Here is a 72089-nt window from a genome sequence, read left to right as displayed (position 1 = left end):
CTCGGGCAAAAAACGACAAGATACTCGGGCAAAAAACGACAAGATACTCGGGCAAAAAACGACAAGATACTCGGGCAAAAAACGACAAGATACTCGGGCAAAAAAACGTGTTCTAAAATTCTACAACTAATCGACGTCAGAAATATAGGTCTATAGTTTTGCGCATCTGCTCGACGACCCTTCTTGAAGACTAGGACTACCTGTGCTCTTTTCCAATCATTTGGAACCTTTCGTTCCTTCTGTTGAACACGATAAATACAGTATCGCGTCTTGCTTTCCGATTGTGACGTTGGGGGCTTTCTTACTACCTATTTGTTTTACTTTACATGGCACGTTTCCAAAATATCGCATAACTTATTTTGTGATTTACTTGACGAAATGGCTTCTCAGCCAGAAACAGCAGGAAGTGACGTCACAAAACTCTTACAGCGCCACGTCAACGTTAGCCGTGTGTCGACGGCTTAAGGAATCATCAGTATTTTCGACGCCGTACTCCATCCACCGAAGTCCGCCGTGTGGAGCCGCCAGCACCGTTATCTGGCATTGTCAAGACATCGCCTCCGCACCAAGGATTTGTGTGGACTTTGGTGTTGGTTGTCGTAATGCTTCGTGCTATTAACTTTTCATTCTGAAGTGAATCCAGAAACTACCTTTGACTTATCTTGGATTCTTCTACACATATAGTCTTATTTGGTGACTCAAGTGCTGACTCAACTTATCTACGTACAGTCCACGTACAAACTTACTTTAAGGAGGATATAAACTTAGTTTGTTTATTAATAAACTTATTCAGCATATCTTACCTGGTCTGTGTCCTGATTGCACCTTCAGCAGAGCAATACATACAACAGATGACTGCTGTATGTAGGACGGGTAAAACAATGGACCTGCAAAATTACCCATATCCTTAACATCGATATGCTGAAGTATTCTTGAACATATTCCAGGTCTGAAAATAATTTTCTTGAGACAAAAGCTTCTATCCACATGTCAGCATGGAATTAGAAAGCACCGCTCGTGTGAAACTCAGATTGCCCTTTGTTCACATGATATCCTGCGAACGATGGAAAAAGGGCAACAGGGCGATTCCATATTTCTGGATTTCCGGAAAACGCTTCAAGCGCGTCGCATGGTACACTCCAGATGTTACATGCTTCACCCACTGTCCCTGCTGTCGAGACACCTTCGCGGGTACCGGGCGCGGGTGGACCACCCTCTCCCCAAGGGGAGTGGCGGGTTCAGCGGCGTTCGCGGCGCACGAGGCGGAGGGTAATTGTGGAGGATGGCCGTGTGGCATCGCCCGCTCTGCCTGTGAGTGGACATGTGGCCGCTCCTTCAGCAAGGTCCGAGCAGGCACACGGGGGGAGCGGTTTATTAGTTATTGGGAGCTCCAACGCTAGGCGGGTGATGGAGCCCCTTAGGGAAATAGCGGAAAGGTCGGGGAAGAAGACCAGCGTTCACTGTCTGCTTGACGGGGGGTCTCATCCGAGATGTGGAGGGAGCCCTGCCGGCGGCGATAGAGAGAACTGGGTACACCTGACTGCAAATTGTTGCTCATGTCGGCACCAATGACTCGTGCCGTCTGGGTTCAGAGGTCATCCTCAGTTCGTACAGGCGGTTGGCGGAATTGGTGAAGGCGGAAAGCCTCGCTCGCGGGGTGGAATCAGAGCTAACTATTTGTAGTATCGTTCCCAGAACCGATCACGGTCCTCTGGTTTGGAGCCGAGTGGAAGGCTTAAACCAGAGGCTCAGACGATTCTGCGGAGATCTGGGGTGCAAATTTCTCGACCTCCGCTATCGAGTGGAGAAATGTAGGGTACCCCTGAATAGGTCAGGCGTGCACTACACGCCGGAAGCGGCTACAAGGGTAGCGGAGTACATGTGGAGTGCACATGTGGGTTTTTTAGGTTAGAGAATTCCCTTCTAGGCCCGACAAGACGCCTCCTGAGACGCGGCAAGGTAGGTTTAGGCAAAATGCAACAGGGAATAACAATATTAATGTGCTAATAGTAAACTATAGGAGCGTCTATAGAAAGGTCCTAGAACTGCTCTCATTAATAAACGGTCACAACGCCCATACTAGGGACAGAAAGTTGGCTGAAACCAGACGTAAACAGTAATGAAATCCTGAACTCAGATTGGAATGTATACTGCAGAGACAGGCTGGACAGTGAAGGGGGAGGGGTGTTTATAGCTATAAGAAGTGCAATAGTATCGAAGGAAATTGACAGAGATCCGAAATGTGAAATAATTTGGTTGAAGGTCACGGTTAAAGCAGGCTCAGGCATGGTAATTGGATGTCTCTATAGGCCCCCTGGCTCAGCAGCTGTTGTGGATGAGCACTTGAAGGATAATTTGGAAAATATTTCGAGTAGATTTTGGGTGGAGATTTTAATTTGCCGGATATAGACTGGGAGACTCAAATGTTCATAACGGGTGGCAGGGACACAGAATCCAGTGAAATTTTTTAAGTGCTTTATCTGAAAACTACCATGAGAAGTTAAACAGAGAACCGACTCGTGGCGATAACATATTAGACATTCTGGTGACAAACAGACCCGAACTATTTGAAACAGTTAACGCAGAACAGGGAATCAGCGATCATTAAGCGGTTACTGCATCGATGATTTCAGCCATAAGTAGAAATATTACAAAAGGTAGGAAGATTTTTCTGTTTAGCAAAAGTGACAAAAAGCAGATTACAGAGTACCTATCGGATCAACACAAAAGTTTTGTCTCAAGTACAGATAGTGTTGAGGCTTCTAACATTCTGCGTGGTTTCTGTTTGTTCTAAGTCGTGTCTCCCTACCACTTGCGCGCAGTGACGCTCTGAGCGTGTTTTTTTAGGGAATTGACTAGTTTGAACTTGGGACCTGTTGTTGGTAAGGAGACGCCAGACCACACATGACATGTAGAGTTCAGCGAGACTAGCGATGATATAACCAAATACTTAATGATTTCAGCGTCAGCTCCACTGCAATCCCTGTAAAAAATTTTAATACTAACTAAATTTATTGGAAGGGGTTCAAGGCTTTCCTATTTTTAGTTAGCTGGTAAAATAACGTCGAAAAAGCAGTTAAGTTTACCATTGGAAATTTTATTCTACTCACAAAACATTGTTTATAAATTGCACTATTGATAAAAGGAAATGTTTTAATACAGAATGATAAAAACCAACTGCGTTCAACAAAAATGTGAACGAATATTCCCTGAATGGATTTCCAAGTTCTACAATGGATCGAAGGATGACCTATGCCATATCACATCCATAATCTAGGTTTAAATTAAGTTTCACAAAAGAGAAAACTATCAAAATGGTCTACAGTGACCCTCAATTTTCTTTAATTGCTTATCTAACTTGTAAATTACTGTGGCTGATGTGGCTTCTCAATAATTATACAACAGAAAAATCATCACATTTCAGATTTTTACTTCACGTAGCAAATGTGAACACTATGGGCTTCAATTAACGATCGACACTTGTTAGTCAGCGTCAGGGAGCGGCTGTCAGCACAGCTCCACGCATCTCGCCGTCTCCGAAGCAACTCTCTCCCAACTTCTCCTTACTACAATTTATCGAAGTTGGTTTAAAAAAAAAACTATCTGGCTGTGTTTTCATCTGACCAATCAGGGTCTCAATGTTAACCTTAAGCTCCGCCTACAAAAATTCTTTGTATCCAATGAGAAAAGTTATACTTTTCGTGGTGGAGCAATGTTTTTAACGTTTGCAACGTAACAGAGACGCGAAAAAGTCTCACAGTAAAACTTGCAGCAGGTGTAGCCCTTTTAGTGTTATCATAAGATCTATACTGTTCTTCTGGAGGGCTCTAGCTTTTAACATGGGCTGGGGGGTGGTCCCGGTGGTTGTCTGGCGACGTGGGTATCCGTCCCTTATCGTAGGGCCTTCTAGCTTAACACGGTTCTGTTCTCGGCTTCTGTTATCGTTTCTCCCCGCGGAACTGCGTCTGTCTCAGGTGGGAAGGTATGACATGCATTTAGGCATTCTTGTGTTAGTCTGTGGTATTCCATTTGCTCACTCGTTACTCGTATTACTTTGGTTAATTTAATATCACGATTTATTCGGAGCTATGTGACATACTACTGGATTTGCTGATCATGTCAGGGTTTTCATGGAAGGTGTTGGATTTGCCTGACACCTTACAGGATCAGTGGACAAAGTTCAAAACCATCGTACAATATGCGTTAAATGAGTATGTGCAAAGCAAGATGGTAAGAGATGGAAAAGAGCCACCATGGTACAACAACTGAGTTAGAGAACTGCAGGAGAAGCAAAGGAAACTTCACAGCAAACATGAACATAGCCAAAGCCTTGCAGACAAACAAAAATTACGCGAAGCGAAACGTAGTGTGAGGAGGGCTATGCGAGAGGCTTTCAATGAATTCGAAAGTAAAGTTCTATGTACTGACTTGGCAGAAAATCCTACGAAATTTTGGTCTTATGTCAAAGCGGTAGGTGGATCAAAACAAAATGTCCAGACACTCTGTGACCAAAATGGTACTGAAACAGAGGATGACAGACTAAAGGCCAAAATACTAAAGGTCTTTATTCAAAGCTGTTTCACAGAGGAAGACTGCACTGTAGTTCCTTCTCTAGATTGTCGCACAGATGACAAAATGGTAGATATCGAAATAGACGACAGAGGGATAGAGAAACAATTAAAATCGCTCAAAAGAGGAAAGGCCGCTGGACCTGATGGGATACCAGTTCGATTTTACACAGAGTACGCCCCCCCCTTCTTGCAGCGGTGTACCGTAGGTCTCTAGATGAGTGTAGCGTTCCAAAGGATTGGAAAAAGGCACAGGTCATCCCCGTTTTCAAGAAGCGATGTCGAACAAATGGGCAGAACTATAGACCTATATCTGTAACGTCTATCAGTAGTAGACTTTTGGAACACGTTTTATGTTCGAGAATACTGAATTTTCTGGAGACTAGAAATCTACTCAGTAGGAATCAGCATGGGTTTAAAAAAAGACGGTCGTGTGAAACCCAGCTCGCGCTATTCGTCCACGAGACTCAGAGGGCCATAGACACGGGTTCCCAGGTAGATGCCGTGTTTCTTGACTTCCGCAAGCCGTTCGATACAGTTCCCCACAGTCGTTTAATGAACAAAGTAGGAGCATATGGACTATCAGACCAATTGTGTGATTGGATTGAAGAGTTTCTAGATAACAGAACGCAGCATGTCATTCTCAATGGAGAGAAGTCTTCCGAAGTAACAGTGATTTCAGGTGTGCCGGCAGGGGAGTGTCATAGGACCGTTGCTATTCACAATATACATAAATGACCTTGTGGATGACATTGGGAGTTCACTGAGGCATTTTGCAGATGATGCTGTGGTGTATCGAGAGATTGTAACAACGGGAAATTGTACTGCAATGCAGGAGGATCTGCAGCGGATTGACACATGGTGCAGGGAATGGCAATTGAATCTCAATGTAGACAAGTGTAACGTGCTACGAATACATAGATAGATAGATCCCTTATCATTTAGCTACAAAATAGAATATCAGCAACTGTAAGCAGTTAATTCCATAAATTATCTGGGTGTACGCATTAGGAGTGATTTAAAATGGAATGATCATATAAAGTTGATTGTCGGTAAAGCAGGTGCCAGACAGATTCATTGGAAGAATCCTAAGGAAATGCAATCCGAAAACAAAGGAAGTAGGTTACAGTACGCTTGTTCGCCCACTGCTTGAATACTGCTCAGCAGTGTGGTATCCGTACCAGATAGGGTTGACAGAAGAGATAGAGAGGATCCAACGGAGAGCAGCGCGCTTCGTTACATGGTCATTTAGTAATCGCGAAAGCGTTACGGAGATGATAAATAAACTCCAGTGGAAGACTCTACAGGAGAGACGCTCAGCAGCTCGGTACGGGCTTTTGATAAAGTTTCGAGAACATACCTTCACCGAAGAGTCAAGCAGTATATTGCTCCGTCCTACGTATATCTCGCGAAGAGACCATGAGGATAAAATCAGAGATTAGAGCCCACACAGAGGCATAGCGACAATCCTTTCAACGAACAATACGAGACTGGAATAGAAGGGAGAACCGATAGAGGTACTCAGGGTACCCTCCGCCACACACCGTCAGGTGGCTTGTGGAGTATGGATGTAGATGTAGATTCACCACTGCAGACTGTACGACGAGCATATGGAGCAGGTTCCCAAATATACGTGTAGCTTGAAGGCTTCATAAGTGATAGAATCCAGTGTATTGTCGTCGACAACCAGTGTTAAGAAACAATGGTATTATCAACGCTGCCTAAGAGAAGTGTGAATAATTTTGTTCTTTGTATACATAAATGATCTCACGAGCAGGGTGAGTAGCTATCTCAGAGTGACTGCAGTGGTGTACGAGAAGTTATAGTCGTTCAATGACTGTAGAAGGATAAGGGACGATTTAAACAGAATTTATTATTGGTGTGATGAATAGCAGTTTGTTCTAACTGTATCAAAAGTATTCAATTAATACACGCGAGTAGGAAAAACAATTCTGTAATGATCGAATACAGTGTTACTGGTGTGCAGCTTGACAGTCACTTCGATTAAACATCTAGGTGTAACATTCAAGGCGATATGAAATGGAACGAACAACTAAGTACAGTAATAGAAGAGACGGGTGGTCGAGTTGGGTTTATTGGTAGAGTTTTAGGAAAGCATAGCTTATCAACAAAGAAGGCAACGTATGGAACTCTCGTGTGGCGCATTCTTGAGAACTGCTCGAATGTTTTGTATCGCCAATAGGCCGGATTAAATGAAGAGTCTGAAGAAATTCAAAAGAGTCCTACTATATTTGTTATGGTAGATTCAATCAACACGCGAGTTTTTAGGAGATGCTTCGTGAACTCAATCAGGAATCCCTGGAGGAAACTCGATGTCTCTTTTGCTAAAAGCTATTGAGAAAATTTAGGGAAGAGGCATTGGCAGCGGACTGAAAAACGATTCTACTGCCGCCAACGTACATTTCGCGTCAGGACCACAAAGACAAACACTCGTATGGTGGTACATAGACACTCGTTTTTTCCCACTCGCTCCATTCGTGAATGGAATTGGAAAGGATATGACATAGTTGAACATCCGCACTTCGCCATACACCATATGGTGGCTTGCGGAGTATATCGATGCAAAGCTGATAATAGAATATTAGGGGACCCGTGCGAGTCACTTAAATTGTGAGATACTGGTGTTGGTTGTAATTCTAATTTACGACTATAATATTTACATTTATTTGTCATTCAAGAGATGTTTAATGAGAAATATAAATTATAAAGAAGGAAATAAGTGCGAAATGTGTAGGTTAGAACGTAGTGCTACCTTCTTGTTTGGTGTATCACAAAGGTCACAGTAACCTCTAACTGTATTTTGATATCTTAATTGCACTTCATACTTTATGTCGCTACGTTAGACCGAAGCAGCAACAGATAAATTACAGTTCAAGGCGACAGTGACCAAGATGTTAGTCGTTTCGGAAAGTACATTCTTTTAGAACAGTTAAGTGTACGACAGCCAGAGACAATGGACTTCCGGAGTGGTCACAGTTATCTATGACATTGCTGTATACAAACTGTCCTGTTCATAAGTACTTTAAAACGAAGAAAATGGTATTTGTAAGACAATATGAAAAGGGAGTCTCTTATTCGTGATTAATAAGTTAGCTTCGTAAAATATAGGTATGAATCTGGGCACCATAATGCCCTTTTGCCTATAATAGTTACGAGCCTCTTATGTTAAAATTTTCCACAAATAATAAGTTTTAATGCAAATTCGGTATGCAGTGTCAGAAACCAGTTAGAAAAATCTTTCTAGCGATACCACAATCATCCGTGTATGATTAATGTGTGTTTAGAAAAAAGTGTTACCTGAGAAATAATATACGTATATCATGACTGATAAAAATGCTTGTGTGATTCAAGAACTTCACAGCACAAAATCCTTAACTACCGTAGTGTGCAGCTATTTAACTTTATTCCTTGAGGCATCAGGATGTGTACATCAGTCAGTACCTTCTTTTAATCAATACAGCTACTCGCACCCCATTTTCATTTAGTAGCATACCTCAGTTACGCAATTTACTCATATTCAGCATTTTACTATGGTTCAAAGTTTCAGAGACTTTTCTTCCTGTCTGAACTGTTTATCATTAACATTTTACTTCTATACAAGGTTATACTCCAGATACGTACATTCAATAAAAGTTTCCTAGCATTTAAATTTATTGTAGATTTTAAATCTCCGCTTTAGAAAAATTTTCGGTGGTGTCCACATTTTACACCCCTTCTACTTTTGCCATCCTACCTTATTTTGCTGCTGAAACATGAAATCTCGTCTACTGCTTTTAGTGTCGTTTGTTGATCTTGTTCCCTCTGTATAGTGTGATTTCTTTCGACTACATTCAGTTACCGTCGTTCTAGTTTTGTTGCCGTTCATCCTCTAGTCTCTCTTCCAGACTATCGACTATTCGGCTTGAAACACCCCCGTTATTGTCCTTTATTGGGTTTTGTGTGATTACCTAAGCCGCCAAGCAATTGTTATAATTATATGACGATGTGCTTAATGGATGAAAGGCCATCGGTTTTTATGCTGTTTCGGGGCTATTTCAACCGAATGCGGCTGTTCTGAGACGGAATAGTTAATGATTGAAAGTTTGTCTATTATTAAGGGACATAAAGGTTGCGATATCCAAACTATATGTATTTTCTACTAACACAAATTCTGAGGCAGTTGCTACCTTCGCCTTACACGTTTAATTACGGTTATATCTTTTATTGGTTACTGATTTTAAGTACTTCGACACACGCAATGATGATGGTTAATATTCACAACAATCCTCACAGCAATCCATGGTTGTTGCTGGCCGACGCGGTTGACACAAAACACGTAATTCGGTACACGTCACTTTGGTTTTATATCGCTCGCGAATCGGTATCCATGAGTGTCAACCCCGCGGCGATCAGGGGGACGCGCTCATTTGTCACACTCCGATGAATTTAGTATTTGCTAGTCATTCGGCACATCCGCCATTGACACCGTCCTCAGCTCTACCTCCATTCTTGCCCGTCTTCCCAGTACTGCTTCCCACTCAACACACACACAGTCTAATACACTCCTGGAAATGGAAAAAAGAACATATTGACACCGGTGTGTCAGACCCACCATACTTGCTCCGGACACTGCGAGAGGGCTGTACAAGCAATGATCACACGTACGGCACAGCGGACACACCAGGAACTGCGGTGTTGGCCGTCGAATGGCGCTAGCTGCGCAGCATTTGTGCACCGCCGCCGTCAGTGTCAGCCAGTTTGCCGTGGCGTACGGAGCTCCATCGCAGTCTTTAACACTGGTAGCATGCCGCGACAGCGTGGACGTGAACCGTATGTGCAGTTGACGGACTTTGAGCGAGGGCGTATAGTGGGCATGCGGGAGGCCGGGTGGACGTACCGCCGAATTGCTCAACACATGGGGCGTGAGGTCTCCACAGTACATCGATGTTGTCGCCAGTGGTCGGCGGAAGGTGCACGTGCCCGTCGACCTGGGACCGGCCTGCAGCGAAGCACGGATGCACGCCAAGACCGTAGGATCCTACGCAGTGCCGTAGGGGACCGCACCGCCACTTCCCAGCAAATTAGGGACACTATTGCTCCTGGGGTATCGGCGAGGACCATTCGCAACCGTCTCCATGAAGCTGGGCTACGGTCCCGCACACCGTTAGGCCGTCTTCCGCTCACGCCCCAACATCGTGCAGCCCGCCTCCAGTGGTGTCGCGACAGGCGTGAATGGAGGGACGAATGGAGACGTGTCGTCTTCAGCGATGAGAGTCGCTTCTGCCTTGGTGCCAATGATGGTCGTATGCGTGTTTGGCGCCGTGCAGGTGAGCGCCAGAATCAGGACTGCATACGACTGAGGCACACAGGGCCAACACCCGGCATCATGGTGTGGGGAGCGATCTCCTACACTGGCCGTACACCTCTGGTGATCGTCGAGGGGACACTGAATAGTGCACGGTACATCCAAACCGTCATCGAACCCATCGTTCTACCATTCCTAGACCAGCAAGGGAACTTGCTGTCCCAACAGGACAATGCACGTCCGCATGTATCCCGTGCCACCCAACGTGCTCTAGAAGGTGTAAGTCAACTACCCTGGCCAGCAAGATCTCCGGATCTGTCCCCCATTGAGCATGTTTGGGGCTGGATGAAGCGTCGTCTCACGCGGTCTGCACGTCCAGCACGAACGCTCGTCCAACTGAGGCGCCAGGTGGAAATGGCATGGCAAGCCGTTCCACAGGACTTCATCCAGCATCTCTACGATCGTCTCCATGGGAGAATAGCAGCCTGCATTGCTGCGGAAGGTGGATATACACTGTAGTAGTTCCGACATCGTGAATGGTCTGTTGCCTGTGTCTATGTGCCTGTGGTTCTGTCAGTGTGATCATGTGATGTATCTGACCCCAGGAATGTGTCAATAAAGTTTCCCCTTCCTGGGACAATGAATTCACGGTGTTCTTATTTCAATTTCCAGGAGTGTATATACAGTCGCGACACACTCGCCGATTTTTGTTGTTCACCGCGACAACAGCGCCCCAAGCGGTGGAGAAGCTACGCTGCTAAATACGGTATTCAGTAAATGTAAGCAGTATCGTTTATATTCGTTTTTAACGTCGTCTTTACGAAAGGCAGCGTATGTAGCGCAATCAATTGCAATAATAATAGGAAGAAGACAACATTTGTCATTCCTCAGGTTTCCTAAGGACCCTGAGAGGTATGAAACACATTAGAGCGCTGTTTATTTACGACTTTTCCTAAACTGTATTGAATTACTGAACTTGTTTTTCTGTTTTAAAAGCAAAAAATTGTTGATAAATAGAAGAAAGGACCTGCTGCAAAAAGATGCCCTTTATTTGCACAATAACGTGAAATTTTGTGCGTTATATTTCGAGTCAATACAGTTCATGTGCGCGGAGAAGAAGAGATTGGTATGGAATGCACGTCCTACGTTATTTGACGTGCGAAATAAGTCACAACTAGTGACGAAGATAAAATTGCCATACAAACGTGAAAGTTACTGCAAAAAAAAAAAACAATAACACTGACACTGACACAGAAGAAACAGCTGCCACAAGTGTTCCTACACGAGAGGCATATATAAAATCCTTACTAAAGGAATCTGCAGCACAGACATCTTTTGAAGATGAAATGGTTAGATTACAAGAAATTATTCGCGTGTTGGAAAATCGTGTGAAATGTAAAAACGTGCAAATCATTAGACTTCGTACAAAATTACTATGTGACAAGGAAACTGCCCATCGTACAAATAAACTGCAACCACAACGTCACAGGACACAAGTACAAAAGGACGAGGTCATTTTAAAAAGTATTGGTTCCAAGTACTTGAAAAAAGATGCTCTCGATTTATTGATAAGCCAAATCAGCATACCATTGAATGAAAAACGTGGTGCGAGATGGAAAGACGAAACAAAATTATTTGCACTTAATTTGTTGTATTGTAGTACTCAGGCATACAGTTTTTTTATCACACTGCTTTAGCCTTCCATTACTACGTACCTTACAAAGGTATGTCGAAGGTATACAATTAAACTGTGGGATAAATAATATATTTCATATTTTGAAGCAGAAAGTGCACCAGTTACCAGAAGCTGATGTAATTGTTAATTTGTCTACAGATGAGATGTCACTAATGGAAAATTTGATATGACAGCTCTAGGGATTGTGTTATTGGATTTGAAGACTTGAGTTTCACACGTACATCTGTGGTTACCAATACTGCATTAGTTATAGTGACTAACGGCACCTTCTCAAATTTTAAACAGCCGTTAGTATCTTATTTCTTCAAAGGACCATTAGGAACCACCCATCTGACACACATTTTTTGAAGTTGTCAAAAACCTCACAGAGATTGGTTTGGACTGATATTCGTTTGATTTTATTTTTGGTAAATGTATCAATGGGATATAAAGTTTTAAAACAGTCATGCTTTTTATTGAGATAACCTGATAGCAGAAAGAGCAAGATGGAAATTTTATTTTTGGAAGCAGCTTCCTGCAAAGCAGAACATAATAAAAAGTTGTGTTGCTTCATTTTTACAAAAGAAAGAGGATCCATAAACTTTATATGGGGGCTATACAGTGTGTATTCTCTTACTTGCAGTGGAATAAGTGCGATTGTATGCTACGTAAGTATTTTTTCAAGAATATGTTGCAGCTTATGTCACTTCATTCAATAGATCGTGCTCTGTTTACTTATATTTCACCATCATTTATGTCTCTCGCTGTTCTAACACTTGTGACGCAAAAATATACTATTTTGTAAATTACATACAAGACGAATTAAAAACAAACATTTTTCCGTCGTATCTACCGTCAGAGGTCAAACTGTCAAATGGTAACAACTTTCACAGCAGTGAGTGTCGCGACTGTATATATTAGACTGACACATCTCACTGCCTCCTGCAGCACTCTACAATCGACTCCTGTCTGCTATCGACCTGGGTGTCAGATACTAATATCTCTGTTCGTGAGACCACGGATCCCTTACATGCTCAACTGCTCTTCGAAGTGCTTTACTGTCTAACAGGTTTCGCCATCTTCAAACCTGTGTTTTAATTTCTTCTCCCTAAAATTCCCTTTCTACATTTGCTTCATAACTCATTCCCTTCACCTACTTTCATGTGTTTCGATTATTGTACCTGCACCCTAGTCCCTATTCTAGCCATAGGTAACCTCTCCCTCCCCTTATTGAATTGGTGATAACATAATTCGAATGTGTTCTAGTGAACAATTTCTAAATTTACAGATGGCGTGAATGAGAGTTTGCCCTTCAATGTTTCTTCAAAGCTAAATATTGATCATCTGCAGGTGCGCTTCTACTGGTCATACAGGTAATTCGTATTAATATTTTGCAACCACGAGTATCTTATATGGATAAAGACGTGGACAAAAATAATGAAGAGAATAGTACCGAAATTGCTAAGGACAAATGATGTCTAGTGTCCCAGGTGGCGTCTGACATCGAAGGATGGAGGCTGTGTAGACCGTATCTCTCAAAACAATGAGATGATATGAGAACAAGGGTCCATGAGGATTAATGATGTAAGATGCTTCCAAGCTAATGTGCTTGTAATCCGCGCAGTGTCACCCGAGTGCATAATCAAAAGCGACGGGCTAACAGAGGTTGGCAGTCATTGACTTGACTAAGGCCACTAACGAGGGAAGTATCCTGGCTCGAACGTGAATCAGGTGTTCCAGTTTATGTAGCTTTACGTACCACTGAGTAGGATGTTAAAAATTTGCGTTATTCTTAGTTCGTCTACTGTCGGACTTCAAAAATATGCAGGGAATTCCTCAACAAAACGCACGAAACGCTGCAGAATCACAGTAGTCTCATACGGCGAAAACAAAATCCGGACGTCCTCGCATCCTCGAGCTATAAAATGAAACGCCGCTTAAATTACTTCAGTACAGCAACATGTACAGTTGTACCCAGCCGCTTCCCAGGAATACTGAAACTTAGGCTGATGCACTGGAGCAAATGTGATTATGAATAATCTAATTCATTTCCATTATGAAAATTGTTTCCTAGTTTAGTGTCAAAATCACTGCATAGAATCCTTAGAGGATTCTCTTTCTCGCTTACATTTTATATCGCTGAAAAATATACATGTAAAGGCTGTACATATTTTGTTGTATTTGACGGAAGGATGACGCAATATTCTTAGCCGTAAATGAAGCTTACTATTGTGTCCATGTGTGAACTTCGTAATTCTCGAAGTTTTATACATTCTCTATTTGCGACGTTGTCATTAACAACGTTCATGGAAAAGGATTTTAAATGGTCTTGGCATTTTCCTGCTTGTGCTAGCCTCAAAATGTATATTTGGCGGAAGATTGTCTGCAACAGGCGTCTTAACTTTAGGGCGAAAGTTTCCTCCCTGATAAATATCTTTTTGTTAGGTGTCCACTCACTGAAAGTCCAACATCTAATGTGTTACGTATGTTGAGCAAACTGGTCCTAGGCAATTCATTTTCTTCCCTTTTTTAGATGGTTTCGCACCAGAAGTTAGTCCATAAACTTTCTATCAATGTTGCAAATGTAGTGAGATTATCTGGAAACTTAGTTTTGTGTTTACTTCAACGAAACGGACCCGCAACTGGCGACTATTATGGTCTTTCTTTAATCTGACTGTCATGAAAGCAGTGATATGTCTACTACACGTTGTCTTTTCTTGAAATGTGCTGTAAAAGTTAACACATTTAAGTTCTGCGTGACTAGAGTCTCTTGTGTTTGCATTGCCAAAAAGTTCCGGTGCCAGTAATCGACATTTTCCCCCTCATTTGCTATTTCAAATTGTGATGGAATGAGTTGTTTTATCTAGTTATTTGAGTGCCTTGCTTTCTCGAAATTAATGTTCATTACGTCTTTTCACCAAATAACCAATAATCACTCGCATGTTCGACATGTTTTCTGTAGCTGTGTCTCCGATAACGAACTTTACGTGGATGTGCGTGATATACGTTCAAGACGTTTCCCAAAAATTTTGGTAAAATACAAGCTGTAATGGATTCCTTTTCTAGTGAAGGATCATAGCCATCAGATATTTTAGCTTCTCTTTGAGGAGTATTGTTTCCTCCACTGTCATTAGCACTACAACCTTTAACACTATCAATTTCCTTATCTACAACGTTGTCTCTTCATCCATTACTCTATGCAATGTAACTTCAGTTGAGCAGCCATGGGTATTCACGTTTCTGAACACTCAGAGCTACCAAAAACATGCGAAATTGTCATCTTAATCTATATCTTTTCCACTGGATAACGCATTTTTAACTTTGATACCACCATATTTAAAATGTTCCAAACAATGGTTTCATTCATTTTTGCTGTCAATGTATGAAAATACTGAAACGTATACCAAACACGTCCACTGAATTTACTGACTGGCCTGTTAACATCCCCTCCTCGACTGCAAGCGATGTGGTGTATAAACAGAGCAACACTATCATGCGCCATTTCAGGCATAGTTGTAAATATGAGATGGGTCTGTGGTCACATGTTCAAATACGAATTCCTGTTCGAGCCGACAGACGTCCCTTTTAAGATAGGTTTGCTAAGTCACTCTCCCATAATATTGCTGAAAGGGACAGTGTGCACCGAAGAATGCTAAAGAAGCATTCAGACAGGAACGGCTATTTAGAAAGTTAAAATAGTTAAGAAGCAAAGTAGACTAGCCCTGTGCTTTCTACCAAGAGCAAAGGAAACAACACACCCAGATGGATGAAAATTAAATGCCTAGAACTGGATGGGGCCAATCAGCACATGGGTGTCATGCATTTAGTATCTGAAGTAACTCCTGAATCAATTTACGTGAGTTCCGAAACGGATGAAGAAATTAGGAAATCCCTTGAAGGGAGAATTATTGCACAATCCTGAAACAATTTTAAGGAACAAAGATGCAGGATTCATTGCAACTCGATTCAATCAGCCCTCGAGTCAACTAGTTCCTTGAAGTGAGGAAAAAGGAAGTAAAGATTCGAAGTCAGACTGTCAACAGTGACACACACATGAAGGAATCAAGCCTCCGTTCACTGTTGCCTCTTGGAACGACAAGAAAGGTGCGAAAAGTAGGAATGGAACATTTGTAGCACCAAAGTGTTCGGAAAATATAGAAGTGAGGCCACATTATCGAAATCTCTCAGTAGTGAATCTTGTTACATCCTTATGGCGAGACATGCATTTTTCCTTGAGCGGAGCGACACTGTCTACACCGTTATTTAACGGAATAAAGAAATGACACGCTGAGTGTTAACCAGCTATCAACCTGAATTTCTGTATTCTTCGCCAGCTCCTCGGTAGTACATAAGTCTTCTTTAAATTTAAAATCTTATCGAGTATTTGGTGGTATGTGTACAACACCATATTTAGTTTGCACCTTTTCAAACATTTATTAGCTCAGCGTTTGTATTGTTTGGATGATGTCCAATTTTGGAGTTTCGTAAAATTATTTAGCGCTTAAGTCGTCTTGGTGCTCACCTAGCGGGGAGAGGGCCGAGTTGGTCAACCAAGCTGCAGGGAGAGGTTTAATTCCTCAGCTTGTTCCCATGAAGGAAGAACCAGTGCTGATGCCAAAGTGACATCACCTGCTGAAGAGGCAACACAGATCATCGGAAGGAATGTAAGAACTAGCGGGCCGAGATAGGAGACTACAGCTCTGGGAGCAGCGTCAGCAGCCTCGTTTCCCGTCGAACCGACGGGACCCACATTCACATCACAGTGTCTCCAAGAGCGACCAAGTGGAAGCTTTCTTGGACCGTTTTCACTAAAGGATGGCCTATGTACAGCATGCAAAGACTTAAGGGCACAGAATCTGGGCAAAGACTTAAGGGCACAGAATCTGGGCAAAGACTTAAGGGCACAGAATCTGGGCAAAGACTTAAGGGCACAGAATCTGGGCAAAGACTTAAGGGCACAGAATCTGGGCAAAGACTTAAGGGCACAGAATCTGGGCAAAGACTTAAGGGCACAGAATCTGGGCAAAGACTTAAGGGCACAGAATCTGGGCAAAGACTTAAGGGCACAGAATCTGGGCAAAGACTTAAGGGCACAGAATCTGGGCAAAGACTTAAGGGCACAGAATCTGGGCAAAGACTTAAGGGCACAGAATCTGGGCAAAGACTTAAGGGCACAGAATCTGGGCAAAGACTTAAGGGCACAGAATCTGGGCAAAGACTTAAGGGCACAGAATCTGGGCAAAGACTTAAGGGCACAGAATCTGGGCAAAGACTTAAGGGCACAGAATCTGGGCAAAGACTTAAGGGCACAGAATCTGGGCAAAGACTTAAGGGCACAGAATCTGGGCAAAGACTTAAGGGCACAGAATCTGGGGAAAGGCCCATTGAAAAGTGTGTCGCCAGATGTACAGCGTGGCTTGACAGGGCAAAGAGCTCCGCTTCAAAAATGGAGCAGTGTTCCGGAAGCCGGTAACGAATATCGTCGGTGCCACTGACTAAGACACGCCCGACAACGGTCAGTCCGAGAATGTTCAGTGTACACAAAGATACTATCGCGAAGTTTCGTGTGATGGTAGAGAAACAGCGATAGAGATAGTCTGGAGTAGTGTCCTTAGGAAGCGAATGGAGTCTAAGATGAACACAGGCCGCCGCACGAAGCCAAGGTGGTGAAGGGTTCACACCCAAGTGGCAGGTACCGTAAAGTTAAGCTGCTGGAGCAACAGCTGTAAGCGAATTCCAGGAGGTAACAGAGGGACACTGGTGGTAAAAAGTCCTCGAAGAAGGAGGCATAGGAGGAGTGGCCAGGCATGGCAGACAAACGGCTTACGTATCTGCTGATGAGAGTGACAGCAACAGTTTGGCAGCTTCTGCATTCAGACTCCCGACTGGGCTGGTGTAAAAGGCGCCAGTGGCCAAACAGATGTCATGATGGATTGTATTGAGATGGCGTTAGATGGTACCAATGGAAGCTAATTTTACTGCTTAAGAAAAGCACACATTGAGGGACCAGGTACAATGGACGGACAGGTAAGACACGTGGGAGGATTAAGAAAGTTCCTATTGATCATGACCCCAGGAATTTCGTAGTTGCAACGAACGGAAGGAGCAGCAAGTCCAAGATGTAAAGACAGTGGAAGAAACCTATTGCGCCACCAGAAATTTATAGAGAATTTTTTCAGTGAAAGCTAAAGCTATTGTTGCTCCACGAACGACGACGATCGAGACATCGCTCAAGAAGTAGTTCGTGGATAACTGCAATAGCTCGCAAAATCGAAAAAAAGGCCAGAGGTGCCCAGTGGGAGACAGGCCATAATAGGTTTAATGTTAATAGCAAAGAGGACGACACTCAGCACCGCACCCTGCAGCACCCCGTTTTCCTGGATAAAGGTGGCCAACAAGACAGAACCCACATGTATCTTGACAACTCGAGTTTTAAAAACTCGGAGAGAAGTGCGCAGGCGACCTCTGAAGCTCTGTGTGCAAATAGATTTGAGTTGGATATTTATGTTCATCCCGGGAATATTTCTACAGGCATTTAGGGAAACTTAGGCATGACTTTTCAGTTGCAGTGACCAACAAGCAAATTTATTACTGATTTTCCATAAAACGTTGCTGTTATGAAAACTAGATTTGTTTCTAATATACTAGGAACTAACTACTAGTGTTCTATAAACACACAGAAGAGATGTAATCTGTTTGCTGGAACTATACAACACTAAGAATATTAACATGGTTCTCTAAGATATAGGGTATGCGATCATATATATATGATAAATTAGTGTAGCAGAACTAAGAGGTGTACAGGAAGTTTTAATTCTTTTGGGCTGTTAGGAGGGCTCTTACGTTCCTAAGAGGGCTCTTACATGAACAGTAATTAACTGTTTTAGTATTTTATTAAATTGTTTTAAGAATATCTATTAGGATTGATTACCATATGATTTCTGCTTAATGTATGTGTAATAACTGATCTGGACAGCAGAATATTTTGAGTTTGTAAAAGGTTTCAATTTAGAATTATTTTAATTGTTTATGCCTATGTTTTAAATATGTTCATATTGTGTCTGCAAGTTAGTGATGAAGTTAACTCTCAGCTGTGGAGGCAGACACTGTATTAAAGACTAGGTGAGAGGGGTCAAGATCTCATTAAAATTTTATTTGGAACTATTTAGTAGATGAGATGATTGTTGGTTATTAGTTATACTTAAAATAAGACACTGTTTCACTAAAATTACTTTTAATGTTCATCCTACAGCTCTTAACATTTGTCAGTCTCCATAAATAAATAGTGTTAAAATGTTTATACATTGTGAGGTAAGACCTCTAGGATGCAATTTAGTCTTTGCAGACTGTATACCATGCATTTGATACAAACACTCATCAGGCATGCATATCTTGTGTCATCACAGTCATTTCACAAACAAAATGACAGCAGAAGTTTCACAAGTCTTTTCCAAGTCTCTCAATTTCTTCCACAAAGTAATCCATATCAGTGTGAGTTAAGGCAGAATTCTGGAGGACTAAACGGAAGAAGTTTGGATGATCATTCAGTGGCTGATATGTAATCATCATTGTACCTTCCTTCATCATTCTTTCCTTAATTTTGGGAGCCACCTGAAATCAAATTAAAAAGGTATGTAACATGAAATAATTCCATTTATTTCCATTTATTTTGTATCTAATTAGCAAATAATTCATGGTGATGCAGGACACCTAAAGAAAAATTTTGCAAATTCTATTTCAATATAGATCATAACTTGTCGAGACATACAAGTTAGATGTAATTGGCACATGTTGCGCATTTCAGTTTATTTCTAGAGTGGTGGATAGGGGTGGAAGACTTAAGGGACTGAGCAGCAAGTCTATCAGTCCCTCATTCAATAGTTAGTCCCTCTTGAGTTAGTTATGTCAGCCAGAAATGTAACCAAATTTTCACAGTAAGGAACAGGTAAAATCTAGGCATTGAAAGCAATATTGGTGTCATATGAGGAGCAATGTGGAGAGACAAAAAATTATGTAGAACAGGGCAGTATGCAGATCAGAGTAGATGAGTACTTCTCACAGCTCATCTATGCAAGATACCTTACCCACATTTCCCCTTCCCCAAATCATTATTCACGCATACTGACCAGACGAAAGACGAAGGCAGTAACACAAATTATGCTTTCTCAGTGAAAGATCTAAAATAATAGAAGTGATAAGGCTAACAAGGTAATGAGCTTTAGTAGGATTACCATTATTATAGAGGTGAAAGGAAGTTCAGTAGGTGGGTGGCCACAGTCTAGTGTCCTATTATGTACACACATGCATGTGTCTTCCCAGTGGCAGGGGAAAGCATAGAATTAGAGTTGATAAGAGCCAGAAATGAGAAAAATTGAAGGGAAAGGAGCAGTGGCAACAGCTAAAGGCAACAAATGATGGCAAAGGAGAGTACGTTATAATTTTTCAAGCAAGGTAACATTTTGAACAGTGGATGATCTGTGGTGTAAAATATTTGTTTCCACAAGCTCCTGCAGGAATAAAATCCATTATTCCTCTGAAGAGTGTAGGCACATAGGCTTATCAACTCTTCGGGAAACCATCTGATAGTCAGAAGATAGTTACTCCATACCCCTAAATTGAAATTAGTTTTTAAGTGTTCAAAAAGATATCTTTTTATCAATCTCACAGGAACAATTACTAAGTATTTGAGTGTGTGTCAGCTAAACTGAACAAATTATTTACAAGAGTAGTTTGCAGTGGAGGAAGAACTTACCTTGTGTAATTTGTCTTTAAAATCTGCTTCGTTTTCTTTGCCATGGAGAGATGGTGGAATGTACCAGAAACATATATTTGTGCACTCTGGTTCATTTAAAACCATTCGGAAGTCTTCTCTCTGTTTAATTTGTCTTGTGAAATATTCAGCATTATCAAACACAGTGTCAATATGTTTTTCCAAACCATTAGTGCCCTGCGTGGAAAATATTCACTTACATTCCATTTTTTATTATCAGAATTCAATGCATATTAATATAGGATACACTTTTAGAAGCCATTCCTTGAATTTAAATGAAATTAATGCACGTAAATATTCTACCTTTGCTTTCCACATCATCCAGAATTTTATGACATCTGCTCTCCTGCCACACTGCACATGCTTATCTCCTGTGTCATATTTAGTGTCATAAAATTTATCCTTTTGAAATAGATACTGAGCACTTTCTGAGTGGCAGTCAGCTAAAATATTTTCATGTCTCAACAAGAATGTTGAGCACTGCTGTGGTGCTGTTAGCAGTTTGTGTGGATTCCATGTCACAGAATCAGCTCTGAAACAATGTTGATAAATATACTGATACATAGACACTACAGTAAATTTCAAAGTGAGCTGCAACCCTTCATTCCTGTCGAGAATTTCAATGAAGGAGCAAATATTTTATGGAATAGAAGCACTTTTTAGCTGTTTCATAAAATGTAAAAATTAGGAGCTGAGAATCTGAAGCACATTAAACAGTAGTTTCCAAAACTGTTTTCTGGGAATTTTAATAAATGTGGTCACAAATTTTAGACTCTGTAGCTATGACTATAAATTTGAGGTTTGTGACAGTCAGTCCATCAGGTTTAGTAACAACTCAGCTTTTCCAGTCTCAGTTCCCAATATCTTTCATTATTTAATACTCAGAACTCATGATCATAGAACCTTATTGTTAGCAAAATCACAAAACAGAAAATATGAGTTATAAGGAACATTTATATCGCAAATCATTAAAGACTGAAGTATGATTCATAGTAAGTTTTTCCTCGACTCACAATTCTATTCCCTTTAGCAAGTGACGGTGCTTCTTTGACATGAGAGCTCCACCACCCCATGCTGCATCAACATGAAGCCACAAATTATACTTTTTACACAGGTCAGCTATCTCAGGGATTGGATCAAATGCACCAAGAACTGTTGTACCTGGAAATAGGTATTATTTGTAATGAAGCAATTTAATTATAGGAAATAGATGAACTGTATGCTACATATTATGTAAAATGTACAGACAATGTGGTATGCAGTCCAAAGACTGGTTTGATGCAGCTATACATGCACAATCATTTTATCACTGCCTTAAATGTGAAATTATAGACTATTGTAGGGTATTTCAGATTTATAGCAATTTTAGCTATACTTTTGAAAACGGGAAACTCATGAATAACAGGATTTTTTGTAGTGTACATACCAGCTGTTGCTGAAACCATAAAAGGCAGTGCTCCTTCATTCAGTGCTCTTTGGATTTCCTGTTCTAGGTGTTTCACATCCATTTTTCCTCTAGCATCACATTCTATGAGATATACATTGTCAGAACCAAGACCAAGGAAAGAAGCCATTTTCTTCACTGAATAGTGAGCATCCTGTGATGTAAAAAGGACCATCCGTGGAAGACCATGAAGACCTTTTTTCTGAAAGTGGAGGGAAAATTTACAGATTATTAAACAGCATATAATTTGTGAGTCTATAACAGTTTAGACTGAGAATGCTTCACAGAGCACAAAATGAAGGAGTGTAAAAAAGTATCTAAAGAAATATGGAAGGCACTAGAATAGATAGGTCAGGACATGGGTTGTGACCTCCAAGTGTCATTACCTTGCTAATCTTAAAATATAATTTTAAGAAATTACAAACTGAACAGATGAGTGAAAAATCCCATGTTTCATTAGATCTGTTTTTAAACAGATAGATACTCTAGCATCCAAAAACAAGTCACAAGCTGCCATTGTGAACCAGCAATTCGAATTTAGTCAAGTTTTCAAATAAAATAAGATCCAGTTCAAAGATGTCTAGCTTTGAGTTGAATTTTAGTAAAGCACAGCTTCTTAGGACATTACTGTTTGTATGTATGGAAGTAATGATTGCCAAGGAGGAAGGAGCACGGAACTTAGAAACTTATTACTCAAACTGGAAGAACTTGCAGCTTATCTGGTGCATTACTTAAGGACTTTTGATCTACAAAATGGTGAAGTATAAGAACTGCAGGGGCAGCAAAATAGTGCAATATCAAAAGTTTTCAAGGAATCTTCTGTAATGTGGGTATTAGATGTGTAATTTTGAGATCTGCTGTGAAGGTGTATTACGAGATTTCAAGAGACTGTTTCAAATATGGTTACATACTGTATGTTTCATTTGAAGTTACCCAAGTTACCTCCGTTCTTTCAACTTTTAGTTTACTGAAACATATTTAAATGATTTTGTGGAAAATCAAGGCAGAAAGTGGTTAATGTGAATGTGTATTCAAATGAGGTGAGAAAATTCAAAGAAGGAAGTAATGGTACTGAGTAGAGACAATGAATATTAGATGACCAAGAACTAAATTCAAAGTACAAAAGCGCTGCTAATACACTCTCAGGAAACATTTTTGTATTACCTTTATATGTGGCGCTGCATGGTAGCGTGCACAGCTTATTGCATAACCATTGGCCACAGATCCTCCGGGGCAGAAAATGCCATCACCACGGCCTCCTGGAAATCCAACTATTTGCCGCATCTGCTGCAGGACAGTTTCCTCCATCAGTGTAAACACTGGTGCTACCTCATACGTGTAGACACTGGGATTGAGTGCATCACCCAACCACTGCCCCACCAGACCATAGGGATCCACACTAAAACAACAGTCATCAGTGACAACAGTACAGTGCATGATTACATAGCATAGCTTTCAACAATTTTTGCATACACTGATGTTTAACAAGGAGCCATAAGAAGAACTCTACACTGAATTAACCTTACCTGTAGGTAGTAACAGGCCATTGTAATAGAAATTTGTCAGTCTTTAGCAAGGTGCAATTTCACTTTCCTCCCCAAGTAATTACAACCTTTCCAAATCTGAATTGTGTACCCGCCAGCCAGTGACAATGTATAGAAAATTTCCTCTTCTGGCTCTAAATTTGATATATGTGACAAAATTACATTTTGCTGCCGAATGAGATGCTTCTGCACAGTTGCTTGCAGAGTACAAATGTGGTTTAAACGTAGCGTTACCAATGTATAAACATCTTAAGAGGTCAGAAAAGAAAGCATCATTAATAAAATCAACAGCCTCCAACTCTGGTCTCCTGTTATCGAGATTTTAGGATATGTAGCACGAGACGAAACAAGAACTGTAAAACTTATAGGTACGAAGGCGAGCGAGTATCCTGGAGCTTTCCACAGTTCACACAAAGGACTGGACCATAACTAAGTCAAAAATTAAAATAACTTTTCCAGACTTAGTCCTTTTATGCCTCAGAATGTTAACATAGTAAACTCTCAGAATGACCAAATGAATGTTAGGCAAAAATATACGATCTTAAGAAAAAGTAGCGCTGAATAATATGACTAGAAAGCTAAAAATTGGTCAGAATATGCAAATGTGTGTGTCAATTCAAAGTTAACCATTTCAACTATATCAGAGTATGTAATACTTTCGTTAAAATCTGGGTTTTTACGAAACTTTAATCCGCTCAGTGTGACTGAAGCTGAAAATTCGTATGTAGCCTCAGTTTTATGTTTAGGCATTATATATATGACACCAATAAGCTAATTGTGAGTTTTAAGTTTACTAAAACCCAAATATGGATCGAAAAGTCTACCATTTGCAATATAAAGTTACAATTACAGCATTACCACATTCGTGAAATTCAGTTTTACGAAGTTTCAAAATTATTGTAAATAATGGTCAGAAGAAATTTTGAAAAGGCACATCAGAAGTCATGTTCTTTCTGATCCGTTATAACTAGCCGGTTAAGTTTAAAGGCAGACGAGTTAATATTTTTCAGTAACTAAAGCGAACTTAAGTATTTATAAAATTTGAGATTTTAAATTATGAATTGAGACATTAATACATGTACAACAATGGGTTGGGGCATTTAAATATTGCTACTAGTGCCCATGGCCGTTTATGTGCCGTTTTGCGGTCCACTACACTCCTATGTACACTACTGGCCATTAAAATTGATACATCACGAAGATGACTTGCTACAGACGCGAAATATAACCGACAGGAAGAAGATGCTGTGATGTGCAAATGATTAGCTTTTCAGAGCATTCACACAAGGTTGCCGCCGAAGGCGACACCTACAACATGCTGACGTGAGGAAAGTTTTCAACCGATTTCTCATACACAAAAACATCAGTTGGCAGGTGTTGTCTGGTGAAACGTTGTGATGCCTCGTGTAAGGAGGAGAAATGCGTGCCATCACGTTTCCGACTTTGATAAAGGTCGGATTGTAGCCTATCGCGATTGCGGTTTATCGTATCGCGACATTGCTGCTCGCGTTGGTCGAGATCCAATGATTGTTAGCAGAATATGGAATCGGTGGGTTCAGGTGGGGGGTGGGGGGAGGGGGTGATACGGAACGCCGTGCTGGATCCTAAAGGCCTCGTATCACTAACAGTCGAGATAACAGGCATCTTATCCGAATGACTAATGGATTGTGCAGCCACGTGTCGATCCCTGAGTCAACAGATGGGGACGTTTGCAAGAAGACACCCATCTGCACGAACAGTTCGACGACGTTTGCACCAGCATGGACTATCAGCTCAGAGACCATGGCTGCGCCTGCGATGGTGTACTGAACGACGAACATGGGTGCACGAAGGCAAAACGTTTTTTCGGATTAATCCAAGCTCTGTTTACAGCATCATGATGGTCGCATCTGTGTTTGGCAACATCTCGGTGAACGCACATTGGAAGTGTGTATTCGTCACCGCCATACTGGCGTATCACCCGGCGTGATGGTATGGGGTACCATTGGTTACACGTCTCGGTGACCGCTTCTTCGCATTGACGGCACTTTGAACAGTGGACGTTACATTTCAGATGTGTTACGACCCGTGGCTCTACCTTCATTCGATCCCTGCGAAACCACACATTTAAGCGGGATAATGCACAAACGCATGTTGCAGGCCCTGTACGAGCATTTCTGGATACAGAAAATTTTAGACTGCTGCCCTGGCCAGCACATTCCCCAGATCTCTCACCAACTGAAAACGTCTGGTCAATGCGGCCGAGCAACTGGCTCGTCACAATACGCCAGTCACTACTCTTGATGAATTGTGGTATCGTGATGCAGCTGCATGGGCAGCTGTACCTGTACACGCCATCCAAGCTCTGTTTAACTCAATGCCCAGGCGTATCAAGGCCGTTATTACGGCCAGAGGTGGTTGTTCTGGGTACTGATTTCTCACTATCTATGCACCCAAACTGCGTGAGAATGTAAGAACATATCAGTTCCAGTATAATATATTTGTCCAATGAATACCCGTTTATCTGCATTTCTTCTTTGTGTAGCAATTTTAATTCCCAGTAGTGTAAATACAGGCAGAGATGCAGTGGTAAGACACTTTGAACCGAGATATCAAGCTATCCGTCTCAAACGCCCGCGTACGTTGCGGTTCATGTGATGCCAGACTAATGAGTTTTCTGTAAAAGTGGAAATTGACCACGCGATGTCTGTACACTGTCCTGGATCGCTTAGGTTTGACGGAAGTAACCATTTGTTTGCCGCCCGTAATGTTGACAAAACCGCATGGCAAGCGGCGAGATTTTTCACATTCCATGCGAGCAATTTTATTTTAGTGATTAGAAGTTAGGGCGATAAACTATTCGAGTTTCTCAAAGGGGTCGCCTCTGAACTGTTAATACTGCTATTTCCGATAGGGATATTAGTTACAGAATTAAGACATTTCGTGTGTATGAACTTCTACATACTGTTCACCAGTTAAAATTAAACTTTTAGTCTTAGTTTGTGATCCTTTCATGAAACAGCAAGAACGAGATTTTCTTTCAGTTACCACAGAATAACTTACTTTCAGACTGGATATTATGGTCAGTATGTTCTCCATCGCTCTCTGGATGACAAAGATTTCAGACTCTTGTTGACAACTTTGATCCATGGCTTCGTGACGTCTGTGACAGACTAACCATACCATCAGCTCTTATCAATTGATATCTGGGCTCTTGTCACTTTTCTAGTTTTCTAGGGTCCAACCGATAAGGTCACGAGCCCGGAAGAGGCGCTGCAGACGCCGCCGTGGTGATATAAAAGGCACTTGCACCGGTTGATGCCATAACCAATTGACGCCACATTGTCCAAACGGATAAGTTCGTCTTACATCCCACTTTGATTTCTGTAGTTATTTCACGAAGTGTTGTCTGTTTGCTAGTACTGACAACTCTACGCGGACGCCACTTTTCTCTGTCATTAAGTGAAGGCCGTCGGCCGCTGTGTGGTGAGAGTTAATGCCTGAAATTTGGTATTCGACACACTTGTCACTGTGGATTTCTGAATGTTAAATTCCTTAACTATTTTCGAAATAAAATGTTCAATGCGTCTAGCTGTAACTATCACTCCAAACTCGATATGTTAATTCCAATCGTGCACCCGTAAGCACGTCCGACATCTTTTCACATGAATGACCTGAGTAGAGATGGGCAAAAATGATGTTTTTCAGAGGTCGGAACAGAACTGTTCACTCCCTGATATGAACTAGTTCTTTTTCATGACTCACCACTCATTCACAATAGAAAATAAATGGAAGGCACATTGCCCTTTAAACTTTGTTTATTTCAGTACTATACCTGCATTTTGATCTTATTTGATCCTATTTTGAAGTAACACAGATAATGAGTAAGAATTTTCTATCGTTTATTGAAATTTCCACGATATGACAAAGTTTGATTGATTTATTTTGCACTGTCGTGGTTTTTTGGGTGATCAGAAAATGTTGTAACTTGAGATTTACATTAACAATATATTTGGCTATAATGTATTAAAATTTCATAACTTCGTACAAATACATCGCAAGCCATATATTTTTAAAGTGAACATTTCCTTCCGAAGACGCCAAAAATCGCAAAATCCGTACTACAGTAAGAAATTTTTATATATATAATTATTTGACTAAGACCAAAGTGCTGCATATAGCCTTCCGCAGAAGGAAACAAGGAAAATATTGGTGTATCACATTTTGCTGTATGTTTATCAGTTCACTTGTAATTAAAGCGTAAATTCGAGTGTCCATAATAAAAAATCCTGTAGTAAGAGGAGCCGTCAGGAACCTAATCTGATCAGTTTAAACAAATAAAAATAAAATAAAAAATGTATACATAATGGTATTACTACGAAGAACAATATCCAGTACAGACGAACTCCGATGCAGAGGCGCTGAATCAAGCAGGTCGAGCCGCGAGCTGTATTACTGCGTGAGCTAAGACCGCAGAGATCGGAGTGACACCTGAGTTGCTTTGCTCAAAGCTCTGGCTTGAGTCGAGAACGGTGGGGTGAGCGTTGAGCGGGCGAGTTCAGAGGGTGGGGGGAGCGGTGAAGGCCACCACCCACCCGCTCCGAGACAAATCGTTGTCTTGCGAGCAGGTTGTTGCAAGTAGTTATGTTCTCCGCTAGGAGGCTCTGTCCTGTTGCTCGCATCAACTGCCCAGAGGGCAGGACGTGCGACTGAAACGATCGCCGACAGAGTGTGATGCTAAAGTTAAGGTGCGCCAGACACTGCACGCGGCAGAGGAAGCAGAGACGGCACAGCAGATGTGAAAAAATTCAATGGGCCACTGCACAATGCAGGCAGCCAAGGCAGAAGCAGGGCAGAGGCAGGCGCTGGCTGTGTTGTATGGCTTGCAGTGTGCTCTGACTAGCAGAGGCCCCACTGATCAGCTCTCTCTCTCTCTCTCTCTCTCTCTCTCTCTCTCTCTCTCTCTCTCTCTCTCTGCTGTGGGAAACGTTTGGAGCTACCGTTCTTTTTTCTGAATCACTGATTGTTCACTCCTTTGAAAGATTCAACTCTATGAATTAGTTCAGGAGCGGATCCCCATCTCTAGACCTGAGTGCAGATGACAGTTCCGCCAATACACTTCCCTTTTCTACCTTGAGTACGCTATACTACCGCCATATGTATATGTGCCCATCACAATCGCATGATTTATTACCTCAGTGTATTATAAGGTTACTGCAACAGCACGTCTTGGGCTGCGTATGCTAAGGTCACACAGGAGACGAAAGGCACGATACCCACAGGAGTTGCGTGGCACAGACAGGCCGTGGGCGAAGCACATTGGAATTGCATGGGCAGGAGGCCCGAACGGCCGTGCTTCAGAATAGTGGCAAATATGTCTCCTAGAGCAGACGCAAGCAGTAACAATTTATATTTTGTAACTAAGATGTTCACTATGAAGAAGCTACTGGATGCTTCTGTTAATTGTTCACTGTCTCTCTGTTTAAATGATGAATCTCTGCCGTAGAATGCTGTACGAGTGAAAAATCGGCAATTGAGAGTAAATTTAAAATATTACTCTTACCTACAAATTCCTTCATGTGTTGTTCCAATTAGTTTCTACTTTTCAAAGAAGCTGATTGATTCAAGCAAGCTCGTCTCGCAAGAGACATCAATTATTTTAGTGTAGGCCTTATGTCAGCGATACCGCACGTCAAGAAAGACAAAATTAGCAAAGAGATTGCTGAAGTCACTGACTTCATGCTATGAGTCGCTGAATTGAGTTGTTGCAGTCTTCCGTCCTGAGATTGGTTTGATGCAGCTGTCCATGTTTCTCTATCCTGTGCAAGCTTCATCCCCCTGTAAACTACTGCAACCTACATCGTTCTGAATCTGCTTAGTATTCATCTTTGTCTCCCTCTACGATTTTTACCCTCCACGCTGCCCTCCAGTACTATATTGATGATATCTTTATGTCTCGGAACATGTCCTACCAACCGATCCCTTCTTGTCAAGTTGTGCCACAAATTTCTCTTCTCCCCCATCCTATTCAATACCTCATAAGTTGTGTGATCTACCCATCTAATTTTCAGCATTCTTTTGTAGCACCACATTTCAAAAGCTATTCTCTTCTTGTCCAAACGGTTTATCGTCCGTGTCACTTCCATACATGGCCACACTCCATACAAATACTTTCAGAAACGACTTCCTGACACTTCCATGAACCATGGACCTTGCCGTTGGTGGGGAGGCTTGCGTGCGTCAGTGATACAGATAGCCGTACCATAGGTGCAACCAAAACGAAATGGTATCTGTTGAGAGGCCAGACAAACGTGTGGTTCCTGAAGAGGGGCAGCAGCCTTTTCAGTAGTTGCAGGGGCAACAGTCTGGATGATTGATCTGGCCTTTTAACACCAAAACAGCCTTGCTGTGGTGGTACTGCGAATGGCTGAAAGCAAGGGGAAACTACAGCCGTAATTTTTCTTAAGGGCTTGAAGTTTTACTGAAGTGAGTATGCTGCAACTAACGTTTGACAAATTCGTCGATTTCGCCATGACTGGCTGATCTGTACGTAGCCCAAGGTCTGGGTTACGTTGAAGAATGAATATGGTTTTGAGCTGCCAATGTTAGCGGGTGTGAATGCCGAAGTATGTGGGAACAGATTGATCTATGGTGTATGTTAGGTCAGCGCCGTATGTAAGCTGTTTACGTCAGCCGAACGCCAGTTGGACTGTGCTCATTTTAGTTGCTTGACTTTATACGTAGAGCCTTAACAGACGTATTTGCTTGTATTTATGGCAATAAAAAAGTGAACAAAAGAGTGTCACGAGTATAAATAAAGAACTAAGAAACAGTTTGGAGACTCATTTAGTGAATGATTTTGAGAGCATTCTTGCAGGCGAAAATACTTGTTACATTGAGTCGGTCAGCTAGTAGCTTAATTTTACTAGAACTACTTAAAATAATGAAAACTGTGTCATTTAGTGTTTGAATGTTTTTACGTGTGTTATGAATGCAGCTTTGCTTCAGAAGTTAAGCAGAGAGGAAACGTCAGCAAGTAACGAGTGATGAATATTACGAGGGACGTTCAATAAGTAATGCAACTCACTGTTCTCTGCCAGTTTCGGTCTAAAAATGTGGAATTAGTTGTGGGACAGCGCTGAATTTTCCCCGTTTTGGTCTCTATAGTTCCATGAAATTTTCATAGATTGTGGCGCCATATATAGCCTTCAAAATGACATCTGTAACAGCGGTGCGTTCCAAGCAGAGAGCTATCACTGAGCTTTTGGAGTAAAACCAGAGCGTCGCTGATGTTCATATGCGCTGGCGGAATGCATACGGATACCAACCAGTGAACAAAAGCACGGAGAGCCATTGGGCGAGGGGTCTCATCTTCAAAACGACGTCAAGCAATCCTGCCCGGTCTTCCATGTGCCGGCCGATTGCACACAGCTGTGACTAGTGCAATGTTTGAAAGTGTAGACATCCATAGAGGTGATCGACTGATCACGATCACCTCGCTGCACTAGTGGAGTCGTGTTGGTAGTAATGACACTCATTCAGCAATTGGGGTACTCAAAGGTAGGTAGGTAGGTAGGTAGGTAGGTAGGTAGGTAGGTAGGTAGGTAGGTAGGTAGGTAGGTAGGTAGGTAGGTAGGTAGGTAGGTAGGTAGGTAGGTGCGCGCGTGTGCGTCCTGTGGGCTCCTCTGCGCTTAAGAGGAAGCAAGACCATACAGAACAACGAAGGGACATCTGTGCGGGTTTGCTAGTGCGTTACAAGACTGATCGACAATTTTTTTGTCTAACATTGTCACAGGCAATGAAAAACTGGGTTCATCAGTTCTAACCGGGAACAAAATGGGAATCCACTGGGTGGTGCCACAACGTCCTTCTGAAGAAAAAGTTGAAAGCTTCACCCTCAGCTAGTGAATACAAGGGGACTGTTTCCTGGGATTGTGTTTGAGTTCTTCCCTCTCGGTGCAACGATCAACTGAAGTATATTGTGCTACTGAAGAAACTACTTTGGCTTGCTCGTCACCAGAAAGTGGAAACGAACTTTTTCTCCTTGGCAAGTCTTTACGCAAGTCTATGCACCCGAGAGCAGCTCACAAAACGTGATTTTACTGTTCTCTAATCCACCATACAGACCGGATCTCGCACCTCTGGAGTCCCTCCAGTTTGGCCCAATGAAGGATACATTCCACGGGAAGCAGGAAGTAGATGACTGACAGATTATCGATGCAGGAAGATGTTGGCGCCGAAGTCTAATCTCTCTATATTCTACTAATTATCCCTGCACAATTCTATGAGCGAATTACGTTTCCTACTTTACCATCTATATACTCGCATAATCGACGTGGAAAGTAGTACAGTACTATTACTATTCCACGAGTGCATAATTACTCTAATATTCTCCCTGGTGTGTTGAAAGGACTTCTAGGATCTTCTCCGTGCCGAATAGCGGCATTGGATAATTGTAATTTTGATATCGAGATTACTGGAAGAAAGATTGAAAGTATATTTTCTGCCACTCAAGAAAATATATACTGGGCATTTATATCAAAGGCGTATAAGGAATTTCATTATATATGTATTCTCTAATTGGAAATTTGCACGGAGGTGTCGTTTCGTTGGTAATCAGAATGGAACTTCCAATGAATAGGAAACGTACCTGCAATTATTAGATGCAAGAGCTCCATTATTTAATCGCATAATTAAACACTATCAAAGCAAACTTTCCGCTTGATCTGAGGTTTCCCGACTGACTGCTCAACTCAAGAAAACCAAGACATTTTATTGACACAGGACTGCAGATCGCTTCGAATCATCGAGACTGCGGGCAAGGAGAGTTATCGTCCTATTCTGATTAAACAAGTAAAGCTTAATTATAACTTTGAGCGACTGTGATATGGCTGCTTGTGAATGAGATTAATAAAAAATACTAACAACTAACTTTCCTCACCAGCAACCAGTATAAACAATATTAATAAACAGATTGAGATGTTCCACTCTGCAGCGGAGTGTTCTTTTAGGATTGCTAGTTCTGCAGGGTTCGCACGGAAGCTTCTGTAAAGTTTTGAAGGTAGGAGGCGAGATACTGGCATAAGTAATGCTGTGAGGACACTGCGTGAGTCTTGCCTGGGTAGCTCAATTGCAAGAGCACTTGCCCGCGAAAGGCAAAGGTCCTGAGTTCGAGTCTCGGTCCGGCACAGTTTTAATCTGCCAGGAAGTTTTAATATTAATTAAAATTATATGTCTTATCAGCCCAGTGGTACTATGTGGGCACACAGGCCCTGCCAATAAGGTGGTGTAAGGTCGTTGCATCGCCGAGAAATAGTTTTGTAGACAGAAGAGAGGGGAATAAAATGGCTCTGAGCACTATGGGGCTTAACTTCTGAGGTCACGAGTCCCTAGAACTTAGAACTGCTTAAACCTAACCAACCTAAGAACATGACACATCCATTCCCGAGGCAGGATTCGAACCTGCGACCGTAGCGGTCGCGCGGCTCCAGACTAGCGCATAGAACTGCTCAGCCACTCCGGCCTGCAGAGGGGAATAAAATGGTGTACTGGACCCCTGAATAAATGCAACCTGCTTTCAGAAAAAAAGCATGTGTTGCATTGGTCATTGAACGCCCTGGCTACTAAAGATATTGTAGTTACCCGGAGTAGAGCTGGTTGACGAAGTAGGGGTGTCCGGTCTTGACGCTGTAGCGGATGACGTCGCGCACGAGCTGCAGCAGCTGGTCGTGCGACAGCGGCTCGTCGGCGAGCTGCAGCGGCAGCGCGTCTCGCAGCTGGCGGGGCTCCCGCCACGTGGAGACGGGGCCGGCGCGCCGCGCGCCGCCCAGCACGGCGCCCTCTAGCAGCAGCTCTGCGGCCTCCCGCAGCCAGCGCCCGTGGCGGCGGCGGTCCGGCGCGCTCGCCCACCACCGGGAGCCCGCCTCCGCCTCGGCCGCCGCCACCAGCGACTCGCGCTCTGCCACCGGCGCCGCCGCCACTGCCGCAGATACCGACGTCGCCGGCATCGCCCTGTTCCGCACCCAACAATTGTCGCTTTATCTACGTTCGAAGACTAAAACTCTAAACATACATAAAGTATCACACCTACTGTTGGCCTCCGGTGTCAGCCTACCCTATTTACAGGCTTGCCAATATACCGGGTGATCAAAAAGTCAATATAAATTTGAAAACTGAATAAATCACGGAACAATGTAGATAGAGGGGTACAAATTGACAGAAATGCTTGGAATGACATGGGGTTTTATTAGAACAAAAAAAAAAAAATACAAAAGTTCAGAAAACGTCTGACAAATGCCGCTTCATCTGATTACAATAGCAATAATTAGCACGACAAAGCAAAGATTATGACTTTTACAGGGAATGCACAATATGTCCACCATAATTCCTCAACAATAGCTGTAGTCGAGGAATAATGTGAACAGCACTGTAAAGCATGTCCGGAGCTATGGTGAGGCATTGACGTCGGATGTTATCTTTCAGCATCTCTAGAGATGTCGGTCGATCACGATACACCTGTGACTTCAGGTATCCCCAAAGCCAATATCGCACGGACTGAAGTCTGGGGGCCTGGGAGGCCAAGCACGACGAAAGTGTCGGCTGAGCACACGATCACCACCAAACGACGCGCGCGCAAGAGATCTTTCACGCGTCTAGCAATATGGGGTGCACCGCCATCCTGCTTGCACATCCTACGTTCCAGCAGGTGTTTATCAGCCAGGCTGGGGATGATGCGATTCTGTAACATATCGGCGTATCTCTCACTCGTCACGGTAGCAGTTACAAACCAGAATCAAGAATTTCCTGGAAGAAAAAAGGCCCGATAACGTGGATGTAAATCCAACCCATACCGTGACTTTCGCGTCGTGAAATGGACTTTCCACGACACTTCTAGGATTTTTGGTAGCCCAAATTCTGCAGTTGTGGGCGTTGGCAGACTCTCTGAGCGTGAAATGACGTTCGTCGGTCCACAACACGCTACTCAACCAATCGTCATCTTCCGCCATCTTTTGAAACGCCCACACCGCAAATGCCTTCCGCTTCACTAAATCGCCAGGTAACAGTTTATGGCGCCATTGGATTTTGTACGGATAGCATCGGAGGGTACGCCTCAGTGCCAACCAAACAGTAGTGTATGGAATGCCGGTGCGACGTGCGACTGCACGAGCGCCGATTTCGCCGTGCCTAGACGAACCCGCTACAGTCTCCATTTCTTCCTGAACTGTCTCAGCGGCATTACGCCTTGTGCTCGGTCGGTCACGGCGGAGTCTATCGTCTAAACAACCCGTGGCTTCGAACATCGAAATCATTCTCTCCACAGCTACACTTGTAAACGGACCTTTACCCGTTCGAATCCCCTTCATATGGCGATAGGATCGTAACGCAGAACTAGCACATTCCCCATTCTGATAATACAGCTTCACTAAAAGCGTCTTTTCAGGTAATGTAAACATACTGCGACTGCTGGCGCATCACTTTCTTATTACAGCTCCTTTTATACACGATTTGTCATGTGCAGTCACGTTCTGCTGTCCAGTTCCATCTGTCTGACATTTTGTGAACTTTTTTGTGCTAATAAAACCCAGTGTCATTCCACGCATCTGTCAGTTTTTACCTTTATCTACATTATTCCGTGGTTTATTAAGTTTTCAATTTTATACCGACTTTTTGATCACCCGGTATAAAATTTTGTAAGAACGTTATTCCAATTACCTGGTTATTTAACATTCAGTTTAATATATCGATTCATATTCTGTTAATTTCATTCCATTTTTAGCAGACATACATGAGTTTCTGCGCTGGTTTGACGTACAAATTGATACTTTTAACAAACAATTTCCATTTTGTAATTACAGTATAGTTTTATAACGACTGACATTAGCATTATGTCTGCATTATTCGGAACGTTTTCCAACGAAATCTTGGGATACAGGCAACTTCATAAAAAATATTGTTAGCGAACATATTTTGCTAATTTCAAGAGAAAGCTGAAAGCCATGTGAAAATTCATGTGGCACTGCGTAGTAAATGTTTCACTAAACGACGACAGTCCGTACACTACCAAGATTATATACAGTTAAGAGCCAAAGAAACTGGTACATCTGCCTAATACGCAAGGGCTCCCGCGAGCACGCAGAAGTGCCACAACACGGCTTGAGTAATATCTGTAGTAGTGCTGGAGGAAACTATGAACCCTGCATGGTTTGTCCATAAATACGTGAGAGTACGAGGGGGTGGAGACTTCTGAACAGCACGTTGCAAGGCATCCCATATATTGTCAGTAATGATAATGTTTAGAGTTTGGGGGCCAGCTGAAGTGATTAAACTCAGTAGTGTTCCTGGAGCCACTAGCAATTCTAGGCGTGTGGTGTGTCGCAATGTCCTAGTGGGATTACCCAAGTCCGTCGGAATGCACAATGAACATGAATGGATTGAGGTGATGAGACAGAATGCTTACGTGTCATCTGTTAGAGTCTTATCTAGACATATCAGGGGTCCCGTATTACTCCATCTGCACACTCCCCACATCATTAAAGCCTCCAACAGCTTGAACAGTCCCCTGCTAACATTCAGGTCCATGGATTCATGGGGTTGTCTCCATAGCTGTACACGTCCATCTGTTCTATACAATTTGAAACGAGACTGCGACCAGACATGTTTCCAATCAGCAGCAGTCCGAAGTTTGTGTTGACAGGCCCAGGTGAGGGGTAAAGTTTCGTGTTGTGCAGCCAGCACGGGTAAACGATTTGGCCTTCGGCTGCCAAAAGCCCATATCGGTGCTGTGTCGTTGAATGGTTCGCACGCTGACACTTGATGGCTCAGCATTGAAATTTGCAGCAATTTGCTGAAGGGTTGCACTTGCCAAGTTCAACGATTCTCTTCAGTCGTCGTTGGTCCTGTTCTTGCTGGATCTTTCTCTGTCCACAGCGATGTTCTGACATTCACTGTACACTTGTGAAATGGTCGTACGGGAAAATCCCCACTTCATGACTACCTTGGTGATACAGTGGCCCATCGCTCGTGCGCCGATTGTAACACCACGTTCAAACTCAAATCTTTATAACCTGCCATTGTAACAGCAGTAACCGATTTAATAACTGCATCACACACTTGTCTTATACAGGCGTTGCCAACCGCATCGCTGTTTTCTGCCTGTTTACGTATCTCTGTACTTTAATACGCATGCCTATACCAGTTTCTTTGGCACATCAGTGTATAAAGGTTATTAATTTTAACTGAAGACATTGGAACATCTGGAAACTACACATCGGATTAAAAGTTATAATTCCAGTTTCTTATGGTACTACACTACCTCCTCCCCACGGTGCATGATAGTGCTGGAGGCCAACTTTGAAAACTGAATGGGAATTCCTTTTTGTACTGCAGATTACGATTTTACGGCAAAATCTACACAAGCTCTCTCTGAAGCATTGCCTTAATGTCGCCACAGATGACGCTGTAATCTGAGGAATAGAAAAGGTACACAATCTTAATTTACGACATGCTACTGCATGCCCCTTTACTATCCAGTAGCATGTGGGACTCCATGCTGCAAAGGTAGCACAGGCCAGTATTTCGTAAATTCTAATTTGAAACCCCATTCGCAACATTGTACAGGGGTAACGAAAAACCCATAATTATTTTTTAAAAGGTATATTTTCAACTTTTTACAGATCCACCTAATCCCTTCAAAATACTCTACAATTTATACGTTTGCCCACCGGTGCTTCCACTGTTAGAAACTTTTTGTAGTCATCTTTAGAAATTGCTGACAGCTCCTCCCTCGGTTCTTTCTTGACTTTTTCTGTGTTGTCAAATCGGTGTCCTTTCATGCCCCTTTTCATGCGTGGAAATATGAAAGTCACACGGACCCGGGTCAGGCGAATAAGGTGCGTGGGGCAGCGGAACCATGCCATTTTTAGCAAAAAACTAACAGATGGTTAAATCTTTTACATGACTGCACGTTCAGAGACCGTGAATAGTTACAATTGAAAGAAATTCAGTCCTCCGTCACTATTTTTAACAAATTAACCTGGTTTCGACACTGATAGGAGAGAGTTCCTCAATTTAAAACAAAGAATGGTCTATATTTTATGTTCTAGAATATTAACCATTCTTTGTTTTACAAGGTTGTGAACGACTATGTACGATGGCAGCGTACAGATAAAGGAATGCGTAAATCAGTAATGCACAGGATATGAGAGAAACCTTTCCACCTGCTGGATATGTGATGATAGGTGCTTTAATGACAGCATTTCGCGTTGTTTTAATCTACGAACAGTTACCATGAAGTTAGCCATAAATTCAACTTTCCTGTTAAAAAATAGCAAACAAAACCGCATAATTTCACAGCAAAGCTTAGCACGTTATGTCTCGCAGTCGTTTTTACAGAGTGTTTATTGTATAATTTTTATTCGATTTGCCTTCAGACGCTACCTATGCTGCTCGTCAGTATCATTGATTCCGTGATAATGTAGGCGGCTTGCGATGCTCGTATGCCGACCGTTAATTTGAAGTTCGCTGCTGATTTTTTTCCAAAGAAATAACCCACGATCTGAAATCAGTTGTATGTCTGCTACACACCAAATTACCACGAACTGACCAATTCAACCTTCGCAACGCTCTGGAGACAATCACCACCGATAACACCAGAATTTGTTGTTACGAAAACATGCGACAGCAGAACTGTCAAACTGAACGTCACATTTTCATCGAAATGTTCATACGAAAACACTATACAATTGCCTATTTTTCCGTTGGGTTTTCCAAAAATTCTTTCGTACAAAACACTGACAGTTACGAACACAAAAATCCGCCAAATATTTCGGGCGTTCTCAAGTGATTAATACGTTCGGCAATTTTTATTGATATAGTTTTATTGTATCGCTGTATACAAAGATTACAAAACTACATGTCAACTTTTAAACGCAGCTCTCCAGTATAAAATAAATAACAGCTGTATACGATTACCAAGGTCTTACGCATTCTATTATCAACTAACTTGTCGCTGTAAGGGAATCTTCTTAAGGACCCTTGGACATGTTTATACAACATCAGCAACCGCGTCGTTGAGCGCCAGTACCCAATGGTGATAAAAATATGCCCCCACTTACGGAGAATGTGCGTATCTTCCATGTCCTTTTCGGATGAGATTGAGGGTAGTCTAAATCGCTCGAGGCTTATCAAATCCAGGGGGTTTCTGCTGGATGCAGGGCTGTTTCAGGCATTTTAGGGGATACTTGTTGCCAGCAGTGTTCCCATTAATTGATAGTACTTTATTAAGTTTCCGTGAATTCTGGCTGCGACAAGACTGGGATGACTATCTTAATCTTTTTCGTCCCCACAGGGAATGTATCGTTAAATATTGGTTGGCTGGGGTTATCAGCAATCTTCTGCTATTCTTTTAGTATTTTTTGTATCGTGTATTTTATGCATGATCAACTCCGGTGAGTTGTTTATGCCATCATTTGAACGACGTCATGGATCAAAACAAACGAATAGTATCGGTAAGTTCAGTACTTCCTATCCACCAATCAGCTCACGAATAGCTTTTTTATTAACGAAACGCACCAGATGGAGAGAGATCCAAAGGCAACATTTTTCGTGCGTGCCAAGGAATAATATGCCTATGACCGTAATTGTTATTCAATGCGTTCCTAAGTTTTAAGTAATTTATTTTTAGGTCGAGACTGCATTCCAGAGAGTTTTCCCAAACAATTCACACATGTAGACGAAACATCAGTTTAATGATATCTAGTGAATCATTCAGAAATACCGTCACTAGACAATTTCGAAAAAAAAACAACCTAGAGTGCCCCAAGAAGAGATGTCTAGGCACAGCTTCACATTTATGATCAAACACTTAGTCTAATCAGGGCGTTAGTATGACCAAAATCCCCAGATAACTACGATTGGTACTTTACGTAACGATCCTTTATTGCCGGCAGTAGCGGCGTTTTTGCCACTAATTTGGCGATACTTTGCTTACGTGTCGCATTGAGCTAGAGAAACGAAGTTCAAATGCTCCTCTACGGATTATACGGACACTGAATATCCAGAAAATCTACACTCATGCTCATAAATTAAGGATAATTGCAGTATGTGTTGCCACACAACGTGGCACTACACAAAGCTGGCGCTAATAGCACAGGCACATAGGAAACACACGACACAGATCTGTAAGTCTGCAGTATTAGTGATAAGTTGGGAAAACCGTCCCGAAACATGTGCTACAAAATGCCACTGTTTGTTGCACGTGTACCCCAACATCAAGATGGGATTGGATCACGATGCACACGTACACAGGCCGCACAACGGGTTGTCATACTCTGCATCAGGTGGTCGAGCACTGCTGGGGCATAGCCTCCCAATCTTGCACCAGTGCCTGCCTGAGCTCCTAAAGTGTCGGAGGGGTTTGAAGACGTGCAGCTATACGACGGGGGTTTAGGTCTGGAGAACAGGCAGGCCACTCCATTCGCTTGATATCGTCTGTTTCAAAGTACTCCTCCACGATGGCAGCTCGGTGGGGCCGTGCGTTATCATCCATCAGGAGGAAGGTGTGACCCACTGTACCCCTGAAAAGGCGGACAAACTGGTGCAAAATGACGTCCCGATACACCTGACCTGTTCCAGTTTCTCTGTCAAAGACATGCAGGGGTGTACATGCACCAATCATAATTCCACCCCACACCATCAAACCACGACCTCCATACAGGTCCTTTTCAAGGACATTAACGGGTTGGTATCTGGTTTCTGGTTCACGCCAGATGAAGCCTCGGTGAGAATCACTATTCAGATTATACCTGTACTCGTCCGTGAACATAACCTGGGACTACTGTTCCAATGACCATGTACTGTGTTCTTCACATCAGGCTTTATGGGCTCTTTTAACCAAGGGTCAGTGGAATGCACCTTGCAGATCTCCGGACGAATAAAGCATGTCTTTTCAGACGTCTGTAGACTGTATCCGGAGACAACTGTTCCAGTGGCTCCGGTAAGGTCCCAAGCAAGGCTATCTACAGTACTCCGTGGCCGTCTGCGGGCACTGACGGTGAGATATGTCTTGTGTTATACACTGTAGACGTCCCGTACTGTAGCGCCTGCACACCCTTCTTGTCTGCTGGAATCGTTGCTATATTCTTGAGATCACACTTTGTGGCACACGGAGGACCCGTGCTACGACCTGCTGTTTCACCAGCCTCCAGTCGCGCTAGTATTGTACCCCTCACCAATATATATTCTTTGAGCCATTTGCAACACACAGTCACCATTAGCACGTCTGAAAACGTCTGCACACTTACTCGCTACACCGTACTCTGACAAGCACCAACACCTCTGCGTATGTGGACTGCTGCCAGCGCCACCGTGCGACGAACGCAGGTCAGATGCACCGCATGGTCATACCCCGAGGTTATTTAAACCTGCAAACCGCCCACCAGAGCGTTGTTTCACCATTTATCAGAATTATCCCTAATTTATGAGCATGAGTGCAGTATTTCTAATTCTGTCGAAATTTTACAATTCAGCTGGGATGACAAAGGCGTTATGATCCTAATCTATATTTCTGGCTTCGTTTGCCAATTGTTTTGTTGTGCCTTAGGGCGCAAGAAACTTTCGTTTGTCAATGTTTTCTATAGCTCTCTGCCAATGCATTACTCACGAACCAAAATGTCAAAGAGCAGAATCAGATTATTACGATTACCATGCTCCAGCCGCATCTCTTCCTAAGCCCGCTACGACTGCCAGAGTTTATAGAATATATGTATTACGTTGGGGTATATGTACATGGCGCTTGTTTCCAAGTTGGTATTTCGGTTACTGTGTGCTTGTATAGCAATTTTTATTTCATTTGCGTTTACGTATTTGTAAATAGTGAATGGAGAAGGGACGCTAAAAAATGGGGTGCGAAGTGGAGAAGTATAAACGTTTCAGACATTTTTCTATTTTTCAAGAGGGTTGACAGCAGCGGGGGCAGCCAGAGACATTGCGCCGTGTATGGTGATAATGCCACTGGACAGCGCATGGAGAAAAATGCTTTTCTCGGAGGGTAGTTTTCACATTAGTGACTCCACGTTCAGGAAGACCTTCGGGGTATTATCTATTAAACGCATTAGTGCACAATGGTCCATGTCGGTGTACTCGAGAACTGGCAATTTTTTTGAACTGCTCATTACACCAATGTGCGACATTTGCATTCAGTGGGGAACATTTAAAAAACGAGCGTATGTGTACCACCACATCCTCTATGCCAAAATTACAAAAAAAGCTGATGACAATTTGAGCAACTCTGCTCGCTAGACATCAGTTTAACACCAACCATTCTTTATGCTAACTTAAGGAAAAGGCATGGTTGAGCTTGTTATGGTTATTTACCTGACCATTATGGCACTCCAACCCCAGTTCTCGATACCAGTAATATCTTACTGTTCTGCGAAGTAAGATATTTTGGAGACAGTATTCACATTTGGTTTTATTAATGGATAGGTACTCCGATGTATCGATATATTATAGTGATATAGATCTTTTGTGTATTCATTTCTGTGAGACTGTCATAATCTGACTTACTTGTAACCGTTTTGGCGCGAATGCGCACAGAGCAGTCTTTATTTCACTTTGCAGAAGTTAAGGTGTTATTCCGCTTTGTAAAAGAACAGTCAAGTCTTGTGTTTGGTTAAAGTGGAAATTAATTATATGAAGATTAATACAAAACTTTTCTTGATGTGTCAAGTAGTATATGTGAATTTACAAGAAGTTTAATAAAAATGTGGAACGTGAACACTAAGTCAAAAATTATTTCTACAATGCCATTGTTCTGATCTGGGATTGTTTGATCATTAAAAATTCCCTGGAAAACATTTGTTAGGTCTTCAAATATTGCTAAAATACCTAGACCTTCTAGCAGTCAAAGTGGAATCACCCTAGAATCAGCAAGATGAGCCATAACTTCGACGAAATCTACGTGGTAATCCGTTCAAGATAAGTGCCACAATTAATGACTTTTACAGTGACTTCATTATTTCCATTCTGACGATACCATGCACAGTCAATAACTGTTGCACGATAAAGCGAACATATGCTGCGTGAGCATACATTATCAGTTGATTTCTAACCTACTTTGCAAGTGGTGGTATTGTTAGAAGCTGAAAGCAGTAACTCCCCATACAACGCCCTGTGCACACCCACAAAAGGTAGTTGTGCGTATGGTGGAACAGCGGCGGTGATGTGTACTACGAATTGCTTCCCCGAGGTGTAACCATCACTGCTGATATTTGTTAACTACTGAAGCGTCTTGCAGACGCAGTCCGAGCACAACGAGGAAGACTGCGTGAAGTTATGCTTCTCCACAATAACGCCTGCCCACATACTCACACTGGAAAAAAACGCAATACAACAGTTGGGAAGTCATTCCGCACTATTCACCTGATCTTGGCACCTTCAGATTTTCACTTTTGATGATCTGTCTAACAACCTTCAATGAACTTCCTTGCACGGTGAAAACGCTTGAGCTTTTCGCCTGAAAGCGACGAGATTTCTACAGTCTCGGAATGTGAATGTTACCCCAGCGTTGGCAGACTGTTGTAAATAATGGATAATATATTGTTAATGACTGAAGTGTGTATCTTTTTAACTTATGAAAAAAAAGATTACGAACTTTTGTACCAACCCAATACATACGTGCACATCAGATGCAAGATCACGACGCATTCAGCTGGTTTGTGAGAAGTTTTTTTGCTTTGAGGAAAGGGCTTCGTCAATAGTAAATTTTACGTAGGATGTGACATCCCTAGTTGGACAAACGGGACGGGGAGAAGTAAATAAAACCCTGAAGTCGAAAACAGAAAGCAATGAAATCTAGCACGCAAAGCAGGCAGATAGGAAATAACTACGAGCAGACAAGGAAACGAGTCTGTGTAGACACCGTCTTAATGATCTAATTGTAGGCGTAACCAGCGTTACTGCATCCTCAATTCTCTCCATCACCTACACCAAAATGCGGTGTCAGTATTTTCCTCTTACAGTTTTGTCACGCATGACAAAAATAGGCTCAGTTTGGATACAGACAGATGCCCTTCCTGTCCTTCACCTGAAAGGACATTGTCCTGTCTGCCATCAGCAAGTTACTCTAATGTGTGTGTTATACATTCCCTCTAAAGTATTTTCTGAATTACTAGTTTTCAGTCAGGAGTAAAGGTTCTTTTTAAGTAAATCCTGACTAAAAAGGAACTCAGACTGCGAGGTCGTCGGTTCAATTTTTAGTGAAGCTCATTCGAAAGTTAATTATTAACAGGTAATATACTAGGTATTAGTTGCTCACCATGTGCATCAGGAGAGCGACAAAATGAGTGACCGGGAGGTGCTGAGATCAACCTATGTGAAGTATTACATTGCAAAAAATGGAAATTATCGACATTCAAAGAAATGTTCGAAAGAAACCATAAAGTTGCACCACTAACACCGAATGAGAAATGCTGTGCCACAGTGATAGCAGTTCGCACCATCAAGACCGAAGGCGGACGGCTTGGGCGTTGCAAACTGAGCAACACGTTCAGCTACATATCTACTCCAAGAATGATATTGGTGTAACGGGGTTATTAGAAATGGCTGAATGCAATGGTTCGCAACCCAATACGAAATAGTCGGTCGTGCAGCTTTTTGTGAAACTAGCTAAGGCGTAGCTGCAGATAGTACCATAGTATGATTTATAGGTTGGTTGGTTTGTGGGGGTTAAAGGGACCAGACTACTTAGGTCATCGGTCCCTTGTTCCATGACCATAACAATACACGAAGAAAAGTCCAACAAGCAATAAACACATAACAGAGACGACAAGGGACGACACAGTACAAGAAAGACATAGACGAAGACCAGAGAAAAGAGATTAAAAGACACACAGAGTGCGACGGTCATTGGCCGACCATGAAAATAAAACTGGAAAGGCCAACAACCAAGGGACACATTAAAACACCACAAACTAAAACCCCAGGCCAAAAGCCACAGTCGACACTAAAAAAAAATAAAAGGGGACTCTCATATTGAATGATAAAAACCCCTTGCTCGAATAAAACGGAGAACTAAGTCAGCCATAGTAGAGTCATCGGTTAAAAGAGCAGGGAGTGTATCAGGCAGCGCGAACGTCTGCCTGAGGGCAGTTAAAAGTGGGCAGTCGAGTAAGACGTGTACCACGGTCAGGGCCAATCCGCAGCGACAGAGAGGCGGGTCGTCACGGCACAAGAGATACGCGTGCGTGAGCCGGGTATGTCCTATGCGGAGCCGGCAGAGGACGACAGCGTCCTTGCGAGACCCCCGCATGGAGGAGCGCCACACACTGGTTGTCTCCTTGACTGCCCGAAGTTTGTTGGGAGAGGGCAGGGTGCGCCACTCATCACGCCAAGCAGCAAGGACCTTCTGCCGCAATACGGATCGGACGTCACTCTCTAAAAGACCGATCTCCATGGCCGGGGAACTGACCGCCTGTTTCGCCAGTTCGTCAACCCGCTCGTTACCCGGGATGCCGACGTGACCCGGGGACCAAACAAAGGTGACAGAGCGGCCGCAACGGACGAGAGTATGGAGGGACTCCTGGATGGCCATCACCAGACGGGAACGAGGGAAACACTGGTCAAGAGCTCGTAAACCGCTCAGGGAGTCACTACAGATGACAAAGGACTCACCTGAGCGGGAGCGGAGAAACTCTAGGGCACGATAGATGGCAACCAACTCGGCAGTGTATACACTGGAGCCAGCTGCCAATGACCGTTGCTCACAATAATCCCGTAGAGTGAGAGCGTAACCAGTGTGACCAGAGACTACCGAACCGTCGGTGTAGGCCACCGCCGCGTTCGGAAACTCTGCCAGGATGGAAAGAAAGCGGCGGCGGAGGGCCTCCGGAGGCACTGAGACCTTCGGACCCTGTGCCAAGTCGAGCCGAAGGCACGGTCGGGGCACACTCCACGGGGGCAGACGGAGATTGGCCCGGAAAACAGGCGGCAGAGGAAAAAAGTCAAGGCCACGGAGAAGGTCCCGGAGGCGAACCGCAATGGGACACCCTGACCGGGGCCGCCTGTCTGGAACATGGACGATCGAGCGCGGGAACAGGAGACGGTAGTTTGGATGCCCTGGCATGCTATAAACGTGCGCGGCATAATCGGCCAGAAGGCGGTCACGCCGGAACCGCAATGGAGGGACACCAGCCTCCACAAGTATGCTGTCGACGGGGCTTGTCCGGAACGCTCCCGTGGCGAGACGGATCCCGCAGTGGTGTATGGGATCCAGCAATCGCAACGCCGAAGGCGAGGCAGAACCGTACGCCACACACCCATAATCAAGGCGGGACTGGATCAGCGCTTGATATAGGTGGAGGAGGGTGGACCGGTCGGCACCCCACCTGGTGTGGCTTAAGCAACGGAGAGCGTTTAAGTGCCGCCAGCATGTTTGCTTCAGCTGCCTAATATGGGGCAGCCAAGTCAACCGGGTATCGAACACCAGTCCCAAGAACCGATGCGTCGCGACCACAGCAAGAGGTTCACCGTCAAGGTAAAGGCGCGGCTCAGGGTGAACCGTGCGACGCCGGCAGAAATGCATAACGCAGGTCTTCGCGGCCGAAAACTGGAAGCCGTGCGCTACAGCCCATGACTGCGCCTTGCGGATGGCACCTTGCAGCTGCCGTTCAGCGGCGATGCCACTGGAGCTGTAATATAGGCAGAAGTCGTCCGCATATAAAGAAGCCGCGACGGACGACCCCACCGCCTCAACAAGCCCATTGATGGCAATTAAAAACAGGGACACACTGAGGACAGACCCCTGTGGGACCCCATTCTCCTGGACCCGGGAGGAACTATGCGACGCAGCTACTTGCACGCGGAAGGAACGATACGAAAGAAAATTCTGAATAAAAATCGGGAGCGGGCCCCTAAGGCCCCACTCATGAAGTGTGGCCAGGATGTGATGGCGCCAAGTCGTATCGTATGCCTTCCGCATGTCGAAGAAGACGGCAACCAGATGTTGGCGGCGCGCAAAGGCTGTACGGATGGCAGACTCCAGGGAGACCAGATTATCGACGGCAGAGCGGCCTTTACGGAACCCACCCTGAGACGGAGCCAGAAGGCCCCAAGACTCGAGGAGCCAACTCAACCTCCGGCTCACCATACGTTCCAGCAACTTGCAAGGAACGTTGGTGAGGCTTATGGGGCGATAGCTGTCCACCTCCAGCGGGTTCTTGCCAGGTTTCAATACGGGGAGGACTATGCTTTCCCGCCATTGAGACGGGAAAACACCCTCGACCCAGACGCGATTGAAAAGATCTAGGAGGCGTCGCTGGCAAGGCACTGAGAGGTGTTTCAGCATCTGGCTGTGAATGCGGTCTGGTCCAGGAGCCGTATCAGGGCAAGCAGAAAGTGCGCTCTGGAATTCCCATTCGCTGAAAGGAGCATTGTACGACTCCGCGTGGCGCGTGTGAAAGGAAAGCCTCCGACTTTCCAACCGCTCTTTCCGGGAGCGGAAGGCCAACGGGTAGTTCGTTGACGCGGAACACTGAGCAAAATGCTCTGCTAACCGGTCCGCAATCGTGTCGGAGTCGGTGCACACTGCTCCATTCAGCGAAAGCCCAGGGACAGAGACAGGTGGCTGATAGCCTTGGAGTCGCCGAATCTTGGCCCAAACCTGCGATGCGGAGGTACGGACGCCAATGGTGGAAACATAACGTTCCCAGCACTCCTGCTTCCGTTGGCGAATAAGGCGTCGGGCTCGGGCGCGGAACTGTTTAAAAGCAATGAGGGTCTCCAACGACGGGTGCCGCTTATGGCGCTGAAGAGCCCGCCGGCGATCTCGAATCGCCTCTGCGATCTCGGGCGACCACCACGGCACAGTCCTCCGCCGAGGTGCCCCGGATGGACAGGGAATCGCAGATGCCGCCGCAGAAACGATGCTGGTGGTGACCGACTGAACCACCGCATCAATCGGATCAGTGGAAGGAGGTGCGATCACTGCGACAGATGTAAATAAGTCCCAATCAGCCTTATTCAGAGCCCATCTGGAGGGGCGTTCAGAAGAGTGACGCTGTGGCAGTGACAGAAAGATGGGGAAATTGTCACTACCACATAAGTCGTCATGGACCCTCCAGTGGATGGATGGTGAAAGTCCGGGGCTGCAAATAGAAAGGTCAATGGCCGAAAACGAGCCATGGACCGCACTAAAGTGGGTCGCCTCTCCCGTGTTTAAAAGGCAGAGGTCAAGCTGTGACAGAAGAGTCTCGACATCTCTGCCCCGGCCAGTAATCGCGGCGCTACCCCACAAGGGGTTATGGGCGTTAAAGTCGCCCAGCAACACAAAGGGAGGCGGCAGTTGTCCTATCAATGCAGCCAACACATGACGAGAGACATCACCATCCGGCGGAAGGTACAAACTGCAGACAGTAATAGGCTGAGGCGTCCACATCCTTACAGCGACAGCCTCTAAGGGTGTATGAAGAGGCACACACTCGCTGTAGATAGAGTTAAGGACGTAGACGCAGACTCCACCAGACACCCTCTCATAAGCTGCCCGGTTCTTATAATAACCCCGATACCCTCGTAGGGCAGGGGTCCGCATTGCCGGAAACCACGTTTCCTGGAGGGCAATGCAGAAGAAAGGGTGACTGCTGACGAGTTGGCGGAGCTCAGCAAGGTGGTGGAAAAAACCGCTGCAGTTCCACTGGAGGATCACATTGTCCATGGGCGAAATAGGCGTGAAGGGACCGAGGAGGCAGATCACGTCACTGGGTCACCTGCTGTCACCGATCGAGGACCAGTACAATCGGCGTCCTTGGCGTCTGAGGGTATGGCGAGATCCAGGTCCTCAGCGGACGCCATGATCTCCACCTCATCCTCAGACGCAGAGCCTGTATGGAGCGGTGGGGCGGATGCCACCACGCGTTCCTTGGCCTTAGAGGCCTTCTTCTTCTTCGTCTTCTCTCTCTGCTCCTTGGGCTTTACTGGCTGGGAGGGCTCCACCGAGTCAGTCTCCGGGACGGAGGAGGAGCGGGAAGCCCTGCGACCAGCCGCTGGCCTGCTTTTCAGCCATTGGCTGACGTCACCCTTCCCAGAGGTGGAAACCTGGGAAGGGAGGGACCCGAGGGATCCCTTGCGAGAGAGAGTCGCCGAAGAAGTCGGACGCTTCTCCGGCTTAGAGTTGGGGACTTGTGTCCCCGATGGTTGGGGGGTCGTTGCTCCTGAGGTAGGTGGTGCAGGAGCAACAGATGGGGAAGTGCCCCCCACCATCAAGGGGGCAGGTGTAGTATTCCGACTCAGAGTGTTCAGTGGAATCGGTGCAGCAGATGACAAAACTACTGTTTTGGCAGCGGTGGCATAGGAGCTGGTCAGAGCCACAGGATGTAGCCTCTCGTATTTCCGCTTAGCCTCAGTATAGGTCATGCGGTCCAGGGTCTTATATTCCATGATCCTTCGTTCTTTCAGTAGAACCTTGCAGTCTGGCGAGCAAGGGGAATGGTGTTCGCCGCAGTTCACACAGATGGGAGGCGGCGCACATGCAGTATTAGGATGTGAAGGGCGTCCACAATCTCTGCATGTCATGCTGGAAGTACACCGAGATGACATGTGGCCGAACTTCCAGCATTTGAAACACCTCATCGGGGGAGGGATATAGGGCTTCACATCACATCGGTAGACCATCACCTTGACCTTTTCGGGTAGGACGTCACTCGAAGGCCAAGATGAAGGCACCGGTGGCTACCTGATTATCCCTCGGACCCCGATGGACGCGCCGGACGAAGTGAACACCCCGCCGTTCTAAATTGGCGCGTAGCTCGTCGTCTGACTGCAAGAGTAGGTCCCTATGGAATATAATGCCCTGGACCATGTTGAGACTCTTATGGGGTGTGATCGTGACGGAAACATCCCCCAACTTGTCACAAGCGATTAACCGCCGTGACTGTGCAGAGGATGCCGTTTTGATCAATACTGCCCCAGAGCGCATTTTGGACAAGCCCTCCACCTCCCCAAACTTGTCCTCCAAGTGCTCGACAAAAAACTGAGGCTTGGTCGCCATAAACGATTCCCCATCGACTCGTGTACAGACTAAATAGCGAGGTGAATAAGGTTCGCTGCCAACCGTGGCCTTTCGTTCCTCCCATGGTGTGGCCAGGGAGGGGAACGATTGTGGATCATATGCCTGAGCGTTATATTGAGGCCGAGAACGCTTAGAGACTGCTGGCGGCTGGCCGCCAGCAAGAGATGATGTACCACGCTTCATCGCGGGTCATCCGCCCTGATGCCACCTACTCCGACCAAGGGCCCTCCCCACGGGCGCCACCCAGCCTCAGCAACGACCACCTGGCAGGATGGCCATTGCCGGGAGTCCCGATGCCCCAAGGAGACAGGCATCTACTCCTTGGCATACGCGGGGAGTTAACGGCGCAGGCATCAGTAGAGCGATCCCTGTGTTGTCAGGGGGCTACAACCGACATGGTACATGGCGGCCCCACCACAACGGACTGGCTACCGTGCTGGATTTCAGGTGAAATGTAGTCCATGATCGTCATTGGCGCATAAAGCGACACAGCAGAGCAGACTGCAAAAAACCGCACCCAAGAACAAAGCCACGCCCTAGAGATGGTGAGTGGGCGGGACAGCTATGCGACGACGACCAACCAAGCTAGAGATGGTAATGAGCGATGGACACATTGCACCTTGTAAGGCGCCCTTCCCCAATCAGCTCGCTCTTCGGAAGAATTTAGAAGATGGAGGTCAAACCCGGTAGGGGACCATCACATAAGGCCGAAACGTTTGAGACTCCTTTTAGTCGCCTCTTACGACAGGCAGGAATACCGTGGGCCTATTCTTACCCCCGAACCCACAGGGGGCTATGATTTATAGGCACGGAAAAACATATACAGAGGCTGAGTTTGTCCATTGCTTCCAGATGGTATGAATTGCAGTATCACACTTCAGGGGGATAATTTGCTCTAAGATGGCATGACTGAACCAAGAATCAAGCAAAAGCAAGTTGCTTTCGCTAGCTATTTACCAACAGCAGTGCTAATACCAAAAGCTGTAGTTCTCTTTAGCCCATTTTACCACTGTCGTTCGCTGTGGCGCAAATATTCCCTAACCCCCTTGCAAGATCACGCACACGAGAAAAACTCATGGGGGCAGATCAACTTCTCACAGCACAAATAACTTTCCAGCCAATTTACCATGCAGATTAACAGTCAGCGCAATTGTGTAGTATTGCGTTAAAGCATTTATATTAGTTGATCTTGATACAATTCTTGGTACCTCGTTTCCATGGTTCCTTTCATGTGTGTTTAGTCTTCAAATCCCTATTGGTCGGAGTGGAAAACAAATTCCTTATTGAACGGCGGGATAAGTTTATATCTAGAATTTTTCGGGCCGATTCCACTATTTGCTATGCGTCATCAAGTTGACGCTTTGAAATTTCGTTGTGTTACTACTTCCATTTATGTAGCATTCTTTGAAGTTCTGTAACCATCCACTGCTTCCTTTGAAATCACTAATCTGTGTTGTGCGCCGTTTGATGTGCATAACATGTGTTACTGTCAGGCACCGTCTAAATTGTATCGAGCATCCTTTAAACTCCCTGAACACTAAGTTTTGTAACAAGTGTCCTCCCTTTAATGACAGTTTAAGCCGTACACAGTCATATTCGAATGTGTTCATAACAGTTTATTTACTATGTTGCGGATGATTTTCTTTGTACGTGATCATGTGTAGTAGAGTCTGCTTTGACAAAAAAGACTACTTTTCGCTGAAGACGGGATTTATGGCTCGCTTTTCGGCAAGGATGAACTACACGGCTCGACACGTTTCAGTGTTACACTCAATTAAGCACGTATTATACTCTCATACGTTGTCGGCACATTCTAGCGTACACGACGCCACATTCCACTGACATGTTGCAGAAACGCTAATATTTCATCTGGCACTTCTTCCTCATTCTGCGAACTTCATTGGGTTGCTTTCTGCGAAATAACTTTGGCAACTGTTGTAGATATAAATGCAATATTTGCGCTGTCTATCGTTGCCATTATTGTTTCAATACCACTAACACTGTGACACCGTTTTGAGTTACTTATCAACTAAGCAGTTTAACTACATTCCGTAGCCTCCCACTGTGTTCACCATTTGATACCTCCAGTGCAGCACCCTCTAGCCATTAGCAGCCAATATTTTAATTGCATGGTGGATAATGAGGGGCGTCGAATGCCGTAAACATCATTGGCCTTTGGAACCTCGCATTAAGACTACACATTCCACGAAATGTTAATTCAACAATGAAAGCACTCAATCTTTCTTACGAGGATGCCGCAGAAGACTTAGGTGAGTCGTGTGACGAATTTAATAATTTCGGTACTGGATGTTAGTCGTGTACCGGAGCCAAGCGTTCTTTATTGTGCAAATTAGTCTTTTCTGGTTCGATCACCAGTTTCGCACAATAAATTGTTGCGATGTAGGGACACATACTACAGATTTCAAGGTTTTGCTTTCAGTCGTTCAGCTTTCCACTTTGTGTGAACATTGGAGTGTTAGAACCAAGATGCAGTCTATAATTTAACCTGACCTACGGCATCTAAATTAACGCACATAGTTCTGAATATTGGACACAGCAGCGCGCCTAGAATCTATGTCGGGACGATGGTGTCCTATTTTCATGACGTCATATTCTATAAAAATATATGTACGGACGTTCCCCATTTCCCAAATTACTTGCTAGATTTCAACCAAATCACTGTCTGGAAAGAAGGACGAGCGAGGGAGTGAAAAACATTAGCTCAAACCTCAAGCAATTTCTACCAAATTTTGTATATACATTATTTTTGTACAAAGAAAAACTAAGGCGCTACACCATTACCATCCTTGGGAAGGGAGGGTGCTAAAAGCCGTGACATGAAAAAATATTCAATAACGATTAATTTAGTGTAATTCATAGTTTTCGAAGCCGCTAGGCTCATTGGTGAGAGGTGACGTTTCACCCCCAGGTATGGTGGCGGGAGTGGGAGCTGGAAGGGGGAGGGGAGCGAAGACAATGACATATCGTCTCTCTAATGCCTGAAGCAATTTCTACAAAGCCTGGTGGAAAAATGACTTTCCTGTGACGCTAGCAGATCTCAGCGCTTCTATGGCCGAGGGATGGGGTCGAAAGGAGTGAGAAGAGTAAGTAACTCAGGAATTCATGGATCAATCTCAAGTAAATGTGACACATATGTGAATTTGTTTAAAACTTAACGTACGCGGGCGAGGCTGCTGACTAAACGCCGATACAAAATATATCAAGATTTCCACGCCTTTACACCAAGGTACCTGCGATAGTGATATCTAGTCATCTGGTGACAAATCTAATTTCACAATTTAGAGAGTAAACAACATTTAACAATTATGCCATCGAACGATGAATTTCGGGTATTGGTTAAAATGGCATTAGTGTGTCACTGATTTATTGTAAAGTTGCGATAATCAGCAAGAAATAGCTTTTAATATCCAAGAAACGTACCACCACTTTAATGTGTTAAGGTGACGAGCATGATTTTAAGAACCTAAAATATTTGCTACTGGCGGAACACAAATTTCTTTTCGTAACGAAAATATATAGTTTACCAACCCAGATTTGGGCAAATAAACTGGCACTGAAAAACGCAGCAGTTCATCGAAGATGCTACTAGTTTCTTTTCCCGTCTCAATGACGGGAAGAGCACAGCAGAAGCAGATGTCACCAGTTGAGTCCCTCATTGCTGTCTTCTGTTCGATGATGATCTGATCAATTCTGACCAATGAATTCTGAGGAGAGCGTGCGAGATTGTGGGTAATTTTCAGAAGCTGGGCGAAACAGAAGTCACCCCTTTTAGTTCTGGTGACGTTGCGCACTATTATGTATGCAACACGCTTTCCTCAGCGCCTTCACGGTGCGGGTCACCTGTGACGACAATCCCCTGCGTAACGCACCACACACAGCTGCAGGCAGAAGAAACCCACCGTTTGAGGCTATGACGTAACAACACTGCTCTCATACTGGCTAACCAGGACAGCTGTAGGCCGTTGTATCAATTGTAGAATTGTGGAAAAGAGTTAGGCAGTCTTCCTTTTCGAATCATCCCAGCTTTACCACGCCAGGAAACTTAAGTTCCCTCTCTTGTACTCGCGACATTTATGTTTAAGGGAGGGCAGCGCATACATTTTAACCACTAAGCGCGCAATTAAACGATCGGATTTTGCAACTTTTAAAACCTTTTGTGAGTTATTTCTGTCCATATCCAACACTCAAGGTAGAGAAATGACTAGTCAGACGCAATGATGCCGAACCACTGAGTGGGTGAGAATAAAGCAATGGTTTGAAACAAACTTTGTAGAACACGCCTGAAGTTTAGGGAGACAAGTTCTAAGAGAAACTATAGTGTGGTACCCAAAATTAAAGTGAACCAAAAAGTCATTTTCATATTACATTACATTATAACTTAATACAAACAGTAAAAAAGACTACTATTCGAAATAATCAGAACACTGAACACTTTGCTCAAATGATAGCAATCAGAAGTGTGAAAAATCTAGTCTAGCTCCGTAAGCTGAGTATATTCTAAAACAGGACGTCAGTCTTCGCCCTCCCAAATTTGCTTATTTCAGCGGTCAGTGGTTTGTGAAGTATAAGGACTTCAGGAGCAACCATTTTCAATTTCTTCATATGGGTATCGGTTCAGTTATGTATGGGAATATGAATTCCTGAAACGAGAGCATTGGATGTAGCAATCAATATGGAGAACCGTTGCATTATGCTGCGATTACTTTCCAGTGCCCAAATGCGCAGTTTCTTTCTATAAAAAGTGGTTGGTAAAACGGGTCATCCCTTGTAACTAAAGGAAAGTGAAGGTAGTCTTCAAACTAGTCACAGGCTATGAGCAACAATACCACTACATTTTATTTAATAATGGAACATCATACTCGGTAGACGTGTTTCTAAGACTTTAATCTTGGAATACTAATAGATTACGAAAACAATGCTCGTAAATTCAGTTTTATACGTTTACAAGATGGAGCTGCTCAGCATTCTCTCACTTTCGGATAGCCACTGACCTTTCCAAATTTCTCGCTTAGTAAAAAGAATGTTACAGAATACTTCATTATATTTGTTAATAACTGTGCATCCTACTAGGCACAACACTAACTTCAGCCGACAAATGTCATGCTTAAGTAACATCGGGGATGTTTCGAGGAAGTAACTATGATAGACATCATGAATCACCATAAAAGTGACACCTCTGACTTCGCTTGTAATACGAAGTGTTAGTTTTCCTAGAAAGTTGTGACGACGGAAGCTTAACTTCTGGAGAAGTAATGTTCCCAAATAAGGGATCAGATCTTATTTTGTATGACTATATAGTTAGTCTCCAAATAATTGGAAGTTTCATCCGCTTTCTCTTCAGTTAGGTTTGTGGTCGTGTGAATCATTCGCAACATTGCCACAGAAACCTGCCTAACTATTTTTCATGCCTCAGCTGTCTGTATATTTAAATAGGAAACAACAATATCCGAAGAATCATTTTCCTACGATTATTCATTAAAATAAAGCCTGTGAGATACTGTTAACTCCAGATGTGAATGTCACGACGGCAAACTTAGAATTCATCTTCTGGGAGTCACTACTGTGCCACACGTACAATCTTAGAATTAAAGACGTTCTGTTTCATACTGACGATGTATTGGCATTTTCTTCTGTGCACCATTTACAAACGTAATAGAAGGAAGAACTGCCACAGCATGTACCCTCCGCCATACAATACAATGGCTTATTGAGTTAAATGCCTACGAAAAATCAGTTCTTATGCATATAGCACACGGTTGTTACCTCAAGCACTTTTTGATGTTTCTCACACTCACCGACGTTTGCAAGCAGTGTTCGGTAGAACCACTGGTGTCCGTCGGCAGAAAATTGTCAGCCCCGAGTCAAATGGGATCCACTTTCACCGAGCAGGAATTCAATATTGGAGGGACTTCCTTTCTCCTCGTGCTGTAGCAGTATTCTTTAGTTTCTATATAAACAGTTTTAGCCTTTGTTCGGACGTTTTTCTAAATGACTAGTATCGTTCGCCACTGAACTGTTTATCACCCAAACAAGTTTCACTCCGTCCTATTAGTGTCTTCAAGTAGGTTTGTACAATGAACGAATGAGAATTTTGTCGGTAAACACATTAAGATCAGTAAGGCCTACTGTGTACAACGGCTTAATTTCGTCAGAAGACCTAATATACTTGTTAGTGACCGTGGAAAATTTAATTTCATTTTAAAATTAAAAGAAGTGTGTTGGAACCCACTGAAAATCGTTCACAGGGCCAGGTGAAACAGGACTGAACGAGGAAAACAATTCCAGTTTCAAAACACGGCTCATAACAATGCAGAGATAAGCCCTTCCACTTCGCTGTCTTAATTTATTTGTAAGTGTATTTCTTCCTACGTTGTATTTATAGCTGCCGAATGACACTTGAGTAATGAAACCATGCACAATGAGAAGCAAACAGATTGCCCTGTCCTAATAACAGTCCAAGAACATATCTGCACTCCCAAGTTCAGAGGACCCAATGTTCACAACTATAGAGGTCTGTGGAGCTTCAGTTAAAGAGAAGCAATATAATAGTGAACAGTATGTCTAGATTCATTTCAGTTTACCTCATCTGATTTTTTAAAATATCAGACTGGAATTGTCTTATTTCGAGCCGTGTAGATATTTTGGACCTTAATTCGCTATAAATTGTGCAACTGTAGGCTTTCCTAGGCTCTACATTCTTTCAAAAGATCCCATTTTATGACAGTATAACCTTTAAACAAACCTGATCGAACAGTAACAAGATAACAGCACCAAAAATTACTGTCCGGCGCATTTTAATCTCATCTGTCTACTGTTTTAGGGACCGTGCAACTTTCTCGTGAAGCAGTAACTTTTGCAAAGTATACGACTGTCTAAGAAGTGAGTATGGTTTTCATTTATGGGAAAATCCACTTAAATGTTAGATCAGCGGGGCGATTGTACGCTGAAAGAGGTCATGTTCGTGCGAGACCCTGTAGACCCATTTCTGCAGCCATTATTAAAAATTTGGAAATGTGAAGAATAAAATACACCAATGAAAAATCAGGAACTGGTGAGAAATGCAGTTAATGTTTTAGCAACTCAACACAGTTCACATGCCACTACGAAGTGGCTTGGATGGGCGAATTGGATGAGTCGAAGCAGTGTGCTGCTAGTAGTACGTTGCAAAAAAATCTTTTCCACCTTTCGCTCCATTAACAGTTTCATGGCAATGACAAATTATCCGAATAACGTCCACGAAAACTAAGATGATGGCGCTCTTCTGTGCAACATTTTGTTTACAAATTGAGCATCTTTTTCAAGCCATGAACAAATCAATGTTCACAATATGTGCTACTGGTCAGTCGAAAATTTACAGATAGAAGCAGATAAGCAATCCGTTAACATGTGCTGCGGGCTTCCAAAACATTGTTACCTGTTATTGATGGACTAAGTACCACAATTACCTACAGTTAACACATTGCGGCAGTAATTTGAAGATGCCCACTAGACTGGAGAGTCAATAAATACGAACCGTATTTGGTTACATTTTACACAGTAGGCTATACGTTTGCAGGACCTTCTGACGGATGAACAATTGTTCGCGGCACCCTAACTCCGTCAGTACGAGTACTTTCAGGACATTCTGTACAAAACCTTACCAAGTATATAGTTCAATTTTTCAAAGAAAGCTGTGTCAAACAGCTTGAAACGCTAAAATTATTAGCGTAGTCTGGAAGTCCCTCTCGTTCTCCGCTGTAACTTAACGACAACAGCACCTCCATATACTTACTAGTTACGGGTATACTGAGAAGCCTGTCTTAGCTGCCTCTTCTTATAGCAATAAAAGCCTCTATCCCTTATCGTTAAAAATTACCCTCAGAAATCACTACTTTAATATTATTGAAACTTTCTCCTAAGCTAAAATCCCTGAACCGGGTGGAAAGTTACATTCACCCCCCTTCCCCATGCGCTGCTAGTGATGTACGACCTCTAGATAATATGCATTTATATACAGATCTGCCCGTTATGCAATAGTACTTTTCTGAATTTACGTCTGAATGTAGGTTTTAGTCATTTGACACGAAAATCACATTGCGTAATGTGTTACGCTCCATACCAACCTGTTGCCCTTACTTCGCTAATTCAAATCGTCATTTTTCAAACTAACCTAAACCATGGGGTAGGCTACAGTTGAGCGTTAAGTCTAAAGTTTCGATGTGGGACAAGCCAAATGGTACAACCCACAAATTATGAAGTACTAGAACAGATGTGAGAAATACAGTCGACGCGTTTCTCCCGACCCTATTTACAGCGTCGTTATGACTAAACTAGCAGATTCTGCAAAATTGATGCAAATTACCCCGATGAAGCCTGCTTGCGGAGTTTCAAGGACCGATTTTATATGACGACTCTAGAAATATACTAGAGCCCCCTACGTATCACCCCTAGCGATTAATTACAGCACGAACAGAGGTGTTTAAACAACTTTCCCTGCTCCTTACGTGAACGGAAAGGTGAAAAACCCTAATAGTTGGTACAAAGGGACCTACCCTCTGCCACGCACTTCAATGATTCGTGTAGATTATCGCGCAGCCTCTGCATGGTGCAGGTGTTAACACGGCCAAGTTCCGGCCGACAATCGTCGAGGACAGCACAAAATTGCAGCATTGTTTGTCAACAGCGGGAAATGCGCCCTGCCACAAACAGTGTGGCAACCGAGAGCAGAGCCTACCCCTCGCTTTCACTGCTTACGTTTTGCACCACACGGGACGTTAGCTCACAGCGTATCCTTCACTTGCTGCGAAATGTGGCGACGCTAAGAACTATATGCGCATATGTTCAGATAGTACTTAGTAACCCGGGTAACTTTCCGGTGGGTCAGTGATCAAGACAGACGTTAGGAAGCAGCAAAGTTCAAATATTTCATTGCTTCTTCCAAAAGTAACAGCTAGTTCCTACAAGGTCGCGGCAGAACGTATCGAACTGTGCTCCTACTTCATTAGTGTTCTCAGTGAGTACACGACACCGCAATAATCTTCTTGAACGTCCGAACTAGGAAATTAGTCCGCGCCGACTCAGCGAATTTCCAATCTGACAAGATAACGTAATTTAATGTTTTAGAAAATGAGTTTATTAATCCCTCCAACTAAATTTCATACAGAATCCAAGGTTGTGAAACTAGTTGTAAACTATTAACTAATTTAAGGAGGGCTTGAAATTTTAAGGCTATTGCAAAACATTTGGCAGCATAGTGTCATAGCACGGAGTAAATACTAAAACCCGTTCATGACGAAAATCGCAGTTGCAATAATCTTTTCAATTGTTTATGCCTTGTTTCATGAGAAATATGACTGGATCGGCATAAATAGCATGTTATTAACAAATATCACTAACACCAGTACAACTTACAATTTTAATTTCACATATCTGCAGGTAACTCAAAAATGAGAACGTTGGTATCGTATGTCAAATGTCTGACTTTACGTACACTTTTGAAGGTATACTACATACTAGCCAAAACGTGCGTAATGTGAATATTTCCGAATGAGGTCTCTGCTCTCTTGTTGCCTAAAGTCATTTTACAGTCATGAAGAAAAAAAGGAACTGACTTTTCTCCATCATTGCGATATATTTATGCGAAAGACATGAACCTAGTGTCCTTTAAATGACTACACTACCCCTACTTTATCTATAGCAAAATTGTTTTCTAGTCTTACCATAGTTAGAGTCCATAAATGCAAATGTTTAACTGGAGAGAAATCAGTCTCATGAGTGCTAGGATGGGAAGTCCTGAAACGTTTCGACATATTCTGATTACGTCTAGCAGCGGGCATCTAAAGGGAACTAACGAGAAACTGCTAGCTAAAAATATTCTCTGAAAAAGGTGAACTTTCTGTTAATAGCTTCCAAAATTTGCAATAATTGTTGATAGATCCGCGGATGACATAACTACAGCAAAGCTGTTCGCACAAACGAGAATTAGATTTTACTGACTTCTTTCCGTGCGACATTTTTTATTTAATTAGGTGCATTCATCAATACCCAGTTTGAGTAAACAAGTTTTATTTTAAGAATATCGTGAATAACTTACTGAAAACTTACGTCATATCGTTGTGATGTCAACTTATAGGCGACCGCCTCTATGTGCTTTCACGTCTGGCAACAACACAGATGCGACATTACATCAGCAACCCTATCGGCTCTTAACAGAACGAACTTTTCATATGACTACAGTCCTAAGGTCCAGGCAACAGCTAGCACAATATATCTGTTGCAGAGAGGAAACAAATATTTTAGAACGATGCGATAACCACAAATATTACTTATCTCTGCCGTATACACGTGTGAGTAGTGCGATACATTGAGAAACTAGGCCAGTTAGGTACACGCGTGAGTTGCAGTCTTCGTTCGACCACGTATCAGTTTCAGTGAAAGTATACAATCACTTCTTTGCTCTAAATTCTGCACGCTGATTTGCAATGAAATTGTTTTTAAGTTCATTTGTTTCTCTGTGTACTAGGCTCCCGTTAATGAAAACTGGCGTGTAATATCGGTACTATGTTTAGTTGCGTGTTGTATTTGGAATTAGGTAGTGCAAGCAGAAATAGCACCGAAATATCAGTGGCTAAGGCAGGAATACCTGACAAATGTGTGAGGATGCAGGCACTTTCGAATGTAAGCATAAAAGATTAAAATGACACTGACGATGTTATATTTAACATCGAAATATGGTAATAGTACTCACGTAATAGAAGATCCCAAAACTATAGAAGTAATTGTCTGCTTGTCAAGTTGGACACAAAGCGTATATACGTCTGAAACCTCAAACCGCACTTTCCGCTGTATTTTTTGAACAGCCAGATGAGCACAAGCTAAAAGTGAAAATTTCCTACGTATTTAGAGTATGCTTTTATACATATCTATGCAAATTACTGACGATTTGTTACTTCCGCGAGGGAAAAAGTAGCATAACCTACGTCAGTCGCAATGAGCGATACCGAGATGATACAAGAGGTACGAATTAACCTCTGCAGGGGCTATTCTTTTATATTAAGCTACTGTACCTCCCCTGAGACTGGGCTGCGTTCAGCAAGTAATTTAAGACAGGTTGTAGCTGCTATCCCGAGATGAAAAAAAAGCTGGCACAGGAGACGAATTCGTGGTGAGCCATATCAAATCAGTAGGAAGTCTAATGGCTACCCCTAAGATAGGAAGTGGACGCTTGCTGTATTTGTCGTAGTTGATGCGCGATGTATTTGCACCAAAATATTTGACCGAACTGATATTTATCATATCTCAGATTTGACCTCCATATGATTTTGTTCACAAAGATCAATGTGTAAAGTATGAAGCGGATGTTGGATACGACATTACTGCCAAAAATCAGGAACGGATGAAGCAATCAAAACGAGGTTCACATGGCATAATTAATTGCATTAAATATGGGGGCAAACGTTACGAGAGACGAACGTGGGCCTCTAACATTCGCTGCAGATAACCATTAGCAGAAACTATATGTCCATTCACAGTTGATGACAGCGCCAACTCACGACCATATAAGTTTGCTGGTAGGGCCATTTAGTGCAGCAAGTAAACAAATAATTCAGACGCCTTTCTTGTAATCTACATTCCAGGCGCATCTACAGTGTGCGTGGGGGGGGGGGGGGGCTCAGAGCTAATAATACCGTGTTCTTTTACATATTGACTATATCGAATCCCTCTATCACTTCTAGAAACATACTAGAAAAAAATTCCACTGAAGATGCTTTTCGTGTAAAGAGGTGAAACGAAGCTTTAGCGTTTATTGTACGCTATTGGAAGGAAAAGGGGATCAAATTTATAAAACTAATATTCGCTATCAAATACTCATCTTCCGACTTAACCTATACCTCACACTACGCTAGAGATCAGTGATTCAGCAAAAGCAAGATTTCGCTTTGGAGAAGTACAGCAATTGACCCGGAAAACCGTCACACTAAACATTACTGCGGCGGCGCGGACGTGGCCCAATTATAATGTCGCTAGACATGAAATTTAATTTGAGAATGCGCATTTCGTCGAGTGCAAACGAATTAGGGTCGGTGATTGCGGCTGACCCCCGCTATGCGCGTCGAAGGAGAGCGGGTGTGCGAGTCGGCGGACGTACTTGGCGCTGGCTGGCTGTATGACGGCTGGCACCGTGGAGAGGGGCAGGTCGCGGTCTGCGCTGCCCGGCATGTCTGCTGCTGGAGGCTGGACTCTGCCGACTGGCCGGAGAGGCTGCCGAGGCGCGCTTATAACGGCGCGGCCCCCACCGTCACGCAGACTGCGCGCGTCACCCGCGCCGTCATCGCAAACGACCTGCCCGCCTCTTTCCCTAGCCGGAAACCGATTCGTACGCACTGACATCTTCCCTGGGATCTACCCGCCACGTTTGGGGCAAGTGCTGTCGGGGAAAGCCATCTGACAGCCGCTGCTGGATAAAGCCCTCTTCCGGACTTAGCACGCACTACCGCCTTCAGCTAAATGACCCTACACACGTACCAACCGACAGACCGACAAATTAGACATGTGTAGGTGTTCTGACCGACCGACGGACCGACAAACTATCCATGTTGGAACGTCGGGCGGATAGGACCAGCCGTCAGCCGACCTGCGTCCCCACCGTTCCACCCCATTTCACCCAATAAATTGTGCCGTGCGTAGCGCTGTCGTGCCAGTTTCCCGACAAAGTTCGTCTTTTGTCGCTACGAGCAGGATTAAATGCTGTACTACAGAGTGTGAAGCCAACCAAACTTCGACAGAGTTTCTGAAGAAATTCGAAGGCTGGAGATGTTTGTGGGACACGTCGTGCGAGGAGAATAGCAGTAAAGTAGCAAGATATGAAGCACTTTATATGGCAGATAGAGTAAATGATTATATGAAATAGAGAATTGGGATAGAAAGGGAATAGATGAGAGGGATATCGTGACTTCTGGTAATGTGCAATGGCGAAACTTGAAAATTCGTACCGGACTGGGACTCGCACCAGGACTTACCGCTAACTCACGACCGGTTGCCTCAGTCATTTGTGCCATCCGGACACGGTGTCTGACCGACTAAAATTTCCAACGTATCGCACTTTGCAATGCAACGTCCCTCGTCCATTAACCCATTACTCGCAAATTATTGATTTCCGTAGCAGTTCGACCGGTAGTAGCGCATCCGTACTGAAACAAACGTCAAGGAGCTGATGCGCTCTTACAGATGTGTGTGTGTGTGTGTGTGTGTGTGTGTGTGTGTGTGTGTGTGTGGTGTTTGTATTGTCGGACTTGTCCGACAGAAGTCACCACTCAAACAAGATTAAAACGTTCTCGTTTTTTTCGAGCTCCGTCAATTCGGATAAAGCCCTTGAGCTTTCGATGACCCCGCCATCGTCGTCATATATATATATATATATATATATATATATATATATATATATATATATATAAGGGCTAGAAGTCCATTGACATTCTGTATTTTTGTATCATTTCCGATACGTATCGGAAGTACTGTAAAACTTAAAAACAGAAATGTAGGCTGCCAATGGACGTTTAGTCTTAAAATTTACTTACTTCCTTCTTATAATTTCCAGAAAGTGCAGTCTATGTCTAAACCTTCTGCTATTAAGAGCAAAATGACGGATTTTTTTATTTCTTTATTTTTTGTTCTCACAGTTGCTAACCGCTTCATTTCGTGTATCGCTGTTGTTGTATTTATTAGATGTCCGCTACCTCCATTTGTAGTCTTTATTTTTCTCCTTTGAAATGAGTTTCTTAAAATTACAGGGGCATCTTTTATGCTACACACATTAATAAATCAATAAATTTTATAAGAACGTTTTTTTTATTTTGCTTAGCAATGATGTATTTCCTCAGACAACCGTTAATCACATTGTCGATTTCAGGTATCATTTTAGTTAATAATTGTGGGGACATAACAACATTGAATTTTGAGGTCTTCCTAACTTTTGCCACTGGCTACAAATCGCAATGTAGCTAACAGCCGCGCCTCGCAGCATACAGCCTCTCTCAGGAATATATTCTCTTTCGTTAATAATGGTTTGATGATGTTCAGCAGCTCCGAAGTGTATGATCAACCATACTTCGACAATTACGAAAATCATCGGCTCCCGTTACGCCGGCCGCTGTGCCCGAGCGGCTGTAGGCGATTCAGTCCGGAACCGCGCTGCTGCTACGGTCGCAGGTTCGAATCCTGCTTCACGATCCCAGGAGAGGCGCTGCGGACGATGTGATGTTAGCAAACGCACTGCCGTCAGTCGTCTGCTGCCACAGCCCATTAACGCCAAATGTCACAGCACTGGTCTAAAGGATACATTCGTCATACACCTTACATTGATTTCTGTCGTTACTTCACGCAGTGTTGCTTGTCTGTTACCACTGACAACTCTACGTAAACCCGCTGCCCTCGGTCATTAAGTGAAGGCTATCGACCACTGAATTGCCCGTGGTGACAGGTTGTTGTTGTTGTTGCGATCTTCAGTCCTGAGACTGGTTTGATGCAGTACTCCATGTTATTCTATCCTGGGCAGGCTGATTCATCTCCCAGTATGTACTGCAGCCTACATCCTTCTGAACCTGCTTAGTGTATTCATCTCTTGGTCTCCCTCTACGATTTTTACCCTCCACGCTGCCCTCCAGGGCTACATTTGTGATCCCTTGATGCCTCAAAACATGTCCTACCAACCGATCCCTTCTTCTAGTCAAGTTGTGCCACAAACTCCTCTTCTCCCCAATTCTATTCAATACCTCCTCATTAGTCATGTGATCTACCCATCTAATCTAAAGAATTCTTCTGTAGCACCACATTTCGAAAGCTTCTATTCTCTACTTGTCCAAACTATTTATCGTCCATGTTTCACTTCCATACATGGCTACACTCCATACAAATACTTTCAGAAATGACTTCCTGACACTTAAATCTATACTCAATGTTAACAAATTTCTTTCTCAGAAACGCTTTGCTTGCCATTGCCAGTCTTCATTTTATATCGTCTCTACTTCGACCATCATCCGTTATTTTGCTCCCCAAATAGCAAAACTCCTTTACTACTCATTCCCTATACTACAATTTCCTTCAGCATCACCCGACTTAATTCGACTACATTCCATTATCCTCGTTTTGCTTTTGTTGATGTTCATCTTATACCCTCCTTGCAAAACACTGTCCATTCCGTTCAGCTGCTCTTCCAAGTCCTTTGCTGTCTCTGACAGAATTACAATGTCATCGGCGAACCTCAAAGTTTTTGTTTCTTCTCCATGGATTTTAATTCCTACTCCGAATTTTTCTTTTAATTCCTTCACTGCTTGCTCAATATAGAGATTGAATAACATCGTGGAGAGGCTACAACCCTGTCTCTCTCCCTTCCCAACCACTGCTTCCTTTGATGTCCCTCGACTCTTATAGTTGCCGTCTGGTTTCTGTACAAATTGTAAATAGCTTTTCGCTCTCTGTATTTTATCCCTGTCACCTTCAGAATTTGAAAGAGAGTATTCCAGTCAACATTGTCAAAAGCTTTTTCTAAGTCTACAAATGCTAGAAACGTAGGTTTGCCTCTCATTAATCTTTCTTCTAAGATAAGTCGTAGTGTCAGTATTGCCTCACGTGTTCCAACATTTCTACGGAATCCAAAGTGATCTTCCCCGAGGTCGCCTTCTACCAGTTTTTCCATTCGTCTGTAAAGAATTCGCGTTAGTATTTTGCAGCTGGGGCTTATTAAACTGATAGTTCGGTAATTTTCACATCGGTCAACACCTGCTTTTTTTGGGATTGTAATTATTGTATTCTTCTTGAAGTCTGAGGGTATTTCGCCTGTCTCATATATTTTGCTCAGTAGAGTTTTGTCAGGACTGGCTCTCCCAAGGCTGTCAGTAGTTCTAATGGAATGTTGTCTACTCCCGGGGCCTTGTTTCGACTTAGGTCTTTCAGTGCGCTGTCAGACTCTTCATGCAGTATCGTATCTCCCATTTAATCTTCATCTAGATCCTCTTCCATTTCCATAATATTGCCCCCAAGTACATCGCCCTTTATAGACTCTCTATATAATCTTTCTACCATTCTGCTTTCCCTTCTTTGTTTAGAACTCGGTTTCCATTTGAGTTCTTGATATTCATACAAGTGGTTCTCTTTTCTCCAAAGGTCTTTTCCTGTAGGCAGTATCATCTTATCCCTAGTGAGATAAGCCTCTACATCTTTACATATGTCCTCTAGCCGTCGCTGCTTAGCCAATTTGCGCTTCCTGTCGATCTCATTTTTGAGACGTTTGTATTCCTTTTTGCCTGCTTCGTTTACTGCATTTTTATATTTTTTCCTTTCATCAATTAAATTCAATATCTCTTTTTGTTACCCGAGGGTTTCTACTAGCCCTCGTCTTTTTACCTACTTGATCCTCTGATGCCTTCACTACTTCATCCCTCAAAGCTACCCATTCTTCTTCTTCTACTGTATTTCTTTCCCCCATTCTTGTCAGTTGTTGCCTTATGCTCTCCTGAAACTCTGTACAACCTCTGGTTTAGTCGGTTTATCCAGATCCCATCTCCTTAAATTGCCACATTTTTGCATTTTCTTCAGTTTTAATCTACAGTTCATAACCAATAGATTGTGGTCAGAGTCCACATCTGGCCCTGGAAACGTCTTACAATTTAGTACCTGGTTCTTAAATCTCTGTCTTACCATTACATAATTCATCTGAAACCTGTCAGTATCTGCAGGCTTCTTCCATGTATACAACCTTGTTTTATGATTCTTGAACCAAGTGTTAGCTATGATTATGTTATGTTCTGTGCAAAATTCTACCAGGCGGCTTCCTCTTTCATTTCTTACCTCCAATCCTTATTCAGCTACTACGTTTCCTTCTCTTCCTTTTCCTACTATCGAATTCCAATCACCCATGACTATTAAATTTTCGTCTTCCTTCAGTATCTGAATAATTTCTTTTATCTCATCATACAGTTCTTCAATTTCTTCGTCATCTGCAGAGCTAGTTGGCATATAAACGTGTACTACTGTAGTAGGCGTTGGGTTCGTGTCTATCTTGGCTACAATAATGCATTCACTATGCTGTTCGTAGTGGCTTACCCATGCTCCTATTTTTTATTCACTATTAAACCTACTCCTGCAGTACCCCTGTTTGATTTTGTATTTATAACCCTGTATTCACCTGACCAAAAGTCTTGTTGCTCCTGCCACCGAACTTAGCTAATTCCCACTATATCTAACTTTAAACTATCCATTTCCCTTTTTAAATTTTCTAACCTGCCTGCCCGATTAAGGGATCTGACATTCCACGCTCCGATCCGTAGAATGCCAGTTTTCTTTCTCCTGATAACGACGTACTCTTGAGTAGTCCCCGCCCGGAGATCTGAATGGGGGACTATTTTACCTCCGGAATATTTTACCCAAGATGACGCCATCATAATTAAACCATACAGTAGGGCTGCATGCCCTCGGAAAAAATTACGGTTGTAGTTTCCCCTTGCTTTCAGCCGTTCGCAGTACCAGGACAGCAAGGCCGTTTTGGCTAGTGTTACAAGGCCAGATCAGTCAATCATCCAGACTGTTGGCATTGCAACTACTGAAAAGGCTGCTGCCCCTCTTCAGGAACCACACGTTTGTCTGGCCTCTCAACAGATACCCCTCCGTTGTGGTTGCACCTACGGCTATCTGTATCGTTGAGGCACGCAAGCCTCCCCACCAACGTCAAGGTCTATGGTTCAGGGGGGAGGGGGGCGGCGTGACAGTCAATGCCTGAAATTCGGTTTCTCAGCACACTCCTGACGCCGTGGTTCTCGGAATACTGAATTCCCTAACGATTTCCGAAATGGAATGTCCCATGCGTCTAGCTCCAACTCCCATTCCGAGTTCAAAGTCTGTTAATTCCCGTCGTGCGGCCGTAGTCACATCGGAAACCTTTTCACTTGAATCAACTGAGTACAACTGACATTCCGCCATTGCACTGCCCTATTATACTACCGCCATCTGCATATGCGTATCGATGACTGTTTGTTATTTTAGTGTATATGTGATGTTAACACATTTCCCTTTTTCAGAAGCAGTTTGCCTGCTTTTGCCAGTCAGTATTTTATATCCTCTCTACTTCGGCCACCGTCGATTATTTTGCTGCCCAAACGGTCTCATCTCTTAATTAATTTCTTAATTCTTTCATAGTGTCTCATTTCTTAATTTATCACAATCATCTGATTTCACTCGACTACATTCTATTACCCACGTTTTACCTTTGTAGCTGTTCATGTTGTGATCTCATTTCAAGACATCCATCGCATTCTGCTGCTCTTACAGGTCTTTCGAATCTTCAGAATTCCAGTGTCATCAGCAAATATCAGAGTTTTTATTCCTTCTCTCTTCCCTAGTTTTTTCTTGGTTTCCATTACTGCTCACTCAGTGTACAGACTGAATGACGTAGCGGATAGGCTATAACACTGTCTCAAACTCTTATCAACCTCTGCTTCTCTTTCAAGTCCTTCAGCTCTTATAACTAGAGCCTCGTTTCTGTACAGGTTATAAGTAACTCTTCGGTCTCTGTATTTAATGTCTCCTACTTTGACAATATTAATCTGTTCCAATCAACACTGTGGAAAACTTTCTATAAATCTAGAAATGCTATAAACCTAGGTTTGTCTTTCCTTACAAATAATAAATTGTTTGGGCTGTTATGCCGTGGTCGAATGTATTTCGCATATAAATCCACCGTTTCGTCCGTATTTGTAGAGGATGTTTTCAACGGGTTGTAGCTTCGTTGAGTTTTCGAGTCATGCACTGGCTCGCTACTGATTGCAGCAAAATTCCGTCTACGGTGTTTCCTCGCAGTGGCGTGACGTCATATGTTTGAATATCCGAGCGCGGGGTGTGACTCGGACACTCAAAGAAACTACGATCCACAGATGGGGACTAAAAGTTGGGTTTAAATGTGAGATCCATTCCTCCACGGCATAATAGTCCGGAACATTTTACTGAGACATTTGCGGCCGTGAAAGTTCTCATTTTACAATTTCCGTTTCCTTAACCTATCTCCTAAAATAAGACGTAGGCTCCGTACTGCTTCGCTTGTTCCATAAGTTCTGCAGAACCCCGAAGCCAGATGTACCAGTTTTTTCGTTCTCCTTTAAATAATTTGTGTCATTATTTTGTAACCATAAGTTATTACTGTAAACTAGAACTACCAAACTGCCGGGATGTTAACTGCCACGTTTCACCTTCTGTTCCAGATAGCCACAGACTTTTATATGGCATTAAGATTAATTAATTTAGACAGCCATTAGAGGTGTGAGAAGGGCCTAAGTGTTCGTCCATTCGGAAACATATTCGTGCGGTCCACTGAGCATGGATGCTTTCATCTTCACAGCATACTCATCACAAAGATGGAGAAGGGCAACACTTGGAGAATGTTGAAATAACCATCCTGGTTCATGTTCACATGAACCTGGGGAGCGGGCCCAAGTCATGGTACTAAAAACACCCTCAAAGTATCACAGAACCACTTTCTGCCTAAACTATAACTTCCACACTGTGCGGGTTAAAAGTCTCAATGTGTCACCAGTGTTTCACCTGTAAACTGTTATTGGCAAACCGTGGTGACTGCGAGCACGCATACGGGGTGGGTAGCCTCCTACTAGTTTTACACGCTGGCAGTCATGCTTTGGTCAGCCTTTGCATATTCACAAGTTATGCTCAGTGAAAATGTTGTGGTTGCTAACACAGTATTTAGGTATCAACTGTAGTGTAATTAAGGTGGTTTTTCTGCTATTTGTAATGTTTTAATGTTTCTATTAAAATTTACGCGTTTTTTAAGAAATTGTTAGAAGAGGTTTACATAAAATTTTGGGCGATTTTTTCTGTTGGTTTCCATAGATATGAGGATGGTTGTTAGTAAACTGAGGAATAGTGTCATCTACTTGTTATCACTTCATATTGCGATCAAGACTATTAACATTTATAGTGAAAATAATTGAAAAGTATAGCTTAGATGTGTACGTATCTTTGGAGCAAGTCGAAAACAGTGACGCCCGTAAAGTGTGAACACGCGGAAACTAGAATTATTTGGGTTAAATGTGAGACGTAGTATGTAAGCCTGTGAAAAGAGCTCGAGTAATTCCAAAAAGTTGGTGTATTATTGTGACATCGTGTGGCAAGAAGAGGGACAACGCGACCGCACAGCTCCTGGTGCTGGTTCCTTACAGTCTGTGGTGGTTTAAATCTTTTCGGCGACATTTACAGGTATTTCTGTAAAAGGTGGCTTAGTATCGTTGTAATCAATTCACAGCGTCAGCTACATCTAGCTAGCTGCTGCTGAACACGGTCAGAATTCAGAAACAGCAGACTGCTGCAAAGAGCTAAGCTGGAAGATGTTTTATTTTATTTGTATAGCATATGCAGTAGATGTGTTTTGTGTTACACTTAATCTAATCTAGGCGCGCAGTCCGGAACCGCGCGACTGCTACGGTCGCAGGTTCGAATCCTGCCTCGGGCATGGATGTGTGTGATGTCCTTAGGTTAGTTAGGTTTAAGTAGTTCTAAGTTCTAGGGGACTGATGACCACAGATGTTAAGTCCCATAGTGCTCAGAGCCATTTGAACCATTTAAACTTAATCTTACTGCGTGAAGAGTTTGACAGAGCACTGAAAGACCTGAGTCGAAACAAGGCCCCCGGAGTAGACAACATTGCATTAGAACTACTGACGGCCTTGGGAGAGCCAGTAATGACAAAACTCTACCAGCTGGTGAGCAAGATGTGTGAGGCAGGCGAAATACCCTCAGACTTCAAGAAGAATATAATAATTCCAATCCCAAAGAAAGCAGGTGCTGACAGATGTGAAAATTACCGAACTATCAGTTTAATAAGTCACAGCTGCAAAATACTAACGCGAATTCTTTACAGACGAATGGAAAAACTGGTAGATGCGGACCTCGTGGAGGATCAGTTTGGATTTCGTAGAAATATTGGAACTCGTGAGGCAATACTGACCTTACGACTTATTTTAGAAGAAAGATTAAGAAAAGGCAGACCTACGTTTCTAGCATTTGTAGACGTAGAGAAAGCTTTTGACAATGTTGACTGGAATACTCTTTTTCAGATTCTAAAGGTGGCAGGGGTAAAATACAGGGAGAGAAAGACTATTTACAATTTGTACAGAAACCAGATGGCAGTCATAAGAGTCGAGGGGCATGAAAGGGAAGCAGTGGTTGGGAAAGGAGTGAGACACGGTTGTAGCCTCTCCCCGATGTTATTCAATCTGTATATTGAGCAAGCTGTAAAGGAAACAAAAGAAAAATTTGGAGTAGGTATTAAAATTCATGGAGAATAAATAAAAACTTTGAGGTTCGCCGATGACATTGTAATTCAGTCAGAGACGGCAAAGGACTTGGAAGAGCAGTTGAACGGAATGGACAGTGTCTTGAAAGGAGGATATAAGATGAACATCAACAAAAGCAAAACGAGGATAATGGAATGTAGTCAAATTAAATCGGGTAATGCTGAGGGAATTAGATTAGGAAATGAGACACTTAAAGTAGTAAAGGAGTTTTGCTATTTAGGAAGTAAAATAACTGATGATGGTCGAAGTAGAGAGGATATAAAATGTAGACTGGCAATGGCAAGGAAAGCGTTTCTGAAGAAGAGAAATTTGTTAACATCGAATATAGATTTATGTATCAGGAAGTCGTTTCTGAAAGTATTTGTTTGGAGTGTAGCCATGTATGGAAGTGAAACATGGACGATAACTAGTTTGGACAAGAAGAGAATAGAAGCTTTCGAAATGTGGTGCTACAGAAGAATACTGAAGATAAGGTGGATAGATCACGTAACTAATGAGGAAGTATTGAATAGGATTGGGGAGAAGAGAAGTTTGTGGCACAAGTTGACTAGAAGAAGGGATCGGTTGGTAGGACATGTTTTGAGGCATCAAGGGATCACCAATTTAGTATTGCAGGGCAGCGTGGAGGGTAAAAATCGTAGCGGGAGACCAAGAGATGAATACACTAAGCAGATTCAGAAGGATGTACGTTGCAGTAGGTACTGGGAGATGAAGAAGCTTGCACAGGATAGAGTAGCATCGACAGCTGCATCAAACCAGTCTCAGGACTGAAGACAACAACAACAACAACAAACTTAATCTAATAAGGCTCCAGTTGGGCGTTCGAACGCCTAGTTTTGAGACCGTGTAAGCAGTAAAATCATTTTAATCAATAAAAAATGTGTCGTGGGGCTAGGGCCTCTAGTCGGGTAGACCAGTCGTCTGGTGCAAGTCTTTTTAGTGGACGGCGCTTAGGCTACTTGTGTGTCGATGGGGATAATATGATGATGAAGACAACACAACACCCAGTCCCCGAGCCGAGAAAAACCTCCGATCCAGAGGGGATGGAACCCGTACTGCTTTGCACGCTATTCTACCCCGCTACTCACTTTTTTTAATCTCATTTTGTTCGTGATTGTTCGTTCGTGCCGGACGACCCGTGACGCTTATTCAAGTTCGTCGTCGTTCCATTAACTCAGTTTTTTATTACAGAGAGCGCTAACCCTCTGACCGAACACACTGAGCTAACGTGCCGACTGTCACGCAGCTACCGAGCGGGTATTTTAATTAACAACGTTATGTGAGTGACTGCAGCCATAAGCATATAGCTGCACTGATAAATTCTAACGAAGAAACTGAGGAGAGTGCTTAAACTTCCGTCGGCAAAAATTTAATTAAAGACAGAGTGCAAGC

At 43.3% G+C, this 72089-nt stretch overlaps 1 protein-coding gene across 1 annotated transcript; it reads right to left on the bottom strand.

Moving 5' to 3' along the window:
* Positions 1 to 18765: 18765 nt before the first annotated feature.
* LOC126354995 (cysteine sulfinic acid decarboxylase) lies at positions 18766 to 61825 on the bottom strand. The gene is made up of 8 exons (XM_050005108.1): positions 61493 to 61825; positions 32928 to 33296; positions 22927 to 23161; positions 21745 to 21964; positions 21332 to 21479; positions 20622 to 20850; positions 20301 to 20495; positions 18766 to 19159 (listed from the first exon to the last, which is right to left on the bottom strand). The coding sequence occupies exons 1-8, from the start codon at positions 61732 to 61734 to the stop codon at positions 18986 to 18988; spliced, it is 1812 nt and encodes a 603-aa protein (XP_049861065.1). The 5' UTR covers positions 61735 to 61825; the 3' UTR covers positions 18766 to 18985.
* Positions 61826 to 72089: the final 10264 nt, after the last annotated feature.

Source organism: Schistocerca gregaria, chromosome 3 (assembly GCF_023897955.1).
Source record: "Schistocerca gregaria isolate iqSchGreg1 chromosome 3, iqSchGreg1.2, whole genome shotgun sequence".
In the NCBI taxonomy this organism is placed as follows: domain Eukaryota; kingdom Metazoa; phylum Arthropoda; class Insecta; order Orthoptera; family Acrididae; genus Schistocerca; species Schistocerca gregaria.
This window is presented reverse-complemented; position numbering and strand designations above follow the sequence as displayed.

Excerpts from the sequence above, each read along its gene's own strand:
- LOC126354995 (XM_050005108.1), bottom strand. The coding sequence starts at position 61,734 with ATGTCAGTGCGTACGAATCGGTTTCCGGCTAGGGAAAGAGGCGGGCAG. Across the intron at positions 21,965-22,926 it reads ATGCAGCGCCACATATAAAG|AAAAAAGGTCTTCATGGTCT; the intron begins GTAATACAAAAA and ends CTCCACTTTCAG. Across the intron at positions 21,480-21,744 it reads TATGGTTTCAGCAACAGCTG|GTACAACAGTTCTTGGTGCA; the intron begins GTATGTACACTA and ends ACCTATTTCCAG.